This window comes from Arvicanthis niloticus, chromosome 10, assembly GCF_011762505.2.
Source record: "Arvicanthis niloticus isolate mArvNil1 chromosome 10, mArvNil1.pat.X, whole genome shotgun sequence".
NCBI lineage: Eukaryota > Metazoa > Chordata > Mammalia > Rodentia > Muridae > Arvicanthis > Arvicanthis niloticus.
In genome coordinates, this window is record NC_047667.1 from 23,309,023 (window position 1) to 23,377,818 (window position 68,796).

At 50.9% G+C, this 68,796-nt stretch overlaps 3 protein-coding genes and 1 long non-coding RNA gene across 20 annotated transcripts in view; 2 read left to right on the forward strand and 2 right to left on the reverse strand.

The window, feature by feature from the left end:
• Positions 1-6,747: 6,747 nt before the first annotated feature.
• On the forward strand, positions 6,748-14,590 carry Chi3l1 (chitinase 3 like 1). Of its 3 annotated transcripts, none has more exons than XM_076941210.1 (10): positions 6,748-6,917; positions 7,486-7,515; positions 8,211-8,412; positions 8,874-8,930; positions 9,825-9,975; positions 11,001-11,122; positions 12,476-12,599; positions 13,094-13,276; positions 13,779-13,895; positions 14,047-14,590. In XM_076941210.1, exons 1-10 carry the CDS (start codon positions 6,899-6,901, stop codon positions 14,179-14,181), a joined length of 1,140 nt encoding a protein of 379 aa, XP_076797325.1. In that variant the 5' UTR covers positions 6,748-6,898; the 3' UTR covers positions 14,182-14,590. The 3 variants fall into 3 exon arrangements, with proteins under 3 accessions (XP_076797325.1, XP_076797326.1, XP_034368633.1); XM_034512742.2 differs by lacking the exon at positions 6,748-6,917 and adding an exon at positions 7,060-7,199; XM_076941211.1 differs by lacking the exon at positions 8,211-8,412 and having other exon boundaries at positions 6,796-6,917; positions 14,047-14,334.
• Positions 14,591-18,228: 3,638 nt separating this feature from the next.
• Positions 18,229-26,023, forward strand: Mybph (myosin binding protein H). Of its 3 annotated transcripts, none has more exons than XM_034513243.2 (11): positions 18,230-18,510; positions 18,598-18,732; positions 19,406-19,573; positions 21,794-21,882; positions 22,162-22,357; positions 22,544-22,683; positions 23,208-23,367; positions 24,482-24,618; positions 24,724-24,910; positions 25,174-25,226; positions 25,727-26,023. In XM_034513243.2, the coding sequence occupies exons 1-10, from the start codon at positions 18,294-18,296 to the stop codon at positions 25,188-25,190; spliced, it is 1,446 nt and encodes a 481-aa protein (XP_034369134.1). In that variant the 5' UTR covers positions 18,230-18,293; the 3' UTR covers positions 25,191-25,226; positions 25,727-26,023. The 3 variants fall into 3 exon arrangements, with proteins under 3 accessions (XP_034369132.1, XP_034369134.1, XP_034369133.1); XM_034513242.2 differs by having other exon boundaries at positions 25,730-26,023; XM_034513241.2 differs by lacking the exons at positions 25,174-25,226; positions 25,727-26,023 and having other exon boundaries at positions 18,229-18,510; positions 24,724-25,096.
• On the reverse strand, positions 24,118-58,972 carry Adora1 (adenosine A1 receptor). 13 transcript variants are annotated; one of them, XM_076941225.1, is made up of 3 exons: positions 58,757-58,972; positions 57,540-57,937; positions 24,118-28,323 (listed from the first exon to the last, which is right to left on the reverse strand). In XM_076941225.1, exons 2-3 carry the CDS (start codon positions 57,878-57,880, stop codon positions 27,684-27,686), a joined length of 981 nt encoding a protein of 326 aa, XP_076797340.1. In that variant the 5' UTR covers positions 57,881-57,937; positions 58,757-58,972; the 3' UTR covers positions 24,118-27,683. The 13 variants fall into 13 exon arrangements, with proteins under 13 accessions (XP_076797340.1, XP_076797334.1, XP_076797329.1 ...); XM_076941219.1 differs by having other exon boundaries at positions 57,540-57,971; XM_076941214.1 differs by having other exon boundaries at positions 57,540-57,998; positions 58,757-58,971.
• A 7,281-nt stretch (positions 58,973-66,253) lies between these two features.
• The window catches only part of LOC143443665 (uncharacterized), a 10,872-nt gene continuing 8,329 nt past the window's right edge, over positions 66,254-68,796 (reverse strand). Inside the window, exons 2-3 of the long non-coding RNA XR_013112820.1 lie at positions 67,415-67,493; positions 66,254-66,998 (exon numbers count right to left, since the gene is read on the reverse strand). This is a non-coding gene — a long non-coding RNA (uncharacterized LOC143443665). The remainder of the gene's footprint in view (positions 66,999-67,414; positions 67,494-68,796) is intronic.

A 68,796-nucleotide genomic window follows, 5' to 3' on the forward strand; every position in this document is an offset into this window, starting at 1 on the left:
ATGGGGCGGGATCAGGGATGGAAATTACTAAGAAGTATCAGGTAGAGGGGGAGGGGAACTTAGACCAACGGGGTGACCAGATGCCATCTGTGTGATGCTGGAGGAATCAGGAACAAGTCAGCTATCAAGAGTGATCAGACATGGAGGCTCTTTACTCTGCACTGAAATCCACAGAAACACACAGATGGGCCTTCAGGAAAGTTTCAGAAGTCTGGCTAAAGCTTGGTCAGCAGAGCAGACCAAGAATAAGCTCATTACAGGCTGGTGTAGGGTCAGTGGGTAGTTCCAGAGCCCAGTGCTGGACCCAGCACCTCAAAAAGAGGAAGAGAAGAGTGAAGAAAAGGAGAGAGGGGAGGGCGGAAGGCTACACTTCACTGTGGAGATTACTCCCATGGGATTTTCTAGAAAATGCTCCTTTGGTTTTATGACTTAAAAATTCCCAGCTTTACAGTTTATAAATAATTGCATTTCCCAGCAGGCCAAGAATATTAACAAATATGGAGATCTTAGAAAAAAAAATGTGCCAACAAAGATGCCTAGTAATTCCTTTGTCCACAAAAGCAATGTAAGGCTCCAGGGCTTGGCGGAGCCTCAGGCAGAAGTTCTGGAAAGCTTCGGCATCCCGGGTCTAGTTTTCCCTGCACTACAAAAAGACAGTTCCTGGCTGCCCACAGCTCTCTTATGCCAGTGGAGACACGTTATAGCCAAACAAACAGTATTACTTACTGATTCTGAATCAGGAACCCGTGAAGTGTTGTGTAGAACCCAGCCCACACCCTGCACTTTGTTTCCTTCAGTGAAACCTGTGGGTGGGTGGGTGGGTGGGTGGAGAGAATCTCAGCTGAGGAAAACACCTGAAAGCCCACTAAGCTGATGCTTCCAGACACCAAAATATTAGGTTTTCCCCAATTCCCATAAATGTGCCTCTCTGGCCAAACGAACTTTACCAGTGTTTTCTCTAGGCTGCCAAATGAAGGCACGCTTCACTGTACAGAGCCTGTGAGAACACTCTGGCCCACCCACCACAGCCTGGCTTTGTTGTTAACCAGTCGGTCTTTCTGAAGTTTGGTCTCTTTTTCATTTTCATAAGTAATTGTTTTCTCGGTGCAGTGGGTGTTTCTGCCAGAGCCTTTGACCACGTGTGCTATTCCCAACCAGGAATCAGTTTCTCCTGCAGGCAGAGGCTCACCTGGAGGACAAGGTCAGCCTGTGAGAAAAGGATCTCTGTCTGCAGCCATTCCCACTGATCGCCCCAGGAAAAAAGGGTCCAAGCAATTATGCCTGAGCGGCCACCCAGGGTTTCCAGGAACTTGTCCTTTGAGAAGTGGCCATGTCCATCACAGGCTTTAGCTCTCCTGCCTCCAGCCCTGCCCATGGTTCTCCGTGTCTCAAACTCTGTCAACAGCCTCTTCCTGCCTCCGGTTTGGTCATTTCTCCTACCACCGATTTTGTCATTTCTCCTACCACACGCTCCCCTCCCCCTTTCCTCCTCCTAACCTGGCCACCTGCACGCTGGACAGGAGCGCCTACTGCTAAGCTATACACCTCCTGCCCTGGCTGCCTTTTAACTTTTTATTTTGAGACAGAGTCTCTCTAAGTTAGTCAGACTGGGCTTGAATCTGCATAGCCCAGGCTAGCCTTGAGTTCCTGAGAGGCTGTGATCACAGGCGTAAGCTGTTGGACGTGGCCTTCATTTTTTTTGCCTCTTGCCCACGCAATATCTTTCTCCAGTCCCTTCCCTCTTCAGTGTAGAGACTATTCACTCAGGAACCCTCCCCTGATCACCGCACCCTCTTCATAAAGTCTCTTACCCCCGGATGGATCGCCTCATTGGTCTTGTCAAAACAAGCAAGAAATCTGTTCTATCCCTTTGACACCCATCACTGTTGCCAGACTCTGTACTTCATAAAAACAGACCCTGGCTGCTTCCGCTCACTTTCTGTCTCTGCCACCTACCACAATGCCAGGCATCCGGTGTGTTCTTAGTCAGCACTGACTGGACCAGCCACTGTAGCACAGGAGCCTAGAAAGGTCTGATGAGAGAAACCAAGTCAAGGCTCTGGTTTTGTGGTTTTGTGATTTTGTGGTTTTATGGTTTTGTGGTACCACTTGAGTCAGCCATCCACAGGTGACAAGATCTGATGAGTAGCACAAAAAATCTGAGAACACTAGGTTCCAAACTTAAAATAGAGTTTGGAGTGGTGCCTCCCTTCAGGGTCACGCATTTGCTTCTCTGGCTATTCCACACAAGCTTCGCTAAGCAACTAAGAGGCATCGGGCACTAAAGTGGGTACACAGGAGGATGAATGGCCAGGTCCTGGTGTATCATTAACGCCACAGTCTAGTTAAGGACTTGGACAGCTGTAAAATCTCACAGGCACACACGGCAATTATAAACAGATCAGAAATTATTAGGGAGTGAGTGACACGGAGTTCTTGATCGGTCCCAGTGAGCTCTACCCTCCCTTTGGAGTCTGCCTTTCCTGGAAATGAGGAGTCTGCAGAAATGAAGAGGATGAGGTGGGTAGATTGGCCAAAGATGGGCAGAGCTGGGCAGCACTTCCGGTGCACTTCGCACTGTGCACCCGTTGGGAGCGGCTCAGCTAATGGTTTCAGGCTTCCTCTCACAACTTGTTTGCTGTGCATTTCACAAGGATAATGTCTTCTCTTCCCCCGCCCGCCCCCAGGGTCAAGTGCTTACTGCTCTTTCTAAAAGATCTAAGTTCTTAAAATGAGATTTTTCTTCTGCTGTGATGCAACCCATAGCCTAAGGCTTGGGGGGGTCCCAGTGGAAGCCACTCAAACATGTAGTTCCTGCCCCTGGTGGATCCTGAGTGATAAAAAGCACTGTATCATTGTCCTGATTACCTTTATATGTCAACTTGACACAGCCTACCAATACCTAAGAGTCTCGCTGAGGGATTTCACAGTTCAGATTGGCCTGTGGGTGTGACTGTACTGGATATCTCCTTTGTTCGTTGATATAGGCGGGCCTGGCCGGCTGTGAGCAGCACTGACTCTGGGAAGGTGGTTCTGGGCTGTAGTAAAAGAGGCAGCAAGCCCAGGCCAATTAGCCAACCACCAATATTCCTCTGTCATGTCCATTTTGCTTCAAGTTCCTGGTGGAATTTCTTTCCTGACTTCCTTCAATGGTGGAAGCTCCCCTAAACTGCTTGTAGTCTCGTGGTGTTTGTCATAGCAACAAAAAGGAAACTGGAACAATTTGAGACATAGAATCCAAGAGACTGTGGCTGCTGGGCATATCATAAACTCTCCAGCCTTTCCTGTTTTTTTTTTTTTTTTTTTTTTTTTTTAACATGGCATATGCAAAGGCCCTGTGGCGGAAGAAAGGTAAGCACAAAGCTCTGAAAGAAGATGCTAGAAAGAGCATACCAAATGGAATGTGGTAGGCCGGGTGGTGGTGGCGCACGCCTTTAATCCCAGCACTTGGGAGGCAGAGGCAGGTGGATTTCTGAGTTCGAGGCCAGCCTGGTCTACAGAGTGAGTTCCAGGACAGCCAAGGCTACACAGAGAAACCCTGTCTCAAAAAAAAACAAAAAACAAACAAACAAAAAAGGAACCTGGTGTGAGATGAGACAGGTAAGCCATGGGACACCTAGCTAGTAAGTGATTTCAAGGTGGCCCTCCCAGGGAGGGACTGTGACAATGTTACTTTCATAAAGATTAAATGTTGCCCAGGTATCCATCCCAGGGAGTCATTGTGACAATGTTACCTTCATATAGTTTGTAGAATTAGTAAACTAAGCTTAAGGGCTTACAAGACCAAAAGGCCTATGCCAATCCAAACCCACGAGAGACCTTCTGACAAAGGAAAAGAAGCAGGCAGCTTTTTCTTCATGTTCCGTGCCCTGTTGAGCTACTTCCGGTTGACCTACTCCACCCTGTCTTCATCAGAAATGGGAGAAAGTCTTCCTCACAGAGCCTCAGGAGACACACCTCAATGGCTACCCTTGCTGTCAATCATCTTTGGTTCAAAAAAAAAAAAAAAAAAAAAAAAAAAAAACCTATCACCTTAAAGAAACCTGCAGTGAGCTTTGCCGCCCAGAGTCTAATTCAGGACTGGGCCATTCTTGTCTGGTTATCTTACAGCACAGGCTGAGAAGGTTTTGGACCGGAGGAGGGCAGTTGAGAGGGCCCACTAGGGAAGGCTGAGAACCTATCCTGGATAACATCTGACTAAGATAGATGGGCAGGGGTGGGGGGGTGTACCTCTTCCTGGGGTGCTGGGCAAATGTTAAGTACTGTTAAAGCATCTTTAATAATCTTAAACTCACTTACTGTGTTAGTGATTAATCCTTATTGTAAGTACTCCTAATGTTAATTCTCTTGTAAATAAGCACAGATATTAAGGGAAAGGGCATTATGGCTCCCTAATTAGCAGCTGTTGGGTTTTCCCTTGATGCAAAAAGACCGTCAGTCTAAAAACCAGTCAGCCGGGAGGAGAGCGGTACTGTGTGTCTTTAGTCCCAGCTCTCAGGAAGCAAAGGCAGGAGAGTGTGAGTTGAGGGCCAGCCTGATCTACATAGTAAATTCCAGGACAGCCAGGGCCACACAGTGAAAGCCTATACAAACAAACAAACAAACAAACAAGAGAGCTAGAGACCCTTATGCCATTCTGGATCCTTTCCTGGCACCTTGATAAAAGTGCACAGTTGATTGGACTCCTAAAGGCCACGTGTCAGCCAGAGATCTTTCAAACAGTGTTAACCTTGGTAAACTCGAGATGACCCATCAACCATCTTCACCTCATCCAGAAGGGAGCACATCCCCTCCTGGCCTAGTTGAAGGATTAATGTTTTTAGTGAAACCACAAATCTCTATTGCATGTGAAGTGGCCCAAATGCTCCTTCTGTGCCTATATGCATGGCTGTTCAGGCTCTGTGACTTGGCTGAGAGCCATCCTGCCACGCTAGCCATGGTTGTTGCAACTTTAGGCCCAATAAAAAGCTTCTCTTAGAGTTCTTTCTTGTCTGTTTTGAGTCCTGTGGGCTGAGCTGGTGGCACCAGGAAAAAAAGCACCGAAGACAGCAGAACAGTAGAAATGGGGCGGCCAAGGGGCAGCAGCAGGAGCAGCGGCAGCCATGAGAGCAAGCAGTGGGCAAGCTGAAGAAGTGGGAAATCAGCTATTGCTTAACAGAAGAGAAGGCGGAGCTGAACAGGCAGAACGGCAAAGGCAAGTAGTCAGGGCCTAACAGTGGAAGAAAAGACAGCTGAATAGTGTGAGAGAAAGGCCAGGGCAGAAAAGGGGGAGGGATGTTGGAAACAGGGAAGACAGAGAGCTGAGGTAGAAGGCTGTGGGGAGCCAGAGAAAACACTACAGGCCCTGGTCACTGGAAGGGTTCCAAAGAGCTGTTAAGCTTGTAAGAGTCAAGGGTCTCAGATACCCAAGACCAGGAAGTGAAACTGTAACCTCTGTCAACAGCTGAGGAATCTTGATGCCTTGGCCTGCCTGGAAGGCGCGATGCTGCCTGCTGCTGTCAAAGGCTAAGGGACCCATGGATTGGCACAAGGGCTGTAATACCTGCAGAGCTGAGGGCTCTAGTCCTGGAGCTCTGTAGTCTGGAAGATTCCACCTGCTTTTTTTCTGCCTGTGGCCACCACTGCCAATCTACTGATCAATACTGAGAGCTCCCGAGGCTGCTAAAGACCCCACACTGGAAGAACTCTTTACCTACCAAGGATTTCTATTTAGGCAGAGCCAGAGGATGGCAGAGAGTGACTGGTAGCACCATCACTACCTGGGGGGGGGGGGTGCTTATAAAAACAGACTTGACTAGGAAGCCCTCTCTTGAGTCAAGTCTGGCCCCTGAGTTCTCGACTTTTCATCCACTGTCCACTACTTGTGTGTTATATATGGTCTGCAAACAATGGAATTAACCCACACACACCCAACACACACACACACACACATACAGTGTCCATAAACAGGGACCAGAACGCACAGTTTCTCTAAGATACTTTTTTGTTCCAGTGGGTTTTTCATTGTTGTAGTCATTAGGGTTGGGGGGTTTTTTGTTAGTTTGTTGTTGTGTTGTTTAAGTGAACATGGGAGTGCACACCAGTAATCCCAGCCCTCAGGGGATGAAAGCAGGAGGGCTGGAAGTCTGAGGCCTGCCTGAGCTACATCTTGAGGTTTGTCTTAGAAAAACACTGGAAAGGTTAGCTCAGAGGGCGGAAGCCAGGCCCCACAGGGCTGACCACTTCCCTAGCCTGACTCCTCCCTTCGCCACCGAGAGTCCTGGAAGCCGCTGTAGGGTTTCCAGGGGGGTGCTTCATTGAGTTTGGGTTCCCAGAGCATCCCTAAGAGGAGAGGAAATATTGGTCTGAGAGCTTGCTGCCACGGCTCCCAGGAGAATGCACCTCTGGCCATTAGTGCCTCCATTTTTATTGTGTTGTGTCACCACGGAGCCTTTCTCCATCCTCCAGCACTGGCATGCAAATGAGGAGAAAGAAGACAGCCTCAGGGCTCAGTGCCTTCTCTGGAATTTCTCCCAATCCAATTTCCCAGATTCAGTAATAGCTTAATAATAGCAATAGCTGAAAGGAGGGTTTGGGACTCCCCTTTCACTCCCCAAGGCTCTCTGGTCCTTACCTAGATTCTGGCCTGGTATGGAAACAGCCAAGAGATAGAGAAAAAAAAAATCTGAGGACAAGCAATATAATGGTGGCCTTGTTTGGGTGCCATGGCTTACATAACTCATTTGTGCCTCCTTCAACCTGGCGGGAGGCCTGGACAGAGAGCAGGAGCTGCAGACAGGAGCTGCCAGGAAAGCTGGGAGAGGACTGGCAAGAAGCAAGACGTAGGAAGAGATGAAATGTCAGGAAGGGTTTGGAGATGTGACTGTCACGCCCAGGGAGGTCCTCCATCATCAGCCCCATGACCCTTCAGCTGGCAGGTACTGCAAGATTTGGCCCAAGGCTTTCAAAACTCCAGGGTTTCCCAATCCTCCTCCAGTGACTCCCCGCCTCCACTGACCAGCAATTGGTTTACACTCACACACACACAGTTCCTGTAAGGAGAACTGTTGGGGGCATGGGCGTGGAGTAGGGTGGGATGGGTATAAGAAGAAGGTGTGGAGCCTAAGGAAGAGGCCCTGAATTAGGAAACTGGGTACTAGGAGAAGCCATCATGCGCACCTCTGCTGAAGCCAGGATGGGCATGAGGGTGGCGCTGACAGGTCTCTGGGCTGCAGATTTTTCAGGCTAAAGGGCCCAGACTACCCAAAGAGCTACTGCACAGGGGGCCCAGCCTCCTACCTGCTGAGGGGAGTGGAAGGGGATGGGGAGAGTATGGCAGAGGGGGAGGGCAAGGGAAAGGGGAGAGAAAGGGTGAAAGGAAGACTCATGGAGCGAGCACAGCCTGAAAGGGGGGGAAGGAAAGGAGGAGGATACCTGGGAAGGGGGCAGGAGGAAGAGTCGTCATCCCTCCCTTGCTACCAGGTCTGACCCTGGATTTCCCCACAGGCTTGGCGGTCCTGATGCTGCTCCAGAGCTGTGAGTACCCACCTCCTTTCCCTCCTGCAGGAGGTCTTGGTGGGAAAGAATACTCTTCCAGTTTCTTCTTCTGCTCACGGGGCTTGGGAGGACTTGTTCAGACAAAGCGATGGGTATATATGTATATTGCTTTCGTTCCCACTTCCGTTTATTTGAACTTTTTCAAAATAACAGACTTTAGTGAAAACTTCCACAAACTGCCCTAGAGAACAAGTACCAGGAGCCTCGGGGATGAGTGAGGTCCGCTGTTTCTTTCCATACCAACTGACTCCATTGACAGTAGAAAGAATTAGAAGTAGAACTTCCTAAGCCCCTGTGATAACAAGCCCCAGCTTGGAAACTGCCATTCTGGGGGAGCCATCACGTAAGGTCACTCCCACCAAGAGAGCCACAAAGCCATTCTTTAATCAAAGATCACCCCTCCCCCGTAGGACAGGACCTACAGGCAGGGCATCTTTGACACTGGATGGCACAGCTGGGCTTCTGTCTTTTTTGGAAGCCACTGCCTCCAGGAAGTCCTCCGTCCTTGGACTGAGTCACACCTCACCCTCACTCATCAGCTTTTGTCAGACAGAGGAGGCTGGCCTGCTCCTTTCCTTTAAGATTTTTCATTTGGGTCAACACTATGAGCCACACCCTGGCCCACACTCCCATACCACACTGGTACTCGGTCCCACCTCAGATTTCTCCTTTAGGCTCTGCGTACAAGCTGGTCTGCTACTACACCAGCTGGTCCCAGTACCGGGAAGGCAATGGGAGCTGCTTCCCAGACAGCATCCACCATTCCCTGTGTACCCACATCATCTACAGCTTTGCCAACATCAGCAACAACCAGATTGGCACATGGGAGTGGAATGATGTGTCACTCTATGGCATGCTCAATGCACTGAAGACCAGGTTGGGGCGCAAGCTGACCAGGATAAGGGAGGAGGGACAGAGAGCTGGGGTGGTCCAGAAGAACCATTGCCCAAGGACCCTATTGGGGAAGATAGCCAGAGGTCCTTGGCGTCAGTGGGAGGATATCCTGGGTGGGTGGTGGGCTGTGTTGGGATGGTAACATGGTGACAGGAATCATCGTGGAGGGCCAGGGTAGGGGCCTCTCTCATCCCCACAGTAGCTCTGTGGAGCATGATACCGCAGTGGGTCCCTTTACCGCTCATTCCTTGGCTTCCTCACTATGGGGAATCTCCGAGTTACCACCATGGACTCTGTGCCTATCTAAAACATCAATGTCAGGAACAGGCACTTAACCCCTCCCTCCCTGCAAACAAGAACTCTTCTATGGTCTGTAGACATGGGGTCCCCAGTGTCTTGGCAGCTTTACCCCATCCCTGCTCTCCCCATATCCTGCTCCACAGAAACCCCAACCTGAAGACCCTCCTGTCTGTTGGAGGATGGAGCTTTGGCTCAGAGAGGTAGGACTCGTGGCTGGGGTAGGGTGGAGTGGAGAGGTAGAGGGACAAGGCTCGGTGTTGAGGGTTCCTGTTGCTCCACACTCAGGGTACAGAGGCCTCAGTGTTGGTTGCTTTACACATATTTGAAAAACCAGGGTCAGAGAGGAAGAGGGACTTACCAAAAATCGCCAAGTGGATATTTGTTTTCTGCAATGCTTTTTTTTTTTTTTTTCTTTTAAAAGGAAGTCTTGATAACTTGCCAGGCTCGCTTCAAATTTACCGCATAATAGTTCAGGCTAGCTTCAAACTCTGGGCAATCCTTCTGCCGTGACCCCCAAGTATTAGGATTATAGGCATGCACCAGTGTACCCCTCTCTTGTAAAGCTCTTCTTACTACAACTCAGGCATGAGAGCAACTTCCAAGTTACTGACACAAAAGCTGGGAGCGTGGGAAGGAAGCAGTGGGAGACAGAAAGGGTTAAAGACTGTAAAAGAAGCCTGGAGCAGTCAAAGAACATTGTGGGGGAGGGGGCAGCAAGTGGGTTAGAGTGACCTTAATAACCCCTTCAGACTGAGTGCTCAGGGTACTGGAGCCCTTTCCCAGGGGGTTGGACGACCACCAGGACCCTCCCCTGTTGTTCTCTTCTCCACAGCAAGTCTCACAGTTATCCCATTTTACAGACAGGGAAGTGTGAGTCAGGGACTCTTCAAAATAGCAGGCTGGCCTGGGACACTAGAAATGCCTGGCCCCTAAGCACATACCTCCCTAAGTTCCCAGACTGGATGCTGCCCCCATAGAGCTCTCCTAGATCTGTCAGTTCAGGTCCCCTGCTCCCAAGCCCTGGGAATCTTATTGTAGGGCCAGCGTCCCTGGTAGGTAGCTGTCAAGCTCACTCTGCAATGATTTTGTTCTAGATTTTCCAGGATTGTCTCCAACCCTCAGAGTCGCAAGACTTTCATCCAGTCGGTAGCCCCATTCCTGCGGACCTATGGTTTTGATGGGCTGGATCTCGCCTGGCTCTACCCTGGCCCAAGAGACAAACAGTATTTCTCTACCCTGATCAAGGTGCTTGGTTATTGGGCAGAGGTGGGAGGGGAACCAGCACATGGCTAGTGAATCTCTCTTCCTCCAAGAACCTCCCGGAAATGAACACTTGTTATAACCACTGTGGGTGTTGGGAGCGGAGCCCTAAGAGGCTAGAGCCAGTGGCTGAGCAAGGCACTCACTTAGTGAGATGTCCATTGTCTGTCTACTGTCCAGCTTTTCAACTGATGCCACCAGCTACCCAACATGCACATAGCTCAATCTGGGGGTCCAAGCACCTCCAGTTTTCAGAGGCAGAGAGATGGTATAAGCAAACCATCTACAGTGCCATGGTGAATCTCGTTGACCTTGTAATTTCATGTTTAAAAAAAATGCAGACTGAGAGGCACGGATCCTCCAAAGATTATCATCCACCATATGATGGTCTTTCCAAGACAGGGAGTCATTAAGTGCTTGCTAATGGGTGTGCATTTGGGTTTAAGGATGATATTGGTCCAAACCATATGGTGCATATGTATGCACGTTTGAGCGTGTGTGGGTGTTGAATGTGCATGTGCGCAGGGGCATGCGTTAGGTATAAAATATTTGTAAAAGCCAACCTCAGTCGTTATTCTTCGGGAACTGTCCACCTTGTTTTGTTCTTTTGAGATAAGGGTTATCATTGGCCTAGAACTTACCAAATAGACCAGGCTGGCTGGCTAGGAAACCCCAGGGACCTGCCTGCCTCTGCTTCCCCCCAGTGCTGAGATTACAGGCACACACCATTGTGCCTGGCATTTTATTCTTGTGGGTTCTGGGGGCTAAACTCGGGTCCTTGTACTTTATAGATTAAGCTATTTCCCAGCTCTCAGATGATAGTTTAGTAAAAGCACGAGGTTACCTGAGGAGGGCACTGTGGCAGATCACTCACTCTGCCTGAACTCCAAGCAGGTCAGTGATCACAGCAGGTGGGGAAGGTGAACAAGGTACCCAGGGCCTTGGTCTCCCCACATAAACCTGTCTCATGGGCCTGGCCCCTTTTGCTTACCTGACTCCCTCTCAACCAGGAACTGAAGGCGGAATTCACAAAGGAAGTCCAGCCAGGCACGGAGAAACTCCTCCTCAGTGCAGCTGTGTCAGCAGGAAAGGTGGCCCTTGACAGTGGCTATGACATCGCCCAGATAGCCCAGTGAGTCCCCTGCCCTAGGAGCCCCTCAGAAGCTCTTCAGGCAATACCTTTTCCCACCTTACCCTCTCATCCCATGAAGACTTAGGAGTTCTGAAACTTTAGCAAGTCTCTCCTCTCCGTGACTCAGTTTCCCATCTGTTAAGTGAGCCACAATGAGACTTTATTTCCTTTTTTGCTTGAAATTATATTGGTTTGCAAGAGGTAGTAGAAAGAATCATACAGTGCACCCGCCACTCCAGGGTGCTCTCTCTATGCTAAGCAGAGTGCTAGATCTGGGAGAGACAACCCACAGGGAGAAGAATGCAGAGGGAGGCAGCCCCCTTTCCCATCACTCAGTACCCTTCTCCTTACATCTGAGTCTGAACTGCCAACAGATATACAGCATCTCTTCCGAGGGCACAGGCAAGTCCATGGGAAACCCAGGAGCAAGGAGCAAGGAGCAAGGATGTGAAATCTTCTTCAGAACCTTAGGGGTGTAATTAGTCTGGTGCTTTAACTGGTGTGTGGAAAAGAAGTGTTATACCCATTTGTTCTGAATCTCTGAAGCTCATACTACTGCCTTACACCTACAGCCCCTTCCCCATAGGGCTACTGAGCACTCCCTCCCCATGAGTGATGTAGGCTAAGCCAGTCTTTGGAACGTCTCCTTCCATGCTATGTTGTCCATGACATTTTAAACTGGCTTTTGCCAAGACAAGCATGCCAGGAGTGAAGGTTGAGGTGAGGCAGAGTTCCTGTGCATGTGCATGTGTATGTGCACAGGTGTGTATGTTTATGTGTGCATGTCCATTCATGTATGTGTGGTTGTGCATGTATGGATGTGCATGTGTGTGTGCATGTGTGGGCACATGTGTGTGCATGTACATGCATGTGTGTGTGTTTGTGCATATGTGTTAATGTTCATGTATGTATGTGTGCATGTGTGTGGTGTACGTTCATGGGTGTGTGTTTGCACATGTGTGTGGGTATGCATGTGTGTGTGCATGTGTGCATGTCTGTGCATGTGTGTGTATATGTGTGTGCATGTACATGCATGTGTGTGTTTGTGTATGTATGTGATTGTACATGCATGTATGTGTGCATGTATGTGTGCATGTGCATGTGTGTTTGTGTTTTGAGACCCTCGGAGATTAGTCCGTTCTCACCCTGAGGACACTACCACAACCCAGAGCCCACACCTGGGTGTGCTCAAGAGAAGTGGACCAGTGCTTAGAACAGGTGTCTCTGAAGCTACTGGGCTTTGGGTCAATGTCCCGCTTATCTGATGCCTGCTTCCCACATCCTGCTGGGCCATGGCTGTGAAGTCAAGAGCATCTCTAATTCCCACCTCATCTCCAACTCCTTTATTTTCAGACACCTGGATTTTATCAATCTCATGACCTACGATTTCCATGGAGTGTGGCGCCAAGCCACAGGACATCACAGCCCCCTCTTCCGAGGCCAGGAGGACACTAGGTCTGACAGATTCAGCAATGTGGTGGGTTCCTGGAAGGAATATGGGTGGAAGTCACAAAGCTCTATCACCTACCAGGACACACGCAGTCTCTTCTCTTTTTCAATGCATTTTTTGCAAGATAGGTTAGGAAAGACATTTCACAGATGGGGAAACTGAGGAAAGCCTGGTAGGGTAGACCGGGTATAGAGGTGGGCAGAGTGGAGAGAGGCTGGGGACTTAGAGGCGGGAGCCTGGCTTTAGCCTGTCATTTACTCACTGTGCAACCTGAGCCAACCAGCCAATTTCTGTGTCTGACACTCATTAATAATCCCTTCTTGCGCCTGCAAGGAGCTTTTCAAGAGCAAACCTTTAAAACTCATCTTTAACTGGCATTATCGGTTCCCAGAGGGATGGGGTTCCCAGTTGCACCATGTAACTGTCGCTCCCTCTGTCGCAGCAGCAGTATTAACTGTACAACCCAATGTGCTTACCACCCGGCCCAGCTAACTGTTCCTGCTGTCTCTGCCCTACCCCAGGACTATGCCGTGGGGTACATACTGAGGCTGGGAGCCCCGGCCAGCAAGCTAGTGATGGGCATTCCTACCTTTGGGAAGAGCTTCACTCTGGCATCTTCTGAGAATCGAGTGGGTGCTCCAATCTCAGGGCCAGGATTACCAGGCCGGTTCACCAAGGAGAAAGGGACACTCGCCTACTATGAGGTATTGGTGTTGCTTCCCAGGCTACCCCAGGAAAGACAGGCTTCCCTCACCACACACACTTTCTCCTTTGGGAATAAAAACACATGCTCATTTACTCCAGCATTCCCTAGGAAAAGAAAAGGGGGTGTTTAAGCCGTTTATTCCTGAAAGCCTCCATCAGGCTCCTAGAACATTCCTCTGGCCTCGGACCTTGGGTCTTCATTCCAGTCCAGGAAAAACAATGGTCAAGAATCTCTGTGGACAGTTCATCTACGCCTCTGCCTGGTCTGGGGCCAGCCCTGGGTGTCTGCTCACCTTCTTCAAGTCCGTGTTTAAGATGGAGGAGGCTATCAGATCTCTAATGCCCTCAGGCAAGAGCTGCTGGACTCTGAGACATTTGCATCTGTTTTTCATAAATTTACATGAAGCCAGCAGCCTGGAGCCTCTGGAGAGGGAGGCTACAGACTGAAGGATGACTACTGGCCTGACAAGCCTCCCACACCACCCTGCCCTGTTCTTTCAGATATGCGACTTCCTCAGAGGAGCTGAAATACAAAGAATCCCGGGCCAGCAGGTTCCCTTTGCTACCAAGGGCAACCAGTGGGTGGGGTATGATGACCCGGAGAGCGTCAAAAACAAGGTAGGCTTCACCGAAGCCACGCCTCCCAGCAAAGGAGAGGTTGTTGTGTTCCAAGCAGCTGCCCAAAGGGTTGACCTTGGGTGTGTGGGAAAGTCTGGGGAAGAGCCCCAGAACACAGTTTCCCAACACCTCACCCCATCTCCTCCACCAGGTTAAGTACTTGAAGAACAAGCATCTGGCAGGAGCCATGGTGTGGGCACTGGACTTGGATGATTTCCGGGGCTCCTTCTGTCCACAGAAAGTGCGCTTCCCGCTCACCAACGCCATCAAGGATGCCCTGGCTTAGCTCCCCCTTTCCCACGTGATATCCCCACCCTCTAGCCAGGAGTTTGATCACTTGCAATGCTAAGTCCCCCAACTGGGATTCAGTTTCCCTCCCTTGGAACCTGTGTAGGGGGCCACAGCAGGCGGGATTGTGAGAGTCACAGTGTGAGGTACACGCTCGGGACAACCCTGTTAACGAATGCAAATTCTCAGACTCTTAACTCCCTTTCCCCAGCTCGCCTGACCAAAGGACACCATTTTGGCAAAGTTATAGCATCAAGTAGGCAAACATCTTACAGGATTCAGGGACCATACTAATTATACCCTCTGTAAAGCCCAACTTGAAACCTTCCCTGAGGAACTTAATCGTCTCTCTGTCCCACTTCCCTTTCCCTAATTCCACAGCTGCTCAATAAAGCGCCAGAGCTTAACAGTGTGCTATACTTGCGGCCAGCCGTCTCTATGGGTACGTGGGACCATGGCACTCACCTATCTTTTCTGGATTTCTCTAAGACTTGGGAATAATCAGAGCTTGCAGTAGTGAGTGAGGTCTTGATGCTATGTGCTGGACCCTGAGAAGCCTCAATGGGAGGTGGGATCCTGGGGTTGAAGGAAAATATATGGCTTTACCTACACATGGCTGACAGCAAGCCATTGTCCTACAGACTTCCAAATTAAGTTTCTTACGGAAAGAGACTGTTGCAGGGCCTGGAAAGAAGACTTTTAACCCTCTGACCCTTTAGAACAGTGCTCTTCAGACTGTGGGTCTTGACCCCTTTGGGGGTGGCATATCAGATATCTTGCATATCAGATATTTATATTATGATTCATAACAGTAGTAAAATTACACTTATGAAGAAGCAATGAAATAATTTTCTGGTTGGGAGTCACCACAACATGAGGAACCTATTAAAAGGTTGAAGCATTAGGAAGGTTGAGAAGTACTTCCCTGCCGGGTGGTGGTGGCACATGCCTTTAATCCCAGCACTTGGGAGGCAGAGGCAGGCAGATTTCTGAGTTCGAGGATAGCCTGGTCTACAGAGTGAGTTCCAGGACAGCCAGAGCTACACAGAGAAACCGTGTCTCGAAGAAAAAAACAAAACAAAACAAACAAAACAAAAAAACAAAACAAACAAAAAAAGAGAAGTACTTCCCTAACGGGTGGTGAGAATTGGCCACAGGATGGGTTAGGAAGCTCAGGATCCCAGAAGATTAGAGCCAGAAAGGAAGGCAGTGCCTTTTCACGCTGTCCAGGGCCAGGGTCTCCAGACCCTGGAGAGCTGGCTCTAGCCTCATACTCTAAGTAACCCATAGCTCGATAGCTCGTTATCTTAGAGGCCGTCCACCCAACTGCTGGACTGAAAACTGTCTATAGTCCCTGTGCTCTGTCCCCGAGCCCACTCCCTTCATACCATTTCTTGGCTCATAAAGAGATCAAAGCTTCCCTGCCCGGGCAGGCCTGGGACAGTAGGGGAAGAAGATGGAATTGTATTGGCCCATAGAGCAGCCATTTTCCAGACTTTGTGTGGAGGAGATGTTCCCACCAGGGTCCTGTGAATTTCCAGGAGCCCGGACTGGCTTTCTTAAGGGAATCTGGATAAGATGTAGTCTAAAGCAGTCTTGGGGTCTTATCTGTGGTCCCTTGATGTTCGGATTATCTGATTTGGGATAATCATTAGTTGGCTTGATGTCGACGACTCTGCTTTGAGGCAGAAAGAAGCCAATGCCAGTCTGCTGCCCTGAAATCTGAACCAGCTGGAGCCAGGCATCTGCAGCTGATTCCAAGGTTGCCACTCTGCTAAAGGCAAGGTGCTCGGCCAGGGTCTTAGGGGTGGAGGACACCTGACATTCTGTGCTGGCTGGTGGGCCAAGCAGCCTCTAACTCCTGCCCACTGTCTACCCTACCACACAAGATCTTTAAAACCTCAGAGCTGTGAGCTCTCCTAGGAAGTGCCCTTGTCCCTTGCGGCCCCCCTTCTCCCAGTTTGGGACAGGTTCTCCTGGCTGACTCAGGCTTCTGCCGAGTTAGTCACATTCACTTATAGCTGCAGAGTCAGAAGCCAGGGTGGAGATCGGTTCTCCCTACCCAGCACAACACTGAGTCACCTCACAGAGGATGTGGACACCCAAGCAGAGTTGGACACAGGCTCCTCAGGCGCTCCACTGAGGACTTGAGAGGCACCTACACTGCTGTGCCCCTGTCCTCAGGAAAAGGGGAGAGCCAGAATGCTGTTGACAGCCTTAAATAAATGATATGTCCATTTATTCCTGAACTGTGAGGTGTGCCGTGCCTGCTTAAGAGGCTGTGAGTGATATTTGTCTCATTTAAGAGTTTCCCTGTGGTGAGACTTTGGAACCTCTATAGTTGAAACCCTCTTGTCCCCTCACCCGGAGGCTGTCATTTTAGGCTACCCTTGGCCTCGCCTTCCTTTTATTTGGCTTGCCATCTCTGGATGCACATTGAAGATGAGAATCCATGTGGCTGTGGATTTGGATTTCAAGGACAGGATGATGGTCGCGTTTCAGTGATTTGCCCCTTGCTCTGTGAGATCAGCCATGGCTGTTCATCGTCATCTGGCTTCTGCTTCAGAACTACACAAACGCTCCAGTTGTTAATCCACCTGCCGTTAAAAGACGGCCCTTTCCCCGAGACTTGTGCTGTTACAAGTGATACCTCCGCAAATAATCTCATCGTGGGTCCTGAGAGCCCAGAAGGTGGGTGCTCAGAGCCACTGATCAGACACATCGTCGATGCCACCAACTCCCTGCCTCGTTTTTTTTTTTTTCAAAGTCTTTTCTCTGATCCACACTCCCACCCACAGAGAAAATTTTGACTGCTCCTCCTTCCTGACACATGGTATTTTCTGGATTTCAAGTTATTACCAATCTTAACATCTTGAATAAATGAATCAGTGACTAGGAATTTGTCTGAACCTGCCCTTCTTCCCACATTAGAGGAGTCTGTGCCCAAGTCCCTTTTTGAAGAGGCCAGGAGATTCAGGTCTGCCTGTCTTATCCTCAAAGGTGAAAGTTCTCAGTAGTCGGAGGGAAACTGAGGTCTGAGCATTAGCGTGAACAGAGGCTTTCTTCCAGCCTTCCACAGAAACAGAAAACAGAGGACTTTGTTGGTCCCTGCCGTGACTTTAAAACTTCTCTAGTTGTCACTAACAGTATTAAGATGGGGAGGGAGCTTTTAAAAAGTAATTACGCCATGGGGACTCCCCTTGTGAATTGGTTAATATCATTAAGGGAGTGGGTTAGTTATCTCCAGAGTGGGAACTGGATAAAAAGTGTGTGCTTTGTCCATTTTCCTCTGTCTGGTTTGCCCATTCTCTGTATTCTGACTCAGCACATAGCTCTTCAGGGGATGCTGGGGGCATGGTCTTTGACTTTTCAACCTCTAGAGCCTTGAGAAAGATTGCCGCTATTGTTTATAATTCACAGAACCTATGGTGCTATGTTACAACATCGGAAGACTAATCACCACAGTCCCCTTTCCCAGGAATCATGCCGGAGCACCTGCCTCTGGCCAGCCTCACCTCCGGCATCTCAATTCTCACCTCTGTGGGGTCCTTAGCCACACATAGTACAAGTAGGAGTCCCCAGAGACTGTGGGGACCAAGAGAGATGGCGAAGACAGAAGAGCAGTGCTCATAGGGAAAGCTGCTTCAAGTATTCTTAATTCCAGGCTCTACTCTGAGGAGACTCCGGCCCCGAGGGGGTCCCGGAGAAGACCAGATTCATGGAACTGACTTGATCTTCCTTTCCAGATGGCAGGTCTCATTACCCAGTCCTTGCGGCCCCAGAGATGTGCCAGCTCATCTATCTATGCCCTCCCTGATCTGGGCACTGGCACCCTGGCTGTGAGGTCTAGCTGGGGTGATGGCAAGGTAGTATGCTTCTCAAGGGGCCCTTGCGGTTCCTCCCCCAGAGCTATTCCTGGCCTGGGTGCTCCCTGCCCCCCTGTCCCCCTGCCTGACCTGACCCCACAGCTGGGAATGGTTTGCTGGGGGTGGGGCAGCCCCTGCCTTTATAAGCGTGGACCCAGCCTGGAGGCCCAGACTTACTGCTGACCCTTAAACACTCCAGCTTGACCCCTCTCTTCACCCCCCCCCCACACACACTAGCTCAGAAATGACAGGAAAAGCTACCTCTGAGGCTTCTGTCTCTACTCCAGAGGAGACAGCACCTGAGACTGCCAAGGTGCCCACTACAGAGCCTTCTGGAGAGGTGGCAGTATCAGAGTCCACAGGGCAAGATCTGGCTCCAGAGCCACAGAAGCCACAGGATCCTGCAGCCCCCGCAGCTTCTGCCATGCCTGCTACCACTAAGCCTGAACCTCCAAGCGAAGGTGACTGAGAAGTGGGAAAGGTGGAGAAGGGAGGCAGATATGCAGGGAGGGGCTCTTCCACTCACCCTAGCTTCCCCCCTCCTCCAGATGTCCCCAGTGCCCCACTGCGGCTGACCTTGGAGGATGTGAACCACGGTTCCTTGACTGTGAGCTGGGAGCCCCCCGAGAAGCTGGGGAAGCCGGGGCTTCAGGGCTATGTGTTGGAGTTCCGTCGAGAGGGAGGTGAGTACAGGGCTGAGTGGGAGCGAGGTGGGGCAGCAGGGAGGAGCACAGTCCCTTGAATGGGTCAGTCCGGGACGTACACAGGGAGAAGGTCTAAGCAGTGGTCTTAACTGCCTGGCTACCACCTGCTGCTCCATAGGACCTCTGAAGGCACAGAGATGTCCAATGACCTCAGGACACCTTCCATCCTCCAGGTCCAGGTAGCCTCTGAATATTAGAGGGGGGAGGTGGCAATGATCTGATAAGAAGGGAAGGAGGTACTAAATCTCAGAGGAACTTTTATAGTGGGAGTTAGCCCAGGAGGCAGAAAGTGGGGAAGATCCAGAGGAGGGGACCGTAAAGTAAGAGACAGTGAGGCAGCTAGGGAAAGTAGTCTCCCACTCTGAGAACCCACGTTCAACCTGGCCTCTGTCTCTGCCCTTCCCTTGCTGTGTGTGATTTGATGAATGTGCCCAGCCTTCTCCCGCCTTCTGCATCCCTATCTCTGACCTCGATCCCAGAGCTCAAGCACCAGGTGTCTCTTTGGTGTCACAAAGTCAGAGAAAGAAGCGAGAGAGACTATAGCCCAAGAGCGTGGTCAGCTTCTGTACATCACTCTTGAGAAGGAAAGCCCCCCGTGAGAAGGGTGCCCCTGCCTCATCACTAACAGCCACACATTCTCCGCTGCCCTCAGCCTCAGAATGGGTGCCCGTGAATCCCCGGCCCGTGATGGTGACCCAGCAGACGGTTCGAAACCTGGCCCTGGGAGACAAGTTATTCCTGCGTGTGACTGCAGTGAGCTCTGCAGGGGCAGGCCCTCCAGCTGTGCTGGACCAGCCTGTCCACATCCAAGAGATCACTGGTAAAGCTACCCCTCGCCTCTTGCTCACAGACTAGCTGTAACGGGGAAACTGAGGCCGTGGCCACCCAGGCAGCTATCCTCCCCTCCCCACAATCTCACGATAACACGCACAAGCCACAGGCTAACGTGCACGTCTTGCCTTGTGAAAGGTTCAGGTTCCTCAGCAGCAAGGAGGAGGTCAAAGACTTCCCTGAATGGTCCAGCCCCGCCCCCTACCATCAGGGAGCAGCTTCTTGTGGTCCAGAGACCAAAGCCAAGCTCCCAGTGCTAGAAGCTATCCATCCTTACTTCTTCCTAATCTTAATCTCTGAAGCCATGAAAGATCGTGTTCTAATTCCTCAAATCTGGTTCCAGGATCTTTAGCAGGGGAAGGCCTTCTTGTCCCATGTTGTACTCTTACCCTAATGGGGAAAAAAAAAGAGAGAGAGAGACTGTATAAAGGGTCCATGAAGGCTTCTTCATCCCCAAAAGGCAGTGCCTCTGTGAAGACCCAGAGGCCAGCTGCTGTCCCTGTTGCTAATATTTCTATTTGCAGGGTGCATTAACCTTAGCGCCTCCCTCCCAGAGCCGATCGAGTTTCAGACCGTTAATGACACTGAGTCATTTGGTCTGTCTTAGCTATCTGGGCACAGTGCGGGGCCCCAGAGTGAAGAGAGACACGGGCAAGCAGGTGTCTGAGACCTTCTCCATCTTCCTTCATGTTCCTTGAGGGATGGATGAAGACCAGATAGATAGAACCCTACTTTTCTAGTCAAGGCCTCTAGGAGGAGAAGGCATCTCAGCCATAGAAGGGGTCAAATTCTGATTCGAGGAAATATACTGCTTTAAGATCTAAAGACACAGGAGACCAGAACCACACACTATTGTAGCTTATCCAGAAAGGCAGATCCCAGGGGGGCCCAGAGACTCCCACAGAGTCACCCAGTCTTTCTGTTGTCTCAGATCTGATGCCCACACAGGATTGTTCATAGCCACCAAGCTGCTGGACATCTGCTCTGGTGGTTTTCAAGAGCGTTATCTGGGTGAGATAGCACCCTCCCCCCATATAAGCAGCGGGATATCTGTGCGGACTGCAGCCTGGTTGGCAGAGTCCCAGACCCTTCCCCAGGGGCCCCAAGAAGCTCAGACTCTGAGATGTCTCTGAAGCCTGGTGTTGAAGAAGCAAGCCAAACTCAGCACCTACTTCTCCATTAAAATGCCTCTGGCGGGAGAGAAGGGGATTTCCTGGAGAGAAAGTGGGGAGGAGTCTATGAACAAGGGGGAACAGCCGGACCTCTCATGGGCTGGACAGGGGAGAGTGGAGGCCTTGTCCAGGATCCTGGGCTGCTCAGCTGTCCCCTTCTTGGCCACCTGGAGCTGCCAGGCATTCTTGGCCTCCTGGAGCTGTCCCTGGAGCATTCCAAACCATGATGCTCCTGCTCCAGAGCCAAGTGCCTGCTCAGCTAATCCTTGGAGACACAGTGTTCCTTCTTACTCTGTCCCCCTACATGCCACTAACCAACTGCTGCCACCTGTTCGCTGCTTAGGAGGCTCAGGCTCAGTCCCCACACCATCCCCCAGGGACAAGAATGGCAGCTGCTGCAGCTTCCCTTGGAATGTCCAGTGGCACCTGATTAGGCCACAGTCAGGAATGGCTTCCCTACCAGAGTAGGGGGCTGACATAAGACTTGGCCACCATGATACTGTGCAGACTGAAAGGCCCAAGAGCAGAAGTTTGTGTATCTGCTTAGCTCCTGTACAAAGAGCCAGAACCTCCCAGCAGGCCTGGAGGCTGAGGCTTGAGTCAGTGAGGCTTCACTTCCTCAGAAAGTCCTGGGCTCCTGGGGCGCTGAATCCACAGGAATTGAACACACTGCTTCCCTCTCTAGGCACACTAACTGACAGGTGCAGAACCTGCCTCCCTCTAGGGGGAGACAGAGAGCCATCCAGGCCCATCTGGAGCCTGAGAATGCCTGGACCTCAGGGCAAATCCCAGCCTGGCAAGGTTGAGGTGCCAAGGGAGTGCCGGAGATACCAACCAGTTCACGCCGTACAGTCCCTGACCTCTCTGGAGCCTCTCAGTTCTCAGCTCCCCCGGGGCCTTAAGGGATTTGGGTCCCTCCATCTCAGAATTGAAGGCTTTGTCCTCCCAGTAAAGAGGCAGCTCAGTTATAGGACATAAGCAGGAGCTGTCCTGTCTAGCCAGAAACCCACACTTGCTTTCTCTTTCTCCTGCCTCAGAAGCCCCCAAGATCCGTGTTCCCCGACACCTTCGTCAGACCTACATCCGCCGGGTGGGAGAGTCAGTCAACCTGCAAATCCCCTTCCAGGTGAGCCAGCTCACTGGTAAGAGCCTGGTGTGTCGGGGGAGACCTGGGATTGTCAGGATTCTCGCAGAAGAAGAGGCAGATGGCCGCCTCTTCCTAGTTTTGCATATAACTCAGCTGTAAGTAGACAATTAGGCAGCCCCAAGGGCAGGTCACACACTAGGGGACATGATTCTGGCCAGCAATGGTGGAGTCAGTAGGACAGGTTTCTCGGGCACAGCTAGAGTGGGTAAGTGGGGTGCTTATACCAATCTGTACTCACCCCAAGCCCATCTATGTCAGGGGAAGCCCAAGCCTCAGGTCTCTTGGACCCACAATGGCCACGCCCTGGACAGCCAGAGAGTTAGTGTTCGCAGCGGAGACCAGGACTCCATCCTCTTCATCCGCTCAGCTCAGCGCTCAGACTCAGGACGCTATGAGCTCACTGTGCATCTGGAAGGCTTGGAAGCTAAGGCCAACATTGACATCCTGGTGATTGGTACATGGGCAGAGGGGAACCGGCTGTCTCAAAACCATTGTCACCAACCTCCCATTCTAGAGCTGATGGAGGGCGGGGGGAGGGGGAGGGAAGGCTAGGATATCATGGCAAGCACCAAATCTTGGGTGTGGAAACTTTGCAGCGGACCTACTTCTCCTCACTGGCCTTCATAATTTGGTTCTGCAGAGAAGCCTGGGCCTCCGAGCAGCATCAAGCTACTGGAAGTCTGGGGTTGCAATGCTGCCCTCGAGTGGACGCCACCCCAGGACACAGGCAACACAGAGCTCCTGGGGTACACAGTACAGAAGGCAGACAAAAAGACAGGGGTGAGTCTGGCTGGGTCCTTACAGGGGTGGGGAAAGATATAGTCCAGGATGTAGTCCATCCTGCTAAGAGGCTCTGGATGAAAGATCAAGCCAACTACTGCTGACTGACTCCCTCTGAGGCCCTAGGCAAGCCTCTACCCTCTCTATGCCTCAGTCTGTGTGGTACACTGCACTAGGCTGCTATAGAACTATCTTCTCATGCATATAAACCATCTGGGAATCTGCTAAATGTAGATTCTGATGCAGGTGGTTGAGGCTAGGTGTTGGGAAGCCACACATCTAAATAGTGCCCAGGTAACGAGGCTGTGTGTCTGCCAGCCACACCCTGAGTAGTGAGGCTTGCAAGCTCATGTGAGTGACCCAGGAGGTCCTCCTCCCACTTCTAAGTCCCTCAGTCCCATTGCTGGATGGTTTAGCCTTCCAAAACTGGGACATGGAATGGGCCCCTCTGAAGAGGACTGGGATAAGCAGGAGAGGCAAGAACTGGGTAAGAGCTGAGGGTAACCCACCCAAGCTCCCTGCAGCAATGGTTCACAGTATTGGAGCGCTACCACCCCACCACCTGCACCATCTCAGACCTCATCATCGGCAACTCGTACTCTTTTCGGGTCTTCTCAGAAAACCTGTGTGGCCTCAGTGACTTAGCCACCACCACCAAGGAGCTGGCTCACATCCACAAGGCAAGTAAGTGAGTTTGAGCCTGGGCAGAAAACCAAATCGGGATTGGTGAACCAACATCTGTCCACTTCTTCTTCCTCCCACGTCCCTCTCAGCTTCTCCTCAGCCACTGCTCCCAAGAACATTGCTGCCTTCCACCCCCACCCCCACCTCCACTCAGCCGCTCTGCATGAGCGTATGTGCAAGTGCGTACACACATTGACGTGGAGTGACTGTAAATAACCGGTATGACTGGCTGATTTTACCACAAACATCAGAGCAAAGCCATGCAAATGAGCAGTGCCCCTCAGGAGGCTGTGTACTTTGACAGTGGCTGCTAACATCACAGCAGTCACTGGGTCTCCCGCACAGTGTCCCCAGGCACACACTGCAGGGTAATGTGTACATGACAGGTAGACTGGCAATTGCTAAAAACAATCACCCATGCAAGGCTGGCTGCTGAATTTACTGTCCCATTGAGCATCTGACAAATGTGAAACTCCAGGACCCCTGTCTATCCCAGATCCTCTTGGCAACACACACACACACACACACACACACACACACACACACACACAGAGAGAGAGAGAGAGAGAGAGAGAGAGAGAGAGAGAGAACACACACACACAGAGAACACACACACACACAGATACACAGAGACACACAGACACACACATACATACACTCAGCTACAGACACAGAGAGATACACACACACACACACACACACACACACACACACACACACGCCGTCCCTGGAAGTCACACTTCATTACTCTTCATTTTAATTACATTTATTGGTGTGTGAGTGTGTGTGTTCACATGCACACGTGCATGTGTAAGTCTAAGGACAACATGTCAGTTTTCTCCTTCTACCATGTGGGTCCCAGGGACTGAACTCGGGGTGGTAAGCTTGGTGGCAAGCACCCTCACCCACTGAGCCATCTCACTCACTCCTAGAAGCCGTGGATTTCCCCGCCCACTCCTCCCCATTCACCTTCTGATCAGCCTCAGCCTTGCTCAGCTAGGCTTTCTCTGGTGTCTTCACATGTTGACCAGGTTGAGTGTCCCAAAGTTTAGGGTTGAGGCATCTTCCAAAGCCACCTGCACCCTGATAACCTCAAATTCTCCCCTGAACCTAGATATTACTGCCAAACCTAGAGAGTTTATTGAGCGAGACTTCTCAGAAGCGCCCTCATTCACCCAGCCCCTGGCTGACCACACCTCCACTCCTGGCTATAGCACACAGCTATTCTGCAGCGTCAGAGCATCACCTAAGGTCAGAGGCTGGTGGGGTGGGTAGAGGCAGCGGGGTTGAAACTCTCTTGAGAGCTATCCCAACCCATGTCCTTACTTCATTACCCTCACCTGACCTTGCTTCCAGCCCAAGATCATCTGGATGAAAAACAAGATGGACATCCAGGGTGACCCCAAGTACCGTGCTGTCTCTGAGCAAGGGGTCTGCACCCTGGAGATTCGGAAGCCCAGCCCCTTTGATTCTGGGGTCTACACTTGCAAGGCCATCAACGTGCTAGGGGAGGCGTCTGTGGATTGTCGGCTGGAGGTTAAAGGTGGGAGTCAGAAGGTTGCCCTTAGCACCCTGCCGTCGTGGACAGATTGAGTCCCTCTTTGGAGCTGGACTAGATGTAGCTCAGAGTGAAGCTGGAGCGGGAACAAGGGGTAGGGAGGGGTCACAAACTGCTTGTGTGACTTCCTAAGTGGGAAGATGTTCAATTTGGGGACTGGGGCGCCGGGAATCACTGACCTCTCCATTCAAACCCCTCCGCTCCCTCCTGTCTTCCCCCAAAGCTCTAACCTGTAGGGTCTCTTTCAGCTTCTGCCACACACTGAAGAGCAACAGAGGCAGAGACTGGGACAAGGGGACAGGTGAGTGAGTGGCTGGACCCATTCCTTCAGTTACCTCTAGTGAGAGCGTGGTGTCAAAGAGAAGACTGGGAGAAGAGAACCCACCTCCCAGACACAAAATGTCACTGGAGACGGGTATGGGAGGGCAGGAAGGCTAAGGCAGATCTGGGTACAATTCTGTAGCAAAAGACAATTAGCATGCGTGTTCAGTTTGGGAAAGACAGTGCAGTGCTGGGCCATGCTGGTGACGTCCAGAAGGGAAGGGTACACTGGGTGGTCACAGGACAGCATCTAGTCTTAGCTCTGAATGACCGTAAACACCAGCATTCTTTTTCCTCACTAGAAAAGTAGGGATTCAGCCCTTGCCCTGCCTTCCTCATTTGGTGGTTCTTGAGGCTCTGGGTGAACTAGGAAGTCTCCAGAGCTGCACTGGGCAGAGCTCAGCATTGGGAATTGAGCCTGAGGAAGGACCGAGAAGGGTGGAGGTGGTTCTCTACCCAATTCCCCACCATCTCTTCTAGCAGCTTGGTCACATACCAAGATGTGAAGGACATTCTCCGCCAAGTCCTGCAGACCTGAGGATCAGGGCTCCATGGATCCCCAAGACCAAGATACCATAGGAACAGCTAATGGGGATGGATCTCTAATACCTGCAGGCTCCCTCCACCAGAGGCTGGGACCAGACCCAGGAGTGGGCCTGGCAGGCCCCAGGTCATATCTTCTGGGGACAAGAGGGCCCCAAAGGTGTAGTGACTGGTACCCTCTGCAGAGGTGTACACTGTGTGAGAAGCATTCAAATAAAGGTGTGTGGTATCGTAGCATGGGGTTTCTGTGGCAGTGAGTGTCATGGCGGACGGGAAGATACTATGTTACTATGAAGAGGAGACACTATCAAGATTAGGAAAGTGCCAACAGGAAGGGTCTCATGATGACACAGGGCATTTTTTTAGACATGTGAGTGTTCTGGATCTTGCTTTCTGATTCACAATGTGCCACCCTAAATCTGTAACTATAGCAACAGACACACCATCTCTGGAACCTTCCTTGTTCCATCTGTCTCCACACCCATCTCCCAGCTTCTCCCCCACCCCCACCATTACATCTTCTCCACTGAAGTGGTCTGGTTGACCCTCTGACAGTTCTGGGGTGCCAGCACCCCACTCTCCACAGGGTTTCACAATCTTTTATTAGACATAGGGGCCTCCTTGAGAGTCAGGGATACCTTACCTCCCACTGAGGGAAGAGCCTGGAATCAAGACTTGGAGTCAATATTCACCCTCCAAGGAGGAGGGAACCTGACACCCTCCTCTGCCTGCTGTCCATACAAGGAAGACATCCAGGCTCAGCAGAGTAAAAATTGGTCCTACCTGAGACACACCCCCCCCCCAAAAAAAAAAAAAAAAAAGCCTACACTCTATTTGTAACACTTCTGAGCTAGATCCACCTCCAGGAGCGTTTTTTGGATATTTAAATGCCAGCAAGGCACTTCCTCACACTGAAGACAGCAGTCTCCTTTGGTCTGGTCTGGCCTTTCACACTTCACAACAGGGGTGCCCATGGTCACCTGAGATCTTCTTGGACGCTTTCTTCCCCTCCTCCCTCTCTCAGGCAGCATGCTCCCAAGGGTTGTCCTTCCTGGGGAATCTCTTCTCCTGGGGCTTAAATGCAGAGATGGTGTCCCTCAGGAGAGTCCAAGCCTGCTCTGAGAGTTGGTGAAGCTTGGTGGCCCAGACAGAAAATTACACTGGAGACTCCCAGAAAGTTCAGGGCAAGGAGGGCTCAGTGCTGCCCCCTGCTGGCTATTTGAGGCCAGCACCTTCTGAACTATTTTTATTCCCAAGGACTCTGTGGCCCACTGGGAGTCCCAGGCTGTGAAAAAAGCAAATGTGAGAGACAATCCCTGGACCCATTCTTTCTGCCTCTCTCAAGTACAACCTGGGGCTTCTCGGGGTCTGGATCTGCGTGGCACAATTCTTGGAGGAGGGGCTGAGGTCTCCTTCCCTGTGGTTCACTATCTTCTCCTACAGAACAGGAGAGACAGCAAAGCCGGGACATATCCATTTCTCTCTATCTTCCACTGCTAAGGGACTGTCTTCCTCACCTTGAAGTCGGTCCCTTGGGCCACCAACACCTAATAGCAGGCTCCCCTGTCTGACTGTAGGAGCCAGAATATTCTAACCCTGGCTCAGAGAACAGCCAGGAATGGGGCACACAAGACTCTCTTCTCACCTCAGGGTACCCAGTTCTCTGCCATAGCCCGCCCCACCTCCAAGCCTCCTCCAGGTCCCCAAGGTACAGGGCAGCTAGCTTCTTATAGAAGGAGCCCTATTCCATGGTATCTCTTCAGAGCCTCCCTGGTGTCCACAGCCCATATCCCAGCTGGGAAAGCTGAGGAGGAACAGTGGGACGGGGGGACAGGGAGGACATGGGGATTAAACAGAGAGCCACGGGTGTGGGCTGGACGGAGCAAGGCAGAGTCTAGTCATCAGCTTTCTCCTCTGGGAGGTCTTCATCAATGGGAGGTTTGGGCTGGCATCGGAAGTGGTCATTCCAAATCTTCAGAAAGGTGACCCGAAACTTGTGGATTCGGAAGGCATAGACGATAGGGTTCATGGCCGAGTTGCCATGTGTGAGGAAGATGGCAATGTAGATCAGGATGCTGGGTTTCTCGCAGGTGGGGCAGAAGAGGGTGATACAGTTCAAGATGTGCAGTGGTAGCCAGCTGAGGGCAAAGAGGAAGAGGATGAGGGCCAGCGACTTGGCGATCTTGAGTTCCTTCCCGTAGTACTTCTGGGGGTCACCAGAGGAGGCTGACACCTTTTTGTTGAGCTGCTTTCGGATCAGGTAGAAGACCTCCAGGTAGATGAGAACCATGAGGAGCAGTGGTGGCAGCACCCAGACAAAGAAGTTGAAGTAGACCATGTACTCCATGCTGATAACCTTCTCAAACTCACACTTGATCACGGGCTCCCCAACACTGCCATTGGCTATCCAGGCTTGCTCCACCGCACTCAGGTTGTTCCAACCAAACATGGGTGTCAGGCCTACCACAAGGGAGAGAATCCAGCAGCCAGCTATGGCCACTGCTGCCCGCCGCTGAGTCACCACTGTCTTGTACCTGCAGGAAAGAAGGACAAAATATGAGAAACGGCCCCATGATCGTATGTGGACCCCTCCTCTGGGGATAACATACCTCTGGGGGTCTCTAAGATGAGGCTTCTATACACCCAAGGTCTAGAGTGAGTGTGCCTTTAGCCAAGGGACCTAGTCTTTAGGATCCAAGATTAGGATCCAGAGTTTGTAAAATCTAGCCTCATTTCTCCTCCAGCAGAGGAAGGAAACCCTGATACCAATAAATATAATAGAAGCCAGGTAATGGTAGCAGACACTTTTGATCCCAGCACTTGGGAAACAGAGGCAGACATGTCTCTATGAGTTCCAGGCCAGCCCGGTCTACAGAGTGAGTTCCAGGGCAGCCAGAGCTACACAGAGAAACCCGTTTTGGAAAACAAAAGAAAAAAGAAGGAAAAGAAAAAGGAGAAAGAAAGGAAGGAAGGAAGAAAGGGAGGAAGAAAGGAAAGAAGAAAGGGAGGGAGGGAGGGAGGGAGGGAGAGCGGGAGGGAGGGAGGAAGGAAGCTCCCGAGATGCTAACAGAACTGTCCTGAGCATCCTAACATGTCCCCATTCATCCAAAGAGCCAGGTGGTGAGAAAGTACGAGAGTCTCAAGAAGCCTTTCAACACCAGGCCCGTTTCCTCTGGTCCTGTTCTGTTTCCTGAGCATCTTGTCTCCTGCTTCCCCTGCCTCCCATTACCCTTCAAGTCACTGCACAGGTTGGTGTCAAGGACCAGCTTGGCAATGCTCAACTAATTGGGATGATTCTCGGGGAAGGAAGCCTGGCGTCTGCTGAGCATCTGCTAGCACTTCATCCTCCCTCCCGTCCGCGCACTGGCATGTTTGCGTGGATGCTGTTCTCAACAGACACTCGTCAAGGCTTTCTGGGCAGGGCACTGTTCTCCGTGCTGGGAACAAGATAAAAATTCCTGCCTCTTCATAGCTCCTATTTGTTTATCTTTTCTAAAGTATAATTTATTTATTATTGTTTTACATACATTGGTGTTTTGCCTGCATGCATGCCTGTGTGAGGGTGTCGGATTCCCTGGAACTGGAGTTACAGACAGCTGTGAGCTGCCATGTGGGTGCTGGGAATTGAACCTGCGTCCTCTGGAAGAGCAGCCAGTGCTCTTAACCACTGAGCCATCTCTCCAGCACCCTGTTTATCATTTTGTATTTGTAAAGATTTATTATTTTATTTTTATGATTTCGAATCTTTCGTCTGCATGTATGTGAACTCTGCGTGTGCCTGATAATCCTGGAGGTGGGAAGAGGGCCTCTGACCCCTGGAAATAGAGTTGTAGATGGTTGTGAGCTGAGGTGTAGAGCTGATGGGAGCTGAACTTAGGGCTAATAGCTGAGCCATCTCTCCAGACCCTGCTCAAAGTTTTTTTAATTTTTAAATTACATTCAGTGTGTGTGTGTGTGTGTGTGTGTGTGTGTGTGTGTGTAGGTTAGAGAACACTTTAGGAGAATTAGTTGTCTCCTTTGACCCTGTGGGTCCCAGGAATCTTTGTCAGGCACATCAGCCAGTGCTTCTTTACCCACTAAGCCACCACCGTGCTAGCCTGATGGATTATATTTTGGGTGAATCAACAATAGCACAATAGGGAGAAGACAGGTAGAGTTCTTAGCCTTCTCTGGGTCTGCAGGCACAGGAGACACACACATTTACAGTGATTCACGAGAGACAAGGCTGCCTATCAGCCAGAGGTGACAGCCTCTCTTGCCACTGGGGGTCGAGGGTATTAATAATATCCCTGGGGGCTTCCCACTTTCCTTAAAATCACGCTCTCCACAGCCAGCCATGGTGTCCTCTGCCGGCACTCTGGCGTTGGAAAGAGTGCCAAAGGCTGGGGCCTGCCCAGCTCTGTGCCAAGGAGCCACAAAGTGGCTGCAGCTTGCCCAATTGTTATTTTCCAGTGCAGCTCCTGAGAGGGCTTGGGTGGCCTCCGGAGCTGTGAAGGGAGGGCTCCAGCTATTTTCTTCTGTCCAGTGCCATTAGGATCTGCAGCTTTCTGTTTCTGGACCCATAAGGATCCACTGACACCCACCTGCTCCTGAGACAAGGGGATCTCTGGGGATAGCAGATGGTCCTCTGAAAGGCCAGCAAGCGATGGGCCTTTGGAACTTCTTATTTAGTCCATACCAAGCAAGAAAGTGAGGACTGCAGTCGACTCTAACACCTTTAAAGTCCTGCCCATCCCCCCATCTCTGTGATAGATAACAGGATTCTTGTGTTCCCAAACTATCAAGAAGCCACAGAGCTAGCTTGCTCCCTGGTGCCTCACTCTGCCAACACAGAGAAAACCATTCCCCTTCCTCACATCCGCAGCAGAACAGTGAGGTCACTGCATCCTTTGCAGTCAGAAGACCTGAATGTGGGCACTGAGTCTGCAGCTGGATAACTCAATTTCTTCCTGCTTCAGAGATTGGGGATGATATAAGAATGAGATATCATGTGTTCAAATACTCTGAAAATACCTTCTTAATATTCCCAAGCCTGGGCTTTTACCCCGCCAAGCTCCTAGGCAAACGCATACCCGCAACATCTCAACACTCCCAGGAGCTCAGGAAACACAGTGCTGGTACTATCCAAACAGCTCACCCAGGTCTCCCCCACAGCCTTCCAGACACAAGAAAGCAAGTTCTGGGCAAGAGTATATAGGGAAAGAACACAGGAAGGCAGACCACCTTATGGGGTACAATCTTGACCCTCATCTGGTAGACAGTGGTTAGACAAGGTAGGCCTCTCTAGAAGCAGAGGGGCTGCAGATACAGGGAGGGTGGGGTCATGGGTTCTGCTCTCCATCGCTGCACCCCAATCTTTCCTTTAGATCTTTTTTATAGTCTATAAAGCCATTCCACTGCCATGTCTCAGGGGAACTCCATAACCACACTGTGTGGGCGTGTAGCATGTAACAGAATGGCAGAAATATGGATCAGAGTATCTACTTGCCCAGGTCTTCTACTTCCAAGCCCAGACCCCCTTCAGGACCCAGGCTAACTGCGTCATTTAGATACAGATGGTGGCAGATTCAGAACATCCTCTGCTTTAACATGGGGAAAACTGGACTGGTTCATTTTAGGTACCACCTAAAAATGGGCGGAGAACCAAGTGACCTCAAGTACTGAGACTGGGGTCCATCCCAAGATCCACATATGGACACAGATGACAGGAGAAATGGACACTAACAGTGTCCTATAAGGAAAGAAATGCCTGGAAGAGGCCCCCTCACCCCTACCCTTACCCTTTTTGCCTGCCCAAAGCCCCTGGGGTTAAAGCTTTCCTGGGGCTCCTCCAGCACCGGCTCCCAGCCGACCCTACAGTACAGGGTATCAGCGCCCATCTGTTTTTCTTGCTATTTTCTCCTTGGTGGGAAAAACTAGACCCAGGACCTTAGCTGAGGTGGGGCAGGCTCTCTGGGGCCAGGGGAGACACTCATCTCTCCTGCCTGGGAATAGGAAGCTGATGTCTGGAGTGGGGACATGGAAAGTGTCTACCATGCTTGGGGAAGTCTTTCTTGAGTCCCAGACATAAGTCCTCACCACTCACAGGGGCTGTGTTGGGAGTACTCAGCCTCAGACAGTGGGGATGTAAAAAAAAAAAAAAAGTAGGGCAACAGCCCCTTAAAAGTTTAGCAGAAGTGGCAACATTGCCACATTTACCTATGACTCCAGCACTTGTGGGAGAAGCAAAAGGATCAGAAGCTCAAGGTTGTTCTTAGCCTCATAAGAAGCATGAGCAAGCCTGGGCTACATGAGACCCTGTCTCAAAAAAAAAAATTTTTTTTAAATAAGATTTAGCAGAAGGCTTTGAGCTAGGCATGTTAATTCACACCTGTCCATCTGACCTTTGGAAGTAGAGGCAGAAAGATCATGAGTTCATGGCCAGCCTGGGCTATATAGTTAAGATCCTGCTTCACTACCACCTCCAAACATAACTCATATCATTGTTTCCTCCTTTCATCATGTGGATTCTGGGAATCAAATTCAGAGCACTGGGCTTGGCAGCAAGAGCCATCTTTCCTTCCTGAGCCGTCTCACAAGTACTCAGCATGGTATCTTTAAAAGTCAAGACACTGCTAACACCAAAGCATGTGTTAGTGGTCCTTTCCTCATCAATGGCTATGATGTAAAAGTACTGGATACCGGATAATAGGATGTCGGCACCCCTGAGATGGAGAGGGAGGACTCAGGAGAGAAATGGAAGGCTGCTGCTGACCTCTCGTTGCGAGGCAGAGAGGTTCCTACATCTATGTCCATCTTAGGATTTTACTGCTGAGAACAGACACCATGACCAAGGCAACTCTTATAAGAACAACATTTAATTGGGGCTGGCTCACAGGTTCAGAGGTTCAGTCCATTATTATTATGGCAGGAAGCATGGCAGCATCCAAGCAGGCAGAGCCCTGGAGGAGCTGAGAGTTCTACCTCTTGCTCCAAAGGCAGCTAGGAGAAGACTGACTTCCAGGAAGCTAGGATGAGGGTCTTAAAGCCCACCCCCAAAGTGACATACTTCTAACAAGGCCACACCTACTCCAACAAGGCCACACCTCTAGCATTGCTACTCCCTGGGCCAAGCATATTCAAACCACCACACTGTCCAAATAGGGCAGAGGAGAGGAAGCCATACTCCTTTCCTGGACATTCCTCAGAGCTGCCACATGAGAGGAAGCTAAGGGAGGGATACCCAGAAATAACAGGTAACTGGTGGATAATAACTGTCCATTGCTACTGGGAACTAACCTCCCTGCTATCATCTAAGTGCTGGACAGTATTGTGACAGGATTCCACCGCTCTCTGCTAGACCCTAAGTACTGTTATTATTCTCAAGTACTATTACTGATGACTGTAGTGACTGAGACTCAGACATCAGGACACACGCCCGAGGCCTCCTAGCCTGGAAGCAGCAGAGATGGAATGTTAAGTCCGAGATGTGTCTACATCTAAACCCTGTGCTACATCAACTGGGACACTCTGGGGGACAAAAGCTGAGTAGGGTTTGTAGCAGGGAGCCCAGAAGATCAGAAAGGAACCTTCAGAGCTGAGCCTAGGCAGACAGAGCCCTTGACTAAGACAGAGACCCGAGCTGAGAGCTGAATGACCACCAGTAAGTTATCCAGACCAAGTTCCCGGCCAGTGCCTCCCAGGCAGAAGGTACTGTGCGCATGGAACCCAGGAAAGCCTAAGGAATAGAAAGAGTGTTGCACTGGTGAGCCACAGGACAAGAGCTGGCTAGCTCAGCAGAGATCTGGCCAGGGACTGTCACCTAAGGTCATAATAACTATTCTAAAGTTTATTCTAAGTGCAGGGAAGCCTCTTTCTGCAAAGGAGTGATAACACATTCTGGTTTTAAAAGGTGATGATGCACAGGGCTAGGTGAAAGTGTGCAGTGGCAGGGACCAAGGAACAGCAAGGAGGCCGACAATGCTAGTTCAACCCCACAGGGAGCTGATAAGTACAGGGCACCTCTGTAGACACAGTGGAACTGCCGGGAAGGGCCTTGGACTGTACTTGGAAAAAAGGTAAAGACCTTCAGCTAAGTATGACTGTCTGGGTTGGGGAAGAAGCGAGACGACTGAATTTTACCCTGACCAAAGTGGGTAACACTGTCTTTCAAATGACCCTGACCCTCTCACCTTACAGCTCCTCTGAGAACTGAAGCCCACCATCAGGAACATTCACTGTTTGCATAGCTGGAGTACCCTATCACCACAGGGCCTTTGCACTTCCTGCTCATCTATGAGGTCCCCACCCCCATCAGCTCTCAGTTCAGATGTTACCTCCTCAGAAAAGAGTCCAGATTTATTCTGAAAAAAATAAATGGTCTCCATCACCCTAGAGGCTCTTAGCATATTTAATTTAGTGTATGTGTTTCCCTCTAGTACTATGCAAAGGGCCTGTTAGGACAGAGCCTTCACCGGCCTGCTCACACTGCACCCCTGGCTCCTAGGACAGTGCTCAGTAACCATGCATTGAGTGAACCGGAGAAAATGGATCCGTGAACCCATGCCTCATTTAATCTGGAATGACTGAGAAGCCACCATGTGGCACACCCTAAAGAGCCAGAAATGAGGTAAGGGGGATAAGCAAATGTTATCTATCAGTCAGGTGCTTGATTAGAAAATCAATGGGAAGCCGGGTATGGTGGTGCACGCCCAGAACTCAGGAGGCAGAAGCAGGCAGACCTCTGTGAATGGAGGAGCCTGGTCTACATAGGGAGTTCCAGAATAGCCAGAGCTACATAGTGAGACCCTTTCTAGAAAAAGCAAACAAACAAATAAAAAGTGAGAAAGTCAATCGGAAAGGCAATCCAGAGCACGACCACAGAGGACCATGCCCTGATTTGTTCCCTGCTGCACTGAGAGTCCAGAGATCTGGGGTCAATCAGACAATCACAGATCTCCTACCTGGGCCCTATGACAGACATAAGGTTATAGTTATAAGGGTCTCTGTTAAGAGAGATAACAAGTGTTACCAGTCAGCCACTAACACATCCTGACAGCTTGGAGTCCAGCACACTTTGACTGGAAGAGCAAACTCCTAGGTCCTCCCGTCTGTTCAGTGAGGCAGCAGCCCTCTAAGACCCAGCAGGAGCCCTACAGTGGCCAGCTCCTCATGGGTCCTTTGCCTCCTGAATGTTCTCTTTCATGGATGAGATCACTTCCCCTAGGAGGCTGTGTGAGCAGCAGGTGGTCTCTCCCAGCCCCAGCACCAGAGGACGACTCTGCCCGATGCCTTTTGGAATAGAATACATTTTAGGTTGACTCTGAGAATATGAACAATAAGGACAAGAAAAGCTCACAATGGTGCCAGATAAAGAACCCAGCACGAGACCTAGACTCAGACAAAGCGGTTGATAGAGAGGACAGTGGGGGAAAGAAGAGAGCCTGCAGCTGTAAAGAATCCTCTTTGAATGGCAGCGAATGGCCAGGCAGGAAGGTGACAGGCAACTTGGTGTCACTGCAAAAAAAGACTGGAACACACTGGTCCTGAAGCTGTCCTGGGCCTTCCCTCCTGGCTCTGCCCCACTGTATGGTATGGAATGGCTGACCCCTGGTCCTGAGCAAGCTGGGATTCAGAAACACTGACATGCTGAAGAGTCCAAGAGGAAGCAGGGAGCCAGGCTCCTTATTTGTTCTAGCCTGTGCACCTCAGGCAACAGTGCATCATTCGTTTGGATCTACCCTGCTCCATACAGGCCCCGTTTTACAGTCGGGATCCCTTCCCTACAGCCTTCAGCCTAGGGGCCTCTTCCTGTTGTTGCTAATTCCTGGGTTACTGCACCATCTGGTTGGTGTCTCGGCAGCTGCATTACCTTGTAAGCCATCCCAGGTGTCAGAAACACCTGAGAGGGTGTCTGGTTCACATCAAGAGTTTAGGAGGGGGGGCTGCAGCAGCAGAACTGAGCTGTTATTCAAAGAATGGCTGCAAGGGGTGGGAGTCCATTGGCTGTTGAGAGCCAGGCAGTGTCCTCAGGCTATTACACTGTTTCCTGTCTCCTGCTCTTCGCTCCAGCTCTGGGCATTGGGACAGGGATGGGCTGGGTTTGTGCCTTTCTGCACCCATGCAGCACCCACAGTCAGGGATGTCCTCCGTGGGATGACCAACGCCTTCCCTTCCATAGCCTTTGCGGAGATGGAGCCATATTTCACAGCTCTGTTCCCCTCCTTCCTGCCTCCCTTCTTAAGGACAATCTCAGCCCCTTGTAACTGGAAACTTGGATTTCAAAACCAGGGAAGTAAGGCTTTCAGACATATTAAAATACTTCCTGTAGAGAAATTCTTCCTCCCAAAGGAGAAGAGGAAACCAGATACAATCAAAGGCTCTCGGCACACTCTGGGGGCCAAATATTTAATAGTAACATTTCCCAGAGGAGTCTGGCTCAGGAGCACAGGGAGAGGGCTAGATGTTGGGGGGCTTAAGAATTCTGCTTGCTTGATCCCTGTGACATCACCCATCACTCCAAACATCAGTATCAAGTGACCCTACCCCACCCCACAAAGAGAGGTGAGCTAGAACCCCAGGGCCAGGCTCAAGGCAGCTGAGAGGCAGGAGGGGTCTCTAAACTTCCTGAAAGAAAAGAGCTGGATAAACTGATTAGGTCGTTAGCGTAATGGGCCTTGCAAATAGCTCCTGGTCACTTGCTGAGGACAAACAACTCCTCCACAGCCTGGTGGAGAAGAGAATTAAGTCCCCATATGTGATCAGAAACAGCCTCTATTCTGAGCTACTTTCCCCTCCCTCCTTCAGATTCAGCGCCCCTTCCTGGGTGCTGAGGGTGAAGGGAGAAACAGTCACTGTGCAAAAGGAACTCTGGGTCTCAAGGGGGAGGCCCAGTCCTAAGCAGCCTGACAAGAGCTGTCTGTGCTGTAACACTCAACACCAAAGTCAAAGTGACTTCCCTGATTGCGAGGTCACACAGACACTGGCTCCCCAGTCTACCACAAACCCATGCACCTTGAGATGAAGTGAACACCTCTCTGGATGTGTTCCATCATACCTACAAAGGGCTTTGGGTGTGCCCAGTGGCTCTCACCCACAGGCTGCAGGCAGGAGGTTATGGAGGGTGCATCTCAAATCTGGGGAAGGTATAATTTCCAAATGCAGTTGCCTATGGCACCCTTTCTTGTCTCTCTGGTCTGAGGCGTATCAGACCAATCCCTTGAAAATAGGAGGCCCAAGCTGATGGCTCTTAAAACTGCCTGGGCAACCTTGAGATGCAGCCAACTCCTCTCTCTGAAGGCCAAATGGAGTGCCCGTCTGAGAGGCGAGCCTTGAGAAGGGAGTAATCTCGGGAAACTGGATGCAAAGATTAGTGCGCCCCACGATGTGCTGTTCTCAGGTTGGTGTCTCCGGCCCTCCAAGTAAAGCCAGGCTGAAGGAAAGACCAAGAACAATGGCCTCACCTGTGGTGGAGTGGGCAGAGTCATCTATCTAGTGGGGTGGGACGCAGGTGTAGAAGTAATTGACCTGTGTGTGTAGCTTCCTGGCAGGACTGTCCTTGCTGGCAGGACTGAGCTGGTGAGAGAGGCACAATTCCTTTTCCAACACTATGGAGACGCCCGTAGCCAGGGCATCTTTGGGGGGTGGGCCTGGGGAGCACTTCTCACAGGCCTCTCCAGCTTTGCAGAGTGATCACTTAAAGAGGCAGCAGGGGAATCTCCAACTCAGCTAACAAACGTATGGAACAGGATGGGACTGGCAAGATGACAGGTTTTCTCAGACTAGAAAAGTAGAGATATCTACTCTCCTGATGTCGGGAACCCCAAAGCAAGCTGTCCTCCTTGGGAGAGCTAATTGTAGCAAGTCCCAAGACCCCCATCAGTGGTCCAGGCTTTGCCATGAGTGAACAAGGCTTTGGTGATATCTTCCCATTTGGGACAGCTCTGTGCTCAGCTAAAGCACAGGGAATGGGGGAAATGTGCTACAAGTACTGGTAGATCATAGTTTTCTATGGGTTTCCCTGCTTCAAACTGTCCCGCAGAGAGGAAGATGGAGGGTGAACTAGAAAGGGAAAGGGAATGGCAGTCTGCTGAGGGAAGAAACAGAGGAATGAATGCATGGAATCCAAGTTCGTAGCCTTGAGAAGTAGCAATTCTCCAGACTCGGGAAGATGAGGCAGTGGGGCCTGCTGAGTTTATCAGCCAGCAGCTCTGGGTGACTGTTATCATGCCCAGCATGCTGAAGAAGCCCTGCCTCCTCCAATCTGTGGGAAACGCAGCTTCTGAAGAGATACAGAACAGGGTACAGGCACATGGATGAACAAAAAGGCACTGTTCAGCTTTGGAAGGACAAGCTCGGGGCTTCCGGTTCTGTTTTACAGCCAGTTCTCTCAACCATTCTCCCAATGCTGGGAATCAGTGTGTTCCTTCCCTATCTGAGTAGCCATGAAGGTGGGAGGGGCTTGGGAGTTTGCTTAGCCCAGCATTAGACAGCAGGGATCCTGGAGCTGCCCCCTGGATAGTTCTCTTAGGCAGTACTCAGTGTGCAGGTTGAGGATGAGGAGACCAATGCAGGAGAGCCAGGCCCCATCTCCTGCCTCCCATCAGACAAGTATTTGGCCTGCCTACAACCAAGATCTGTCTCCACTCTAAGGACTATGACTTGCCTCTGCTGGAGATAGCTTTGAAGATTCTAGATCGGTCCAAAGGTCAAGGTTAAGACCAGGGAGGCAGCACCAATGAGCCTGGAGTCATGAGAGTTGAGGGCCTCAGACATCCCATGGCCGGGGAGTTAGGGATGATACTTCGCTCGAAGGAGGCAGCTCCTCCCTAAAGCTCCCAGCATCTAGCTGTGTACTCTGGGAAAGATCTGACATGAGGCAGACTGGAGGAGTAGGTCAGAGCCAGCTCTCCACCTTGGAAGACATCCCAAAGAAAGAATCCGCCCGTACCTGCAGATCTCCAGAGTTAAACTCAGTCCCCCACCCCCACCCCCTGCTGTATCAGAAGACATGGCTCTTAGGGCCTGGAAAAAAAGTTATAATCTTCTCCAGCTTCTGGATCCCCCCTACCTTGGCCCCTACTCTAGAGGTTCGAGCCAAGAGTACCAGTAGTAGGAATTCCAGCACCTGCACATCCCTTACTGTCTCTACCAGGCGTTTTCCTGACGCTTTCTCTGTGGGTACACTGCCCCATGGGTCAGGCCTTTAGAAATCTGCCTTTCCTAGTCAGTAGCCACCAGCAAAAGCTGCTGCCCAGAGCTCTGCCCCCTGCCTGTCCTCCAGGTAAAGGGAGCTCCAGGTACACAGATGTCATAGAAGGGGGAGCCAGCCAGGCAAAAGCCTCCTTCTCCAGAAGTACACAGAAGGATGCAGCAGGCAGAACCTTCAGCAAGCCGAAGCTGATGCTCTACTTCTCCCCACGGGACAATCAGAAATGCCAAATGAAACAGGTGGTATTGTTAACCTGGACAAAAGTCCACAACTCAGGCGGTCCATGGGCCCTCTGGGGGACCCTGCTATTGTTGTTTTGCTAAATGGAGACATGTTGACACACTACCTTCTCAACACTTGTATGTATCTCCATAGGTTAGTGTCGCTGTCAGCCGTGACCAGAGAAGCTGCTCTCGGCAGTAGGTGGCAGTGGACACAGAGACTCACAACTAGTAGAAGTGCTAACTATAAATGTCTACCGTTGAATGCTTAGCTTGAAATGGGACATGGAAACCCCAAGGCTCGGGGAACATTGTGGAAGACGGGCAGAAAGAGCGTAAGAGACAGGGGATGGGAAGTAGGACTGCGAATACTGTCTTCTAGGCACGACAGACACGGCTGCTGGTTCATGAACTCCTTGCAGCTATGGTTGGTTGCACAAGGTCAAGCCAACAGGGCAGGTCAGCATGCCAGCAGGCAGCTCTAACTGCACTCAGCGGGCTACACAGTCAAGAGCAGAAGAAGACATAAAGACGAGGGGGGACTTGTTGGGCAGTGTCAGGGTTAGGGGAGGGAAGTTGGAGTGGATATGATCAAGACACATTTATACCTGTGTGAAACTGTCAATAAAGAAAAGATGTTCATTTTTAAAAAGGTTTTTTTAAAGGCAGAAATAGGAGAAAAGGAGACACAATAGCTTCAAAAAAAGAAAACAGCTACAAATACGGCATATATTGAGCCAACAAAATCAATCACTACTTTAAGTGTGACTAAAGTGGAGGGGGCAGTAAGAAGCCAGTCTGAAACTGCTCCTCCCCCTTTCTCAAGACCTGACACCCTTCTTGGCAGGAGAGGAGCCCGTGCCTAGCTCTCATGCAGAGGAGGGTCCCACTCTAGATTTCTCCAGATTTCCATTTGAAAGTCCAGCCTCACCCACTCCACTAAATCAGCTGGCTCCATGAAGTGGCTAAACACAGCTCCATCTCCTGCAAGACCAGACCTAAGCTCTACCAGGCCCGAGTGGAAACGGGAAGCAGCCTTTTGTCCTGCCCTTCAGGGTGTCCTATCATTTGTACCCAGGGGATAGGACTCCATGTAGCTGCTGGCAGAGACCCAGAGCAGGAGCCTGGCCAGGCAGCTTCTCTGGGGGTTGATCAATAAATCCGCTTTCGGTTGTTTCTTCCACTTCTGTGCAGCCTCATGAATCTCAGGAGTCTGTATGACCCTGGGTGAGGAAATCATGATTATGAGGTGTTGGGGGAGGGGCTTATTAGATCAAAGCTTTTCTTTTCCATCCACCATTCAGGAAAACTTCCCAAGGTTCCCGGCTCAGAGCTGGAAAAAGAAAGCACTAAACCATCAGTAAAAAGCCTTGGGGAGCTTGGCAGGCAAGAGTCAGGCAGGACAGCTCTGCAGCCTGGGGGTGGGGAGGGCTGGTATTCAAGCAGTGGCAGCCTGTGTGTGTGTGTGTGTGTGTGTGTGTGGTGGTGGTGGTGGTGGTGGTGGTTGTGGTGGTGGTGGTGGTGGTGGTGTTCATTTCCCAGCCAGTGTCTGTTTCAAAGGCCCCAAATCCCAGGTCCCACAGAGATTGGCTACATCCCCATAATCCCCAACCTCAACCGCCAGGCTTCTGTAGCTGGTACCCACTGCCTCTAACAGGTCATGGCAACAGGACTCTGCTACGGGCTTTTCACAGGAGCAGAGGGCCTGGTTATAGTCACATCTGCTGTGCCAGCATCTCAATGAATGACATCACTTCTCAGAACCTTAGTCCCCTCATCTGCAAAGCGGAGCTGCTACCTGCCTGTGGGCTGTACACATGTACAAAATAATCTCTCTCTCTCTCTCTCTCTCTCTCTCTCTCTCTCTCTCTCTCTCTCTCTCTCTCTCTCTGCCTCTCTCTCTCCTTTCTAAAGCTGTACCAGCAGGAAGCAGGGACCCATCTCTGTAGAAGAGCCAGGTAGCCAAGGGCATGTGCCTACTGGCTGGAACTCAAACTGCAGGCTCACCAGGCACTTGTGAAGCTTACATTTATTTTGCTTTGTTTTGTTTTTTAACTTTGTTTTGGAATGACTCTAAATTTCATTTCTTTTTGTCAACAAACAGTAATTGTATACGTTCATGGGGTAGCTCAATGCTTCGGTATGTGAATCCCTTCTGTAGGAAACGAATCCCTGCCTTCAAAATTGCCCGAGTTGATTCTGTTTTGTGTTTCCCACTCTGACATTCCCAGGAAGCCACAAGGAACATGAGGGTAGAACTCTGCTCTTTCATTCTCTATTGTCCAGATCATCCGAGCTGGACAATGGGTGTGAGTCACCTGGGGCCCTTTTAAAATCAGATTATGAGTCACAGCAAGCCTAGGGTGGGGCTGGGTCCTGCATTTCCAACAAGCTCCCAGGAAATGCCAAGACCACTGGTCCCTGACCTGGCTTAGCTTATCGAGGCCCAATGGCACTCAGCCCAATATCTGACGCAGAAGTAGCTCTCCCAACCCTGGTCTAGGAAGGAGGTGAGGGAGGAAGCTCAGAAAAAGAAAGGCGCTGTTGTGGATCATGCAGGAAGTAGGTACTTGGTGCAGCCCTGCAGAATGTGGGGAGCCAGGTGTGCTGGTGCACGCCTACACTCCCAACACTGGGAAGGATGGGGAGAAGTTCAAGGTCATCCTCTGCTACACAACACGAAGCCAGCTTGGCCTACGTGAGGATCTGTTTAAAACAAAACAAACCACTGTGGGGCTGTTTCTCCCCATAGAAAAATATAGCTGCACACAGGGAGGAAAGGACTGTGAACGCCACCTCAGTACCACATTGCATGGGTGCCAACGTCAGCTTGCAAGACAGGAAGAACAGTTCTGTTACTGTCCTTTTTTCCCCTACTAGAGGCTAAATCTGGGGCTTCATGTGCTAGGCAAGGACCCTATCACTGAGCTATACTATTAACTTTGGGGGGCACAGGTGGAGACAGAATCTCACTAAGTTGCCCAAGCTGACTTTGAACTTAACTCGGTAGCCCAGGCAGGCTTTGAGTTTGCCATCTGCCTGCTTTGATCTCCTATGTATCTAGGGTTACAGGAGTGCTACCATCTTACAGTATAACTGAGGCTTAGGAAGAGGTGAGAAGCCCAAGGCTGCGACTTAGCTGCTTCTTACCTGAGCTGAGGCTGAGCCCTGCTTCTCCCCAGGGACTGATGGAAAGGGGTGTATCCCTGGGTCATCACAGCACCCAAGCTTTGGACCCAAGCTGATCCTGCTAGGATACCTCTCCAGCTCACTTCTACCCTACCCCACCCCCAGGGACCTCATGGGACTGCTTCAGCTGCATAGTGCTAGCAACACCTCCTGATTTAGCATCCCTGAGCTTGTGACTGAAGTCACCATGCAAATGAGCCCATTCAGGCTCTGGGGCTGGAGGGAGAGCACCCAAAGTCTAAGGAAACCAGGCAGCTGGTTTTAGGCCATGCCCATGCACACCCATGCCCATCAGCTGTCTCCAGCTCAGAAATGTCAGCCTTTCCTGCCAGGCTGGTTCCTCTTACTATCTGCCAGATCCTGTATTCTAACTTCTTCTCATCCTAGAAGCCCTCAAGGATGGGGCTGTGGTTCCCAGAGTCTGCAAACCCCTGAAGATAGTGGCCTATCACAAATACCACCAAATCTCAATTTTGCTACTCAAGAGACGGATAACGATTTTCAAGTTGCCTTGAATCCCTGATTCCCTGTTTCTGTATTTGCAAAGGAATGACAATATTGGCTTTGAAGGACTGAGAGGAATCAAACAAATCACAGAGCTGAACCCCAACATCAAGGAGATAATCAACACACAGCTGCCTCCCCCACAAGACTCTTAAGTCTCTCCCTTCCTGTGCCAGGCAGACCTGGGGCTCCTCAGTGGCTCGAAGCACCCATCTGTTTGATGGAAACAGTTGCTTAAAGGGAGGCAGGTGCCTGCTGATGTCTCAGGGGTGATAATTGCTGTGTTCTCAGAACAGTGGCCTGGTACTTGCTGTGCCTCCTGGCCCTGCCACAGCCACTTCCCCAAGATCAGCTTGTGTATTTCAGGGGTTGGCATGCTTGTGAAAGAACTTTTCCAACCACAGTGTCCACTCCAACCACAAGACACACACACACACCAGCTACATGGCCTCTTCTCTGCCACCACACAGCAGGAAGTAGGATGATTTCAGATGTACTCTGAGTTTCATTCCCTCTATCAGACCCTGCAGCCCAAGGCACTGGGTTACAGTCTTTGTAGCTGCAGCCCTGAAGAATCAGGTAGGATTCAGGCTCAGCAAGTCCCATTTGGTGCAGAAGATGCAGGCCTGAAGGAGCGAGGTCGATGCGGGCAGATAGCAGCCTAGGCCCAGACTTCATGCCTCCTGGTATCCAGACCCCTGACTCTCTCTATATCAGGCATATTGGGGAAATCACCTTTTCCTAGTTTCTCCTCAGTTCACAGGGCATCCCTGTCCTGGATTGTCACTCAAGTTTCCCTTTAACTTTGCATCTTTTCTTTGCTTTATGACTGTGGATCAGGGTCAGACCTCAGCCACACAGAGTCTGCTCCCTGAGTGTGTGAACTCACACTCATACCCTGTACAGAGGCCTAGAGCTATGAGGTCCTTCAGGCGTAAGGCTCAGTGCCAGCTTGCTCACACGACCTCTGTGGGCCTTCCACCCAAGTGAGCCGCTATCTCCTGCAGTTTGCTTTTAGTCAGTGGAGTTAGTGGGATCGCCCAGCCTGTCTGCTGGCTGAGAAGGAGCCAGAGCCTGGAGCTGTCCCAGCAGGTAGCAAACAGCAAGGCACTGCACCCTAAGGGAAGGGGCTTTTCTACAGCAGTGGCTCCTCTGCCAAGCACTTCCCGGCCACCCCTCCCCTCAAGTCCAGCTTTTTTGTCCTGCAGATTTCTGCTCCACTCATGTGTCCCCAGCCCTGCAGCCTGGCATCTGCCTTTTCTAGTCCCTCAATACTAGATCATCAAGCCAAGCATGCCATGGATCAGCCAGGGGAATCAAAATGCCATCCACCCCCCTACACACCAGACCCAGCTCACCACTGAACAATAGAACCGTTCTCCCTACTGGTTCCTAGGCTCTTTGCCATAAGGGTTGGAATGACACCCAATCTGTAAATGTGGGCACTGACACCCAAAGAAGGGGTGATTTACCCAAGATGGCCCACCAGTGAGTGTTGAAGTCAAGGCTGAATTCAAGGCTTTTCAGTTATCCATCCAGCCATTCAGTAGCTGCTGTGCGCTTTAGCCTGTTGTATTTGCTCAGCCTCAGCTTCCGTGTGTGAGGATGGAGATGTGTGGTACTCTCTGGATAAAATGCTCTACATAAGCTCGTAAATGAAACAATCCATGAAAAGTGTTTGACCCAAGACCCCGAGATCCTATGTCTCAAGAATCACCCTGTTGCTGTGAATTCAGAGAGTCAAAGAACAGGCAGATGCTAAGCTGTGCACTGCGCAGATAGATGAATGGGCTTGCCACCGCCTCACACAACACCAATGGCTCCTAGGCCAGTTCATCTCAGAGGGCCTGTGTTAAGGGAGAGCAAAGGGAACTTGAGAACATGGAGACAGGAGAAGGGGACCTTCCTGGAGAGGTGCCATCTGAGCAATGCCCAGAGTTCATGGATGGGTGTGAAGGAACCAGGGAGATAACACAGTGGATATTAGATGCTGGCTGCCATGCTTGATGCTCTGAGTTCAATCCTGGGACCCACATGGCAGAAGGAGAGAAGCAAATCTCTCAAACTCTTCTCTGACTTCCCCAGGTATGCCATGGCACGCCCCACTTTACCCCCCACAAATGTAAAAAAACCAATTAATTAATGAATGGGTAGGTGTGAGGTGTCCATACATACATATCCATAAGTTACAGGTATTCATACACACATATACATAAATTACAGGTGATCAGGCAGGGGTGAGGTGTTCATACACACATATGCGTTGTAAGTTACAGGTTTTGTTCAAGTCAGGTCCCCTGCTTTTACTCCAAGCCTGGATAAGAAGTAACTGGCTACTGCGAACTGTTCTGCAATAAACATGGATATGCAAATATCCTCACAATACTTGACTGTGCTCTCTTGGGTAAATGACCAGGAGAGGTATCACTGGGTCACTCTCTAGTCCTATTTTTAGTTTTTAAAGGGCCCTCCACGTTGATTTCTATAGTGGCTGGACCAGTTTATATTCCCAGGAACAGAGTGTAACAGCTCCTGTTCATTGTTTCTTGTTTTCCTCCCGTCAGTGCCATGCAGGCTGAGATGAGCTGGGACCTCAAGGTAGTTTTAATGTCGTTTTTGTGATGGCCAGTAATCTTCCACAGTTTCTCTCCTATTGTTCACAACTGCTGAGTTACGGAATCAACTCAGGACTTAACGGAAGCGTGGGTAGAGGAGAGGTGACAGACATGTGCACACACGTGATTCTCTCTCTCTTTTTTTTTTTTTTTTCAGTCATAAAGAATGAAGTTACACCATTTTCAGGAAAATGGGCACAATTGGAGATTATACAATTATAGTATGTAAATTAAGTCAGCCTCAGAAAAGGGAACCACATGTTTTCTCTCATTAGTGGGTCTTAGATAGGCAGAAAATCATCCATGTATAGATGACATGAGAGTAGCAACAAAATGTGTCGGAGCCTTCAGGAACCTAAGGGGAGGAGGGGAGGGAGGAAGGGAAGGGATGGTAGTGGGGGAGGGGAGAAGACACTCAAAGGACATTACAGACTTGCATGAAATCAGCCTGATGTAATCCAGCTTGATAAATAATCTCTAAAACGTTATAACAATGTAAGAATAGTAAGCAATACAAAATGAAGGGATGAAGAGAGGGTTCAGCAGTTAAGGCCCAGATTCCATTCTCAGTCTTTGTGCGTGTGTGTGTGTGTGTGTGTGTGTGTGTGTGTGTGTGTGAGATAAATCTTTAAGCACCAAAATAAAAAAAAAATTACTGGTTGAGGGGCAAAGAAAGTCAACCTGGGGCACAGGTAAGAGAGCCTGGCTTGGAACGGCCTGTGTTGCTGTGACCCAGGCTACTCAGGCCTCCTGGCAGTGTGCCAACTGGCACTTGTCAGCATCCTCACTGACCACCGGTCTATGCCCTTGAGGACTGAAGATGTCAGAGAACACTGGATGACTTGATAAGGAAATGATGTCCTCACAACAGGGAGAAGTGTGCAGTGCAGGAAGGCTCAAGTGGAATCCCTTGGCTGGGCTCTTATCTGGACCCTGGAGACTAAGAACCTGAGGAGCAGAGAAGTGAGCACGTGGGCCTAAGCAAAAGACCTGGATGCTTACAGCATTGTTCTCTAATTTGCACAGCTGGTGAAGACAATGCAGGGGCTTTAGGACTTCACACCCCTCAGTCCTTGCCCCCCCCCAAGGTTACTCTGTAAGCATGATGTCACCAGGGAGCTCTCTATCACAGCCCATCATGTGGGGTGGCTGCTTGTGTCCTCTCTTGAAGACAGGGCACTACTGGCAATGCATATTGAACATGGTGAGTTCCTAAACACAGTGAATGGTTTCCAACCCCCAACACAATTCACAGAGCTGCCAACCCCCAGGGGAACCTTTGCACCACTCCCTGGGAAGCTAGCTCCCCATAAGAGGACAAAGCTCTGGGGACAATGGTGCAGGAAAGACTGTTGACATTCTAGAAGCAGAAGGTGTCACCACACAGGGGGGACTGAGCTGAGAACCCAGGGGCCAGGGGCTTTCCTACTCCCATTTGCAAGGAGAGCCTGAGACCTCACTTCTCTGGCTCTTAGGAGCAGTTTCCTTAGGTAAATCTGCCCTGTGCAGGTAAGCATGGACTGTCTGTCTGTCCAGCTTCCTCCTGCCTTGGCTGCTCAGTCCCCAATAAACTCCTGGTCTCCTACAGATAAGCTTTCTCTCACTCCCACACTCACAGACAAGAATTAAATTACCTACTAAGTGTCAGCCAGATATGTTCCAGGCACTGGCAATCATGACCAGGACAGTGGGAGGTCCCACACCCTGCCTCTGACACTCTCCAGAGCCCTGTGTGGGTCACAGTAACAACATAAAGTGCTCAGTGAAAGGCAAACTCTGGTGGTGCTGGAGAGATGGCTCAGTGGTTAAGAGCACTGGCTGCTCTTCCAGACGTCCTGAGTTCAATTCCCAGCAACCACATGGTGGATCACAACCATCTATAATATGATCTGATGCTCTCTTCTGGCATGCAGGTATGCAGATAGAGCACTCATATACATTAAATAAATACATCTTTAAAAAGAGAGAAAAGCAGACTCTGACCTGGCATGATGGTACACATGTATAGTCCCAGCACATGAGAAGCTGAGGCAGGAGGATTAAGAGTTAATAAAAACCTTAAATGAGATTAAATGAGACACTGTCTCAAAATATTGGAGAAAAAGAAGACCCAAAATATTGGAGAAAAAGAAATGGAGTGTATTAACAAGAGTAACAGCCCCAGTTGCTGAGTGCCTACTATGCGCACATTCCTTCACAGACATCATCTTTACACATTATCTTCACATCTCACAGCAGCCCTCGAAAGGAAACGCTGGGAAACTGTTTCACAGAAGAGGAAAGGGGAAGCAGAAATGTTAACCACCTTCACACGGGCCTATCTGCCTGAGGAGACTGCGCTCTAGCTCTACCCTCGGTGTCACTAATGCATCTCTGTAAAGCAGGGGGAGGAAGATGCCTTGGAAAGGGTCATTGAAAACCTGTTTGTCATCTCAGCAGTTGGGAAGTGGAGACAGGAGGATCAAAGCACTCAAGGTTATTCTTAGTTACACATGAGACCCATGATCTTAAAAGGGGAAGAGGTAGAGAAGGAGGAGTGGAGAGCTGTCTTGGACTTTCCTTTTCCTGTACCCAAATCCCGAAAAAAATGGCTGGTGATCAGTGGTCCCTGCCTGCCTAGGCGTGGGGTGTGCGTCAGAGCCCTTGGCTCTGTGGGAGGAGAAAGAAGGAAAGTGGCAGCTTCGCAGCTCCTACCTTGCTGTGGTCCCAACCTTACTCCCCGAGAACAGAAGGCTTGTGATGGGAAACCGGCTGTCTCAGAGAGCAGGCAGGACCCACACCAATCTTGCCAGTCAATCTGCAAAGCCCACTCAGCTCCAGGGGGCTGAAGAGGTTGTTTCCGTGTGGAAGAGCTGCTGCAGCAGGCCAGGGTGGCTGGGACCCAGAGAGCCCCTATGCTAGTCTTAGGATGACATCATGCTACCTTCTCTGCCACTGGTGAAGGGTTTTCTGACTGGCCATCTTCTGCTGTATTGGCTGCCACTTGGCCACTCAGTGCCCCACAGCAGCTTTGAGAGGTCTGTGGTCATTAGGGTGACTTCATTGTACAAATGGTTAACACATCCCTGAACACATGCCAGCAACACAGGAGAGAGAGAAGTGGGTCTCTGGTGACACCCTGCCCAGGACAGGATCCTCCAAGATGGGGACACATTTAGGGCAGAAAGTAGAATCCCAGAAGCCACTGAGCCCGTTCTCAGTGGAGCCTGCCAAAGGGCAGGGTCCGCTATTCTGCAATTGTACCCCAGATACTGCAATATCTGGGGTACATTGGGAAGGACAAAGCCATGTGTCCCCATTGTCCTTCTTAACCTGAGGAAGCCAATGGCCTCCTGAGAGTGAGGTAGGAAGAGGACAGATGAAGACACTGCAGGTGCCCAGGAAGCTAGTTGGGAGTATAGCAAGATGGGGGATGTGAAGGAGAACACTCAGGACTCAGTTTCCTCCTCATTCTTAGCAACAGCACAGCCACCTTCCAGGGATTTCGCATCAATATCCACAAACAAAAATGTGGGTTCGATTCCTTTCAATGTCTTCCAGTTGCTTCTAACCCTACCATGCCTGTGGCCTTCCAATTCTGTCCTTTTTCATGGCCTCCTCCCCCTTTTAAAATGTAATTTTAATTAGGTCATTCCTGTTAAATCACTCAGAGTTTCATAGAATAAAATCCAAGCTCTTGACCCTGTATCAACCTCTAACCGTGATAAGATCCCGATCTTATGGATCTGGTACTTCTGAGCTGCTGAAGGGCAGACTCTCTGCCTCCTCATCCTGTGCCTGTGCAGATGACCATGGCTGGCATTAAACTCATAACCACAAAGCTGAGAAAACTCATCTCCACGAGCTTCAGGGAGTCCTTCCTGACGCCCCCAGTGAGGATAGACGTCTGGATTCTAGTCATCACCCGTTTCCTGGAAAATTGAGGGTTTCGAATTTGCTACTCTCCCTAACACCTCCCCCGTTGTCATCCTCACTCTGAACAAGATTTCTTTGCTTCCCAGTTCAGGAGAAGACTCCTACCAGCATCTGTCCCTGGGCTGCCGGAGGCCCTTGAATGGCCCCTGCAGCCTGCCCACAGCTGGTCTCTTCAATACTGCCCTAGCTCCAATCTTTCTTGCTACACCAGGACGAGACTTCACCATTTCAGCCAGCACACACACATGCTGACCTCCCCCTGCCTCCAGAAACATCGCAAAGCAAAGTGCCCTGTTTGCTTCTGATTGGTGCTGCTCCCACAACTTTGCTTCCTTTGCAACAAAACACCCGAGACAGTAATGGTACCAGCGGCCCTTGCTCTGTTCCTTTTCTCTAAGGAGTCTTCTGCAATCAGGCTGTCTATCCAGCCCCTCCATCGTCATCACTTTTGTCCCTGTCACCTATGCTGAGCCACCCAGGTCAGGTCCAGTGGTGATTCTCGGGCCTCCTCGCACATCTGCAACATTTGGAATAACTGCTTCTCTTTGATGAACTTTCTGCATCTGGCTTCCAGCTCCCAACCCCCACCCACCTTGAGATCTGTGTTTTCTTCTTCCATCTAGGTTCCCCTTGGGTCTCCTTATTCTCTTCACCCTAACTGCCCAATGCATGCCCAGACACACCACCTCTGATTTGCTTAAAACTCAACTCTATTGCTTCAAAGACCTGACTAGCCTGTAGCGGTGTCCACCCTGGATGATGCCAACTCCATCTTCCAGATGCTATAGCTAAATCCACAAACCCGAGGCTTAAATCATATAGAGCATCAATAGGTAAGATGTGTTGTAGAAACAACCAGGACGGGTATACGGTTGTGGTGGCTAGGCTGGGGCTGGGGAGAGAGGATTACAAGGTAGACAATGGCTTCCTTGAGAAAGTATCTCTGAGCAAAGCTCTAGGGGTGGGGGTGCCAGGCAGATATCGCAGATATGAAAGGGAAACAACCAGAACAAAGGCCTGGGGGTAGGAACGTACTTGAGTTTAGACACCACAGGGAAGCCTGCGTATTGAGATGTGGTGATAAGAGGCAGAGGAAGATAAGCAGTCATGAAATCCTTGTGAACATCCACAAGCTCTTGATAAGGTAGAATTCTAACAGCAGCTACGGAGGAGCCTACAAGTTTACCCCAAACAGAGATGAAGCTCCGGCCATCATGCTTGGCTTCAGAAGCCCAGCACAGAAAGGTATGCACTGCTTGTTTCTGTTTATAGAAGCTTAAGAGCAAGCAAAAGAACCATGAGGAGCAACAGCCAGCAGAGTGGTTGTTTGGGGGAGGGTGCTGACTGAGAGAGGTACAGAGACCCTTCTAGGCAGCAGAGAATGATCTTAATTTCTATCCGAGTGGTACTAAGAATGTACATGTGACAAAAGTTAACTGAGCCACGAAACTCCTACCTTAAGACGTCTAAGAATGCGCACCCAGAGTCAACTGCTTGGGCCTCACTTCCTCTGCTACTGTCCAAAATCAACCCTCTTTCATCCCTCACACCAGAGCCACCATGATAGCCCCATGACCAGTCTGTAGTTTGCACCCTGGCCCTGAAGCAATGAGCCTTGCGGACCAGATGAAGTCCTGTCTCTGCCCCTAGTCTTAAAGTGACTGCCATCTCCTTCAGAATAAAAGCCATGTGTCAGCCTGCACTCCCTGTATCTTCCTCCCTCTGCCTCTTATCACCCCATCTCAATACACAGGCCTCCCTGTGGTGTCTAAACTCCCCAAATGCATTCCTACCCCCTGGGCCTTTGTTCTGGTTGCTTCCCTGGCACGGTGTGGCACGTAGTCTCCTCATGTTAAGAGCTCACCCTGTAGAAACAACCGTACTCATCCCGGTTGTTTGTGCAACACTTTTTGCCTTTTGACTCGCTACATGACTTAAGCCTCGTGTTTGTGCTTTGACACCTGTCCTCCAATCTATAAGAAAGCAGGCTCTGCCAGGACCTGTTTTGTTAATGACTGTGTCCCGGGTATCAACAGCATCACCTGGTACATATTCCGGCTCCAGTGAGTGTTTGTTGAATGAATGACTAAAGAGATGAATGAGTGACTAGATCAGTAGTTCTCAACCTATGCATCTAGATCCCTTTGGGGGTTGAATGACTCTATCACAGGGGTCACCTAAGGCCATCAGAAAGATCAGATATTTACATTAGATTCATAACAGTAGCAAAAATTACAGTTATAAAGTAGCAACAAAAATAATTTGAAGGTTGGGGGTCACCCCAACATGAGGAATCCTATTAAAGGGTTGTACCATTGGAAGGCTGAGAAACCACTGTAACTTGAGAAACCATATTAAAAGGTCGCAGCATCAGGAAGGTTGAGAAGCACTGGACTAGACCTATCTGCATTAGGGTCCTGGTTAGAGACAAAGGGGAATGATCAGTGATCCTTCTTTCTCAAAAGCCAGACAAGTTCTGATAGCAAGCGACAGGAAGACAGTTCCAAAGGGTAGCTTCCCACATGACCTAGCCTGAAGAGAGAGACTGTGGAGAAGGGACCAGCTTCCAGCTCAAGCACTGACCCTTGCTGGGCTGCAGTCTCCTGCCATCCCTTCTCCCCACACAGGAGGCCAGGAATCTCTCCATGGCAAGCTTGGTCTACTGAAGGCCATAATCACAACAGAGGCTGAGAGTTCCCAGGCAGAGTGGGACCAGGGTGAACATCTTTCCGTGTCTGCAGCACAGTAAAGTGACCGGCACTGCCCCCCTCACCTCAAACCTCTGTTTGAAGTAAGAGAAGTTACCCCAATCTATTCTTTGGGGTCATGGAGGTTCTTCTCAGGCTGTCTCATCTTGTCCACCTTCACACCAGTGTTTCCAAGGGGAACCAGGGGAAAAGACCACACCCTGCCACCTCTTCCTCTCCCCCTCCCTACCACTTTCTTCTGTAACAACCGACATCTTCTGGGTTCTAGTAAAGGAGTGATTCCCCACCCAAGGAGCTCTGAGTGACAGCTTCTTTCCCCTCTGATCGTCCCTTGTGTCTATGCCCTCTTGTCCAACCAGGACAACCAAGAATTAGCAGCCCCCAAGCATTTATATATCCTAGCCTATATAGTGCCACCTACATTCAGGACAAGTCTTGTCCCTTAATTCATCATCTCTGGAAGTACATTCCTAGGTATTCCTGTGTGTGTATGTGTGTGTGTGTATGTGTGTGTGTGTGTGTGTGTGTGTGTGTGTGTGTGTGTGTGTGTGTGTTGGGGTAATCTTGGTACCCGTGTGAAGGTCAGAGTACAAGCCAACTTTCAGGAGTTCAATCTTTCCTTTCACTGTATACACCCCAGGGATTGAATTTAGGTCATGAGGCTTGGCAACAAGTACCCTTACCAGCTGAACCATCTCTCCAGCCTCTGGAGTGGCTTTTGTAATAATAATAATAATAACAAGAACAAGAACGAGCTCAAAGTAGCCACCTATTTAAGAATATTTTTTTAAATGTGGTACACAAATGTTAATTTGTGACAAATGTGACAAATGTTAATTTGTAACAAAGAAGTTACACATGACAGACATGGAAGATACCTGAGTACATAAGCAGAGTGTCCTGAAACTCTTGGGGCTTATCCAGACCCCAGAGAGAAGTTTTAAAGAGAAAACTCCCTGGGCCTGAATTAATATGGAAGGAGGCACACATCCGCTCTGAGCACCTAACAGACAAAGTGAACCCGGCTGGCAGGAGCGGGAGGTGGATTCCCTGAGGGTAGGCTATTTTCGCTGAAACTTAAAAGATGAATAATAATACAATCTTATACTGTCATAAAAGCCCTCAGAAAACAATTTTAGTTGACATGTAGAAATGTTTGTAATGTAATGTTAAGTGGAAAAAAATAGGACTTAAAACCATATATAGATATCTATATGCCATATGCAAAAATAATGTAGCTAAATATATACACATGTGTGTGGAAATTTTTTCTGGAACACCAAAATGTTAACAGTCGTCCTCGGTAGGTGGAAGTACTGGGGAATTCGTCTGTCTTTATTCTTCTCTACATCCCTTGCAATCAGCACAGTGTTTTGATGCTCTCAAACAATAGGGTGCAGCCCCTAAGGTTCCATTCCAGGGCTCCTGGATGGATGGGCATCTCCACGAGGCACCTTAGTACAAGCAGCCCCTCAGACACACAAAGGCTTTTTGGAAGCCATCCCAATGTAGGGAAAGGGGGTGCCCTCACCCTTACAATGAACCCAGATATCCCTGCAAGGAAAGCCATGTGTCTTGATTCTGCTGCATGTAGCAAAAGCACCTGCAAACTGCCCCAGCACAAACACAAAGCTACCTCCCTCAAGTCCCACAGCCTGCCACTCACCCACTGACCCAATCCACTGGAGCTGCATTTTCTTTTCCACACAAGACGAGCCTGATTTGGGAAGAGCGCAGAGTTCCCAGCCCAGTGACCCCAAACAAGCCCAGGCCTCCCTGTCCCTTGGCTTCCTCTCCATGGCTCCCTTTGCCTGCTTTTTTTTGCCTTATGCACTCTAGCCTATGACTAATGCATCCTTAGACAGAGCAACTGGAGACACCCTGCTTCTTCGAGAAGCAGATGGAGACCCAAAGGAACTGTTCTGGGACACAGAGGTCACAGATGGTTGCTGGGGTGTTGGTAGTACATGAACTATTTTAATTATCAAATAAATAAATAAACGGGGCCCAGACCAGATCGGGGACTGCTAAATCAGTGGTCAAAAGCAAACACATCTTAATCTAGCAGATTTCTTCTCTTCTCCAAGCTCAACCCAGCAAACCTAGCCACCCAGACAAGCCTCCAGCTGTGGGGAAGGCTTTCAGGGACTCAACTGCCCATTAAAGTGAAGGGGAGGGGAGGTGCTGAGTGTGAGCCAAGCCAGGGCACAAACACACACTAGTAAAGGTAAGAGGGAACAAAGCACCTGGTGACAGCTTTGAGGAAAACAAGGACTACTAAGTCCTACAAGACAGCTGCTTAGGACTAAGCATGTGAACTGGGCTTCTAGGTTAGCAGCTTCTGTTAGTGGGCTTGGGCTCTGACCCTGACAAGGTTTATCTAGGGGAATTATTGAATCTTTCAGGCCTCTGACCTCAGTTCATCTGAAGAACTGTAGCATGAGGCCCTCGGTAACCTCCACTACTGAGAGACTACAAATGATCAACGGGATAAAACATACACAAAAACAAACATAGCTACCACGTGATCAATCACTAGGAGTGGAAAAACCCAACACAAAACCTGCTGGGGTTCCCAAGACAGCATTGGCAGGAACCAGGAGGAAGAAGAACCACAGGGGGGTGAGAGCCAAAAGGAACTTCCATGACTGTGTTTAAGGCAGAGAGGAATGTTTGAGAAGGTGGAAGGGTTTCCCAGGCTGCATAATTATCTGGTAACACAACAAGGTTCAAACTCAGGTCTAACCCACAAACTCCTGTCACCATTCACCACAACCCATCTAGCCAAGGACATCCTTCTCACAGAATCAGGGAGCACTCTGGATCAGACACCAAATAATGAGAGTACCAAGACAGCCCCGGGTGAGGAGGGAAGGAGATGGTTAGTGAAGAGTCCTTGGAACTAGGAGGGAGCTCGCTTCTCAATTACCCAGCGTGGGTGGGTGGTGTGCAACATGCAAAGGACTGCACTTTATTGACAATCAACTATTTCAACTTCAAAAATAATGTAACTGGGTCACACTGTATGAGGTGACTCTCTTTACTGTCAGCTTTCTGCTAAGTGGAAGGAAATAAAGCCTGCAGTTGACCAACCAACCTAATCCTTGCTCTATGAAGGTGTACCTGACTCCTATATCCAGATGCCCAGACAAACCTCACCAACACTTAGTGGCATTATTCCCAGGGTCCAGGGTCACAGCAACCTTTGCCTAGCATATCAGGGCAGGGAGCCAGGACTATATGTTGCTGCTGGGCATTCTGGGTAATTCCCAGAGACAGACAAGATGTGGCTGCTGCCTGTAAGGAACTGGCAGTCCACCAAGGGAGGGAAATCATGTACATAACTTAACAGTTCTTTACGCCTTCTTGGACAGTGTTGTGTGTGTGTCCATTTAAGAGCACACATGTTTGGGTTGGGGAAACAGCCTGCCTGTTCAGACTCAGTTCAAGCCATTTGCCAATAATGAAGCTAAACTTCTCAGTCACAGCCCACATACGATAAATGTCAGCAATAATACTAATTGCTATATGTTTTTCCAGGAACCCCAGGCAGCCATATTACTATGTCTATCCCCTTATATAGATGAAGAAATTAAAAGTTTCAAGAGGTTAAATAGGCAACTCTCCCGAGGTGACACAGCTAGGCATTCATAAACGCATTCACGCCTAGGCCTGCATTAAATTCAACTCATGTCTCTCCCTCAACTCTTAGAGACTTGACCCCACCACCTCCTTCAAAGCAACATCAGCTGCCTCTGGGAGGAATGAGCCTCCAATTCCCACCAGCACAGCCACCTTGATGTTCCAGGCCCAGAGGGTAAGGAAGGCACATTCTGGAGTCTGTGACCTCTGTGGCATCAGGACAGGGCCTTTAACTTGCCTTGGCACCCACTCAGCAGGCAGACTTTCTTGAGTGGCCTTCCTCTGTCTGCCCATCTGTGTGCATTCCTAATGTGGCCACGCCGTTGTAATGGTCGAGCACTGAGGCCCAGCCCATCTAATGGACTGAGTCTGGCTTGACTGGTACAGGCCAGCAACCCGGGTCTAATGGCTGCGTGAAAGGCCCTGGGAATGGAGCTTATGTGGCTGCCAGGCTTGTTTCCTTTTCCCTGAAGCAGCAGCCTGTACCCCACCTTCCCTGGGAAACCCTGGTGGCTGTGAGGAAGGTAGGTTGGGGGTGATAGGGAGAGGCTGACAATGGGGTTCCAGGCCCAAGAATCAGAGGGAGGACACCGTTGGATCAAGCTTTCCACACCTGGCTCTGGGAGATCCTGCTCTTCTCTTCTAAGTTCCTGCCCCGCCTCCCTCACTGGACACAGAGAGCGTGTGACATGAAAAGAGGCTGGGAAAAGTCAAACGTGCTTAAATGTGACCAAAGGGAGGACTCCCGGTGCCCAGGCCTACCCAGGCACACTGCCAAGTGAGACCAGAGGCCCCATGTCCCAGATAGGGGAGCTAGGAAGCTGCAGAGAATGGCAGGTGCTGAAAACGGCTAAAGCTCGCCCTTAAAAAAAACCTACTGGTGACAAGAATTCAAAGAGGGGGAAGCACACTCAAAAGACTGTCCCAGCTTAGCCAGTTCCTGGCAATGTGCCCAGGCACTTGCTGGCATTTGGTGACCCAGGCACTGCCTGGTGCCAAGATTATGGCCTGGTAGGCCTGGGCAGGGATCCTCAAGAGAGATGGACCCCCCACGATGAGGGTTGCCACCCTTAAGCTTCGCACCCTGAGCTGCCTAGAAACAGCAAAAGCACCTCTGCAGGCAACAGCCAGAACAGGGAGGGCAGCCACCAGCCTGCAAAAAGAGATCCCCTCAGGGGGAGCTGGGCAGAGGCAACTAGCCTTCTGGGCTCAGCAGGACAGCCTGGAGGGTGGAGCTGGCTGGTACAGAAACATTGGCCAACAAGTGAGCTAAACTGTCTTCCGGAAGCCAGCCTGGTCTAGTCCAAGAAGCAGCAGCACCTGGGTCCTGGTGTGCCATCCTCAACGTGTCATCTCTCTCCTGGAGCTTTTCTCTCCTCCTTTTTCAGACTTGTGGAACCCAGATCATTCCCAAGCCTATACTGACTGTCCCTTGTCTTACTGGCCCTTCTAAATGTTCCAACCCCACTCCAGGCTGGACCTCACCTGCTCCCTCAGACTCTCTGGTTGCAGAGGCTTCAGCACTGAGGTTATGGGCACTGTCACCATGGTAGTTCTCTGGACACCCAGCCCCCTCCTGTTTCTCTAACTGCAGATCTGCTGAACATCCCCACACAGAGCCCAGGAAGGCAGTGTGGGCTGGGATCCAAATGCCCAGAGAGTACCTGTCTGACTAGAAGGAGGCTTATGCACTTTCATCTCCTCTAGCTCATCCCCAAGCCTCCCAACAGGGTGTCACAGAGTACCTTGGGCTGCTTATAAACTCACCGGAGAGGGATCTTGACTCGGAGGTATCGATCCACAGCGATAGCAAGCAGAGCCAGGATAGAGCTCTGGGTGAGGATGAGGACAGGACAGGCCACCATGAGGCAGGTGTGGAAGTAGGTCTGTGGCCCAATGTTGATAAGGATAGCCAGTGGGATGACCAGGGCGCCAACGGCCACATCAGCTACCGCCAGGGATACGATGAAGCAGAAGGTGGCATCGCGAAGTGCCTGGTTCACCTTCACAGCCCAAATCACCAGTACATTTCCGGGCACAGAGACCAATGCAATGAGCACCTCGATGCCAATGTAGGCAGCCTGGAAGGCCGAGATGTAGGGCGGCATGGTGGGCAGGAGCTGGGCACATCAGCAGACAGGCGCCCTGGGGCACGAGGCCAGCACCTGTGGTCAGGAAGCCTGCGGTGGGGATGCCAGCCTGGGAAGGAGGGGAACATAGGCAGCCCTGCGAAGATGTGCCTCAGTAAGCGGATGCAGTGCCTGCCCAGACTGGCCAGGCACTCAGGCTCACTATCTGCTTAACCTCTGTCCCCTCCCCTTGTCCTTAGAGGTTCCATTCAGCAACTTAAAATAGCAGCCCTCACTCCACCACTGGCTTTTGTATCAGGTGTGAGGTAGCTCCCACTAACTACACTTACTCCACAAGGATCCCCTGTGCATCCACAATGCCCACAGGTGTCCGCCGACCCGGAGGCAAAGAGCTCACCATCCTGCCTGCCAGCCAGTAGGGGGTCCCAAAGGCGTTGCCCCAAGTTCCCCGGGAGGCTTTCCGGAGCCGCGCCGGGCAGGGCTGGGCTCTGGGCACCGAGCGCACATCGGCTCATCGTTCTCCAGGCTCCCGCCGCTGCGCTCCCAGCCCGGCCTTTCAAGCAATCACATGGTGTGGCAGAGGCTCAGCCCCGGACGCGTTTAAAGAGGTAGTGCCCCTGTTTCGTACCTGGGACTGGATGGCAGGCGTGATTCTGAGGGACTAAGCCCAGGACCTGGCGGGTCCACGGGCTCCTATTCCCCGCGTGCGCGAACGCCTACCCTGTGCCCACCCACCTGGGACGCCGCCGGTGCCCGTCTCTTAATAGTAGCCTGGTCCCACTCCAGCTCTGCCCAGAATCCTTGCCCATCGACTGCCCCAAGGGGGGCATCCTAGTCATCTCAACCACCCCTTTCCTGCACACTCGTGGTGCACGAACTGAGCCACAGACTTACCCAAGGTCACACCAAAGCTGGCAGAGTTCCTGGCCACCTGAACTGTCTAGCCAAGTATCCCCAGATCTCGAAACCTTGGGCAGTCGTTCCCTCAGAGGATGCCAGGGGAACCCAGGGCTAGCCAGTTAGGTCCAGGGGGTGGTAGCCAGCCGAGACTCCACTCTGGCGCCGGCGCCTTCGTCGCCCCCGGCGCGGGAGCTGAGTGACAATCGGGCTCCGCACACCGGGAGGGGGAGGGGGCGGGGGCGGCGGCGGCACCCGCGGGCCCCTCCCTCGTCGCCCTCCGTCTCCTCCCCTACCCCCTCCTCTAAACAAAGGAAGTGATTCAGTGTGAGAAAAGCTGGGGAAACGTGAGCGTCTCGAATAGTGTGATGTATGGATCCGGCCTCGGGACAGGGACAGTACCGAGGTGCAGCCTCCCGTGTTCCCTCCCCCCCCCCCCCCACTCCCTTCAATGCGGCAGGCGGGCAGCCCAAGCCCTAATCACCTGCGGGACTCAAGGAGTCCCTCCTCTGATCTCCCACCACCAACAACCACTGGCATCTGGGCCCCTCCCCTTATGTTAAAACCTACTCTCTTCAGGAAAGCAGTCCCCGCACTGTCAGGAGCGCACAGGCTTCCCGCACACACGTTACTTTGCAAGCAGTCTCCTGAGTCATAGCCCTTTCTCATCCATCTTTCAGAATGCTTTTCAGGCTCTTCGTAATTTCCATTTTGCAGATGAGGATGCTGAGGCTCAGGAATGGCCCAGGTTCTCAAGACCACCACTGTCAGTGTCACACTACTATGTTCCCTTCCCTCCTCCTCCTCCTCCTCCTCCTCCTCCTCCTCCTCCTCCTCCTCCTCCTCCTCCTCCTCCTCCTCCTCCTTCTCCTCCTTTCTGCCCCAGCACCTAAGACCACACAGTATCTAGTCCAATTCCTTGTGTTCCAGAAAAAGATCTAGGCTGGGGAATGAAAGGAACTTGCCAAAGACTAACCCATTGAAGCACCAGCACAATGCCCTCGGCCCTCACTTCATCACTTGCTTCCAGTTTCAGTGGGTACTGGTTCACACAAGCCCCAGGCTTTCCCCCTTAGTGCCTTAAAGAGAGATCCCACCCTGAGAAATCCTGTTTGTATGTTGGGCAAGGGCCTGCACTGCACAGTAGCTAGGTAAGTCAGGCTAGGGGAAACCCCATAACCTATTGCCCCCTTGTTGGATCTCAGGTGAGGAGAAGGGCTCTGCCCACCCGAGGGAGAGCTCCTTCTGCTGGCATTCACTTCAGGAGCACAGTAAGGAGCAGTTTCCTCTGGAACCTGGGGAGGGAGGGTAGGAGCTATTCAGTTTTCTTCAGAAGAGGAAGCCCAATGTGGAGAAAGACAATCTTCCACTTCCACCCTCAGACAACAGGGGATCGGTGAATCTGATGACAAAACATCAGTTCTTCCTGCCTACCTCCCATTCCTCTCCAATCCTAAGAGCAAGCAGCCATCCTGCCCCTGCCCACACCATGCCAATGAGAGGCTGAGGTCTGCATGGCATCTCTGCCTCTTGGCTCTTTCTTTCCTTGGCCCAGGGCCTTTAAGGCATAAAGGCTTTTTCTTACTTAATTTTAATTTTTTAAGGCAGAGACTTGCTATGTAGCTCAGGCTGGCCTCAAACTCGGTCATTGTAGCTCTCTCTTTCCAATACTGGAATGATGGATCACAATCCAGCACCATGCTGGGCAATGTGAGTTTTTGATTGGTTGGTTGGCTGGCTTGGTGCTGAGGAATGGAACTCAGGACCTCTTGCATGCTAGCCAAGCATTCTGCAGCTGAGTTATATCTGTGATCCTCTTTTAAGTTTTGATTTGCTTCTTGTCAGCCATATGGCAAGCCCAGCTTGGGGCCAGCCAGTGGCTTTAGGGAGAGGACACTGTGGAAGGAGAGAGACTGAGCAGGAGGAGCCAAGGGGCTGGGATGGAAGCTGTGTCAAACATGATGCTGTTTTTCACACATGCCCCAGATTCCTGACCCTCCTCCCATGACCACTTGGAAACCCTCCCCCCACCCCACCAACCTGCGAGTTAGTTTCCCTGCCTCCAGCAGAGCCCTGGTCTCCTCATCTATATGGCAGCTGGATCAGGAATAACACCTAGAAAGTATGAGAAACTGCAGAAGCTGGCTGAAGAAGAATTTGATACAGAGCGTTTATAAAAGGGCAAGCAGGAAGCCAGCAAGATGGGGATGGGGAAATGAGCTTGCTGCCAAGCCTGACAACCTGAGATCCATCCTCAGGATCCACGATATGGAAGAGGAGACCCATCTGTCAAGGGTTGTCTCCTGACCGCCATATGTGCACTGTGGCACTCCCACACCCATAGGCACATGCACTAAATAAATACAATGTAATATACTCTTAAAAAAAAAAAAAAAAAAAAAAAACCAGGCAGTGCCAGGCCAATGGGGACAAGGGGAGGGAAGGAGAGTCCAAAGTTCAAAATGCTGAAATCTGCCCTGTGCTGATAGTGGAGCTATGTTGGGACCAAATCCCACAGGTACCAGGCTTGAGTGCCCTTAAAGGTACCCAAGTGAAAAGCTTTTTACCAAGCATGTGACTCTGGGGCAAGATGATGTCATAGGAAGCGAAAAGGCCCCAGGGCCAAGTCTTTGCCTAATTTCCTCTCAGCCCTGTCTTTTTCCTTCTAAGACCCCTGCCCCTGGTGTCTCTGCTGGCACCCTTAGCTCTTCACAGTGGGCCCGAGGAGTGTGGTAGAGAGGGCAGAGGTGGAAACACATTGGGGTAGCCCTGTTCAGCAGTCCTGAGCCTTCTCCTTCCCAGAGTCCTTCACGTTGCCCCCAAGCCCCCCAGGAGCCTGCCCACCTGGTGAGCACCAATGAGGAGAGAGTGGCTGAGTGTCAAGGTTTGGGTTCACTCCTAGAGAACAAGAGAGGTCTTAAGATTCTCCTCTGAAGCTAGATGTGACAGTGCGTGCCTGTTTTCTCAGCTCTAAGAAGGCTTAGGCAGGAGGTTCAGGAGTTCAAGACCAGCCTGGGTTATACCGTGAGTTTCTGGACAGTCTGGGCTACATAGTGAGACCCTGCCTCAAACTAAAAACCTCTCCTGAGCCTGGGGGTTTTTAGTTCAATAGTAGAGTGCTGGCTTAGAATGCAGGAAGTCCTCTGTTCCATTACTTGTGTCAGAGAGAGAGAGAGAGAGAGAGAGAGAGAGAGAGAGAGAGAGAGGAAGAAGGAGGAGGAGGAGAAGGAGGAGGAGGAGAAGGAGAAGGAGGAGGAGGAGGAAAGGAAGGAAGGAAGGAAGGAAGGAAGGAAGGAAGGAAGGAAGGAAGGATTCCTTTGTTTTCTTCCAGCAGGCAGATTATTCTGGTTCCTATGCATGGTTTTCAATGTTATTCTGGGCACTGCATGCACAAGGAGACCTGGATAAGAACTGGAAGTCAGGACAGAAAGACTGCAGGTTAGTAGGGGAATGTACCTACCGTCCCCTCCAGTTCTGGCCACCCCAGTGTGACTTCCTGAAAGCTCTGTCCTTTTCCTATCCCACCTTGTTCTGCCTTTGAAGACCAGAAATGTAGGTCTCTTCCTCTTTCTCTCCTCTTTCCACCTCCTTCTCCGAGGTCTGAAATTCTGTAAAGGGGACACCCCGAGTCTATGGGAGCCTGTGTCTGTGTGGGATGGGAATATGGGCACGGGATATGTGGGCCATTTACTTCCAGCCACTCTAGATAGCACCAGCTGTTTCTAAATCCTGGAGAAAGGAGCTGGGGCTTCATTTTAGCCACATTGTCACCTTTTATTCACCTCCTTCCACTCAGCGACAGTTAAGAAGCCCCTTCTGTGTATCAGAGCATAAGCCCAGCTAAGAAGGCAGGGAGCTCCAGGAAAAGTCCACAGTCACAGACATAAGCACAAACGACCCCCATATGCAGTCCTCTCTGAGAGGATGAGGGTATGCTGCTGACCTCTGACCTCCGAGTTTCCCCCGAGAGAAGGAAGGCCACACCCTCTCATGTGGGGATCTGGAAACACTAAGGACACCTAAGGATTTGCCAGAAGAGCCCCAGGATAAGGGAGAAGGATAAGGGTTTATTGGGGGTCTTGGAGAGCCATTTCTGCTTTAGTCAGAATTCTCTGTTTTACTATGGGTTGGTCGGATGGTTAGTTGGTTGGTTGTATGACTTTGTTTGAACATAGATTATGTTGGCCATGTGAAAAAAAAAATGGATATTTGAGCTTTAACCCAATGCTTCCATGGACAAACCAGAAATATGAAACCCAGAAAGGGAGTAAACTTATCCAAACTTCCCTGTTAGGGTACAACTGAAGCCTGGGCAGGAGTGAAGTGAGCTCTGGACCCTATCTCCTAAGCTCTGGGTCCTATTTGCCAAGGTCCCAGGGGCCTTGGCTTCCAACTCTCTCCATCTCAGAGGGAAGGGAGACAGGATGCAAACACACCCCATGGGAGCCAGGGACCCACACTGATAGCACAATAAAGACACTGCACAAATGAACAGCAGTTTGGCACTCATGAAGATTTCCCCACAGACAGCATCCCTGGAATGCTCACAACATACCTAGGAGGTAGCAGAGCTGGAGCTTTTAGGCCCTCATCACAGACAGTGCAAGACTGAGCAAGGTGAAGTCAAGCTACTGGCTCAGAGCAGAAGCTGGGCCACTGAGGTGTTCTAGGTTCAGGAGGAGCTGAGATCTCCCTGAAGGAAAACCTCTCAGCAGACCACCTATCCCTTCATCTACTCGGCTGTATTGCTCGAAGCCCACTATGAAGGTGGTGTGTGTAGTACTGTACCTACTCAGAGTCTGCAAGGTCTCAAGGTCGTATGTTCCTAGGTACTACAGACTAAGCAAAGAGCTTGCAGAGGAGGCACTGGCCGAAAAGTTTCCGAAAGAAACTGAGCCGGGGCTTGGGCCAGGATGCTCTGTGTTTGTGGAGAAAGGCAAGGTGGCCTGGGAAGGACCTTTATGGGTAGATCACCCAAGCAAGGGAAGGTACAAAGTGTTTGCTGTATCTTGGGCAAGACGAGGGGCTCTATGGAGCCCCAGCCCTGAGTCTGGACAGCACAGTGACAGTAAGCAAGCCTCCAGGGTGGGACACTGATAGTACCAGAGGTCTCAGCTCCATCTTTAGCATGGCAAGCACAACATTTGCACATGTTTCCTGAGCCCAATTCTCTTATTCAGGAGGAAAAACAGCGGCCCCATCTCTTGTTACATAAGAATGCATCTTGGGATGTAAACAATCCATCATAGCCTTCTTTGTTGGTACTTGAAAGCTCTCGAGGATTTTGAACAGGGGACTGAAGCATCTGGGAGGTGCTACTTTATTTCTTGTGGTGCTGGGCACTGAACCAGGGCCTGGGAATGTTAGGCAAACACTGGGTTACTAAGTTTCAACCTAACCCAAGACAACAGAACTTCGAAGGACAACCCCAAAGGGCCTGGAGGAGAGGAGGTGGAGGTGGCAGTCTGTCAGCAGCAGTAATGCCTTTGCTTAAAGGTGGTGAGAAGCTGAACAGAAAAGGAAGCAGAGGGAACAGAGAACAGATGTTGCAGGGGAGGCATCCTGGGCTCAGTGGCTGGCCATGCACAGTAACCAAGGGAAAACAAAGTGGTAAAGATGGGTCCAGGGGAGACACTGATGGCTGATGAAGAAGATGCTGGTGATGGCGACAGAGGGTAAGTCAAGTGTGATGTGGCCATGACAGGGTTTCTGTGGGGCCTCTGGAAAGGCCCAGAGCATGAATGTGGATCTGTTCATCTCTGTCCGGGTAAGGATAGAGACTTCTCGGAACAAGATTTCCCCTGGGGGAATCAAGATTACTCGAGGAAGGGTCCAGGAAGCTGAGCCGTATACCCACCCACCCACAGGAGGGAATCAGGAGGAAAAGCTGCCAGAAGGGAAGACACACTTCAGGAAGAGGTGTGCTGAGTGGCCTCAGGAAGGGAAGCAGTCATATTATGTGACAGGAAGGGAATGGAGACCTGGAAGAATCCTGGTAGGAGGGGTGGGCGTGTGAGGGTCTCTCCAGGGTTAAAGCTGCAGCAGGTGGAAGTCGTGGGTGCAAACTCGTCTTTGAAGGAGCTTGGCAGGGAAAAGAACAAAAGATGGATGGTTAGCTGCAGGAGAAGGAGGTCAAAACGAGGTTGGTTTTAGCTGGGGGAAGATCTGAGCATGCTCACAGCTTCGGTGAAGAAAGCAGCGGCAAGAAGAGATGAATCAGAGGAAGAGACGCTGAGCACAGGCCAAGCTCTCCACACTATCTCTGCAAGCCCATGGGGACCTAAGCAGATATGGACAGCTCACTGGACTCGGCACTGTGCTTGGTGTTCTACCTGCTCACAGGCCTGGAAACCCCTGGCTTCCCCCATCCCCTAGGCCCCTCGTCCTTTGTTGAGTGTTTCCCGGATATTCCCAGGCCTTTGCCTGAAGCACACCTCTATTGATACATACCCAATAGTTTGCCGACAGCATTTCACATCAATAAAAACTTGGTCTTGCCCTGCACTAACTCCTCCTCTTCCTCTGGTGGCCATAGCCCAGTCTGTACCACAGACCTGCTCACCTGGAGCCAGTCATAGATTTCTTGGCTTCCCTGACTTTATCTGTACCCAGAGGGCTCCTTCTGGATGACCCACTTGCTACACTCCACCAACCAAAAGATGACAGACTGGCCCCACCACTGACAAACAAATGCCATCCTGGATAGCCCACTTTATCCTAAACTGCACAGTTTCCTGGACTCAACATCACCTGTAAGAATACAGGAAAAGTGGCATCTGCTTCCCCTCCCTTCCACTGGGCAGGAGGGGAAATCAAGGCAGGGAGGGATCATGTGACTTCTGTTAGAGGCTGGGTAGGCTGACTTCCCAACTCTCCATGCCTCCCTCCTTCTCCACCCATTTCTTGCTGCCCTTTGATAAGAAGAAGCACTTCAGCACATCCTGTGTGCTTCATCATGGAGCGCAGGCCCTCAAAATGTGGAAGGAGGAAGGCAGCCTAGGTTTTTCACAGCAGTGTTACTCAAAATAGCTTCAGAGCAGAAACAAGCCAAATGTTCACCAACTAGAGTTACCAGAATACATTCAGGACATCCAGTTTAAAAAATGTTAACAGCTTTATTGGGAAACGGTTTATGTAGCATAAAGTTCACCCATTTAAAGTGTACAGGCTGAGGTTCTGAGACTGTATTTACGGGATTGTGTAACCATCAGCACCATTTCTGTCTAGAACATTTTCATCATCACCCTCCGAAAAACCCTTGTGCCCATTAGCAACTACTGCCCCTCAGCCCCAGCCCCAGCCCCAGCCCCAGCCCCAGCCCCAGCCCCAGCCCCAGCCCCAGCCCCAGCCCCAGCCCCAGCCCCAGCCCCAGCCCCAGCCCCAGCCCCAGCCCCAGCCCCAGCCCCAGCCCCAGCCCCAGCCCCAGACAACTCAAATCTTTTGGAGGAGGGATTGAGACAGATTCTCACTGTATAACCCAGGCTAGCCTCAAGCTTGTGGTTCCCACGCTTTGACTCTCATGAATTGCTAAGATTAAAGGGCTGAACACCATGTTCAGTGACAAACTGTTCCTTCTGTAGATCTGCCCTGTCACGGGCACTCATCAGTAGTCCTTTGTGACAGCTTCCTTTGAGATGTAGCATGTATCAGTTCTCAACTTTTCCTCCTCCTCCTTTTCCTCTTCCTCCTCTTCTTCCTCTTCCTCCTCTTCTTCCTCTTCCTCCTCCTCCTTCAATTATTTGGAGATCAGAGAGATAACTTCCAGGAGTTGGTTCTCTCCTTCCACAGTTGGTTCTGAGGCTATAACTCCAGGTCATTATGTTTGCACATGAAACCATCTCACTAGCTCAATGCTTAGTTTCAGTGGCTGAAGATTTCATTTCATGGACAGTCCACATTTTGATTACCCAATCTTGAGCACGCGTGCCCGCGCGCACACACACACACACACACACACACACCACAGCTCAGGGAAGTGAAAAGCAATAGTAGCCATGAACACAACAGTCACCTTTCAGTGGTGCCTCAGTGTGGTGCCATGTGGATCAGTTTGAGGCATGAGGGCCAACACTGAAGCTTTCATCCTGTCAAGCAGAGCGCCAACTGGGGTGGAGCGCTGGTGGCTCAGCTGGGGCCCCGGGGCAGTGAGCCTGTCAGAAGGCTCACATTTTCATAGGCTGTGTTCCTCTCCAGCAGGCATGGAAGTCAGGCGTGCAGACACCGAGCCTCCTTCCTCACTCTGTGGAGTCCAAACCGGTTACACAGGCTGAGTCCCTCTGCCTCTCCTGGCCCCCATTCCCTGATCTTATGAACAACTCTAAACGATGTTCTACAGACACTCCCTTCAACTCCACCTCACCTCAGCCCTGAACCTGGAAGGAATTTGCACCCTGAGCATCGAGGGCCACTTGCCTAAGGCTGGGGAAGAGAGATGACCTGAGAGAGATGGTGTGTGGCGGGGCAGACCGTCTATTCCCTTCTGTGGACCCACAGGCTAGAAATTAACTCCTATTCCTAAAAGCCAGTCACTTAACCTGGTCGCTCGTGCTGGGGACACAGGGATCTCTCGATGGCTAGACGTCATTTTTTCCTCCCCAGTACCCAGGGTGTCACCCATGCAAGGCAAGCCCTTTATCACTAAGCTGTTTCACTCACCCGGAAGTTGGACGACCTCATCACACAAGACTGGCGCCTGGAGCACAATAGTCCATGCCAGATGGTCCAGAATGAGGTTCTACAAGACAGCAGAACCACGTTGTCTTTGTGGGCCCTTCTGTCCCTCGTGGCATCGTGAGTGACATGACAATGATTCTTTTTGCAGCCTACAGAGGCTGAGGGAGTGCTCAGAGGCTATGGAGCAGCATTCAGGGCCCTTGTCTGGAGCTCGGGGTCCCCCTGCTGGAGGCACTGGAGCCTGGGCGGGGCTTTGAGCTGAAGGTCGGACACCCTCAGGTGACAACTACAAGGAACATTACAATGAGGCCAAGCTGCTGGAATTCAGATGGAAGGCCCAGGGGACCAGCCCTAGGAATGTCCAACAAATATGTCACCCCGATGGGGACTTTGGTCTCCTGGTGCCCAGTCCAAATCCTTTGTTCCCAGCCCTGCTGCTTCTTCTCAAAATCTCCTAAAAATGCCCAAAGAGCATGTCCTGGGAGCCTTCCCCGCCCTGGGGAGATCTCCAAAGATAGGGTTCCCAGCACCCTCTGCTTCCCGCTAGCCTGCCTCGGGGTCTTCCAGCCCAGACCTTCTTCCCACCTCCAGAACTTCTGGGAACACCAGCCATCTGAGCCCAGAACTATTAGGTCACCCAATTCTCCTCAAAGGCTGTAGGCTTGGTCTCCAGGGTCTAGTAAATTTGGTTCAAATGTCCCTACTGGGAATGTGACCAAGAAGCCTCAGTTTTGCCGTCTATAAAATGCAAACTGTAGAATTTTCTGAATGAGCAGCTGGGAGAATTCGGTGGCACTGTGAAGCTGATGGAACTTGAGCACAGTCCCTTGGGCCTTCCCACCCCAACACACAATGAAGAAGAAACCGAGTGACTACAGGTAGGAGTTGTCCATCGAGGCACATGACACAGCCCTGCCACGTGTTTGAGATTTTCCCAACCTAGCCATCTCCTTGCTCTTCCACCCAGTCTACAGCGGGAGGAGTGGCAGCTGCTTCCTTCGCTCGGCTGCCCAGTGTCTGACCCAGCCAAAGGCCTGGCACAGCTGCTGGGGTGGCCCAAATGCTACACGGAGGACAGCTGGGGCTGAAGGAGGACAAAGATGGGCACCCAGCCCCGCCTGTTCAGTGTGTCCCCTCACGCTGCAGCCCCCTGGACCTTTCCTAGCAGCCTGGGACCTCTGACCTCACTCTTGCCACAGCTGTGGGGGGGGCTGTCCTCTTGCACATACACTCCCCAGCCTTGTCCTCTGCTCTCTGGGCCTCCACCCCTACCCTTTCCCCTGTTGCCTTTGTCGCCCACATGCTGCCCAGCTGTCCCTGCCCCTGTGCTGGGCACTCCGCCCACCTGCAGCCCTCATGAATCG

Coding starts and splice junctions, on each gene's coding strand:
- Mybph (XM_034513241.2), top strand. CDS start 18,294: ATGACAGGAAAAGCTACCTCTGAGGCTTCTGTCTCTACTCCAGAGGAG. Junction 18,511..18,597: donor GCCTGAACCTCCAAGCGAAG/GTGACTGAGAAG, acceptor CCCCTCCTCCAG/ATGTCCCCAGTGCCCCACTG. Junction 22,684..23,207: donor AGGCAGACAAAAAGACAGGG/GTGAGTCTGGCT, acceptor AGCTCCCTGCAG/CAATGGTTCACAGTATTGGA.
- Chi3l1 (XM_034512742.2), top strand. CDS start 7,151: ATGCGCACCTCTGCTGAAGCCAGGATGGGCATGAGGGTGGCGCTGACA. Junction 9,976..11,000: donor ATTTCTCTACCCTGATCAAG/GTGCTTGGTTAT, acceptor CCTCTCAACCAG/GAACTGAAGGCGGAATTCAC. Junction 12,600..13,093: donor CTGACAGATTCAGCAATGTG/GTGGGTTCCTGG, acceptor GCCCTACCCCAG/GACTATGCCGTGGGGTACAT.
- Adora1 (XM_076941225.1), bottom strand. CDS start 57,880: ATGCCGCCCTACATCTCGGCCTTCCAGGCTGCCTACATTGGCATCGAG. Junction 28,324..57,539: donor CGAGTCAAGATCCCTCTCCG/GTGAGTTTATAA, acceptor TCTTTCCTGCAG/GTACAAGACAGTGGTGACTC.